Source organism: Sceloporus occidentalis, unplaced genomic scaffold, assembly GCF_023333645.1.
Source record: "Sceloporus occidentalis isolate IW3139 unplaced genomic scaffold, rSceOcc1.0.p SCAF_5, whole genome shotgun sequence".
Lineage (NCBI taxonomy): Eukaryota > Metazoa > Chordata > Lepidosauria > Squamata > Phrynosomatidae > Sceloporus > Sceloporus occidentalis.
The window spans coordinates 158,146,888-158,218,976 of NW_028316985.1; the positions used below are offsets into that span (position 1 = coordinate 158,146,888).

Sequence of the window (72,089 nt, forward strand, 5' to 3'; positions counted from 1 at the left end):
TCTGCTAATTTAAAGCTAGACCCTAACAGGCTTGGTTTTAACATTTTTGATATTTCAATATTTTTGCTCCTTACAAAAGGCTGGAGACTTAGGAAACTTAAATTACACTACAGAGACCATGGGTCATGCAACCTAGGGGGAAAAGTGTAGCAGTCTGCCCTTGGAGCTGACATGTGCAACTTTCTTGTGCAACTTAGGCAGGGGAGCCCCCTGGGTTTAGCTTCCAGTAAATGAGTACTGTGCAGCAACCAATGTTTTTTGGATTGCCCCCAGGGTCTGGTGTTTCTCCCAAGGGAAGGCTGGAGAGGCTGATCACAGTTTGATGCCTGGGCCTTTCCCTCTGCTTTGCTTAACTCCAGGTTCAAATTCTGTTAAATAATGTATAGGTCAATAAAAAGGCTTTACAGATTGGGGGGAAGGAACAGCCTTCCAAGCCAATGAGTCAAAGTTCAGAAAAACAGTGAATGACTGCTAAAAGTCAAACGGCTAAGAATACCACAGGAGCCCGTTCAGTTCCGACATCAGATGATAGACCTAGTCAGCCCAGTTCTGGTGTGTCTGCTACCATTAGGAATGGGCAACCCCGGGGTGAATTGGAATCGGTTGTAACGGGGGCCAGATGAACTCTTCTACCCATGCAAGTCCTTCTCATGGTGGCGGAATTGTCACGTTCAATAGCGGAACTGATTAATAGGGCGGCAGCTTCTGGCCAGACTACAGTGTCTAGCAGTACTAGGGTACTATCCAAGCTGGATAAAGAAATTCGGGCAGGAAGGATTGAAGGCCCCTTTTCAACCCCTCCTTTTGCTAAATTTCAAGTGTCTCCCTTGGGGGTGGTGCCCAAAAAAGCACCTGGAGAATTCTGACTTATACATCATTTGTCTTACCCTCCTGGGACTTCAGTGAATGACGCCATCCCCTCTGAGTTATGTTCAGTGTGCTATGCATCCTTTGACCATGCAGTGCGCTTGGTTAGGTCTTGTGGGAAAGGTGCTTTAATGGCCAAATGTGATATTAACTCGGCCTTTCGTTTCCTGCCAGTACACCCTGATGATTTCCATTTGTTGGGTTTTAAATTTGATGATTGTTGGTTTTTTGACAAGGCCATGCCCATGGGATGTGCCATCAGCTGTGCAGCTTTTGAAGCTTTCAGCACTTTCCTTGAGTGGGAAGTTAAGAGAAGGGCTGTTTCTCTGCTGGTTACCCACTATTTGGATGATTTCTTTTTTGTAGGCAGTAAGAAGGGCAATGGTTGTGCCATGCTCATGACCACATTTTTTGATCTTTCCAAGGAGATTGGTGTTCCCTTAGCAGAAGAAAAGACTGAAGATCCTACTACTTCCCTGGTATATCTGGCAATTTTAATTGATTCCATAGCTTGTGAATCCTGCCTCCCAATTGATAAGCTGACTGCATTACGGGCTTCGCTTCAGGAGGTTATTGGGTCCAAAAAAGCTACGCTCAAGCAGATTCAGTCTGTTTTGTGACATCTTAACTTTGCTTACAGGGTGGTAGCCCCTGGGAGGGTATTTTGTGCCGGACTTGCCAAAGCTACAGTGGGTATACAATGCCGCATCATTTCATACGTGTATCAAAGGGCTTGAGGGAGGATCTTAATATTTGGTTAATTTTCCTCCAAGATTTCAATGGGGTGGCCCTATGGCAGCAGCCCTGGCAGTTGGGGGACGGCCTCCAAGTACAATCTGATGCGGCTGGTAGCATGGGCTTTGGGCTTTTCTTCCAGGGTCACTGGTGTGCACAAAAATGGCCTGAAGCCTGGGCCGGTTCTGATATATTGAGGGATCTCACATTCCTGGAGCTATTTCCTATTGTGGTCGCTGTGCACATTTGGTCAACATTGTTTGCAAACAAGCGTGTTTGCTTTTGGTGTGACAACCAAGTGGTTGTCAGTGTTGTTAATCACCATTTATCCAAATCTCTAGGGTCATGGGCCTGGTCCGAAGTTTTGTATTGTGTTGCCTTCTTCATAATATTTCCTTTACAGCAAAGTTTGTGCCAGGAACACAAAATTCCATCACTGATGCTCTCTCTCGCTTTCAGGAGGACAGATTTTGACTTTTAGCCCCCAAGGCAGAGTTGTTATCCACTCCTTTCCCAGAAGCCCTTTGGGAAACTGGAAATCAGAAATAATGCAAGGTGTTATGTCATCTGTAGCAGAGTCTACTCTCCGGTCTTACAAACGGGCTATGGTTAAACTGTACCAATTCTTTTTATGTTATTCATGTTCATGTTCACCCTATGTGGCCTATATCACACCATATTATCTTACAATTTATTGTGTGGCTGAAGAAGCAAGGACTTGCCCCAAAAACTATGTCAGTTTATTTTGCAGGAATATCTTTCTTTGCTAAGGCAAGAGGGTTCCCAGACCCTTGCTCAAACTTTCTGGTAAAGAAAGCATTGGAAGGCTGGAAGCGCAAGGCTGTGACGTCAGCTGACGCAAGAAGGCCAATTACCTTTAAGATGTTGGGAGATATTGTTCAAAATTTGCCTAATGTTTGTTCTTCAAAATTTGAATGTTGTTTTTTTGATGCTGCATTTATTTCAGCATTTTGGGGGGCTTTCAGGGTGGGTAAGTTGGTGCCAGCATCTAGGAACGACGCATCACAAAAATCTCTGCAGTTGAGAGATCTGTCTTTAAGCATCATACCATCACCTTTTTGGTGAGGAGGTCCAAATGTGACCAGCAGGGCCATGGTTCTTCAATTGTGTTGCATCGTTTAAAAGGGTCCTTCCTTTGCCCAGTGCAGGCTATTAAAAAATATTGTACGGTTCATCCAGCTGGTGAGGGCTCACTTTTTGTGCATGCCAATGGACAGCTTTTGACCAAATATCAATTTGTAGCAGTACTCAGATTAACCATAAAATGGTTGGGCCTTGAGCCTAAGGATTATGGGGGTCATTCTTTCAGGATCGGAGCTGCTACATCTGCTTTTCCAGCGGGTATGTCAGGGGATGCCATCAAAAAAGTTGGTAGATGGCGGTCAAAGGCTTACAAAGGTTATGTTTGGCCACACCTGGATCAGGCGTCAGTTTAAGATTTTAGGGTTGGTGGAAGCGTTCCTTGCTAGGAACGGCTTCAGTGGCGGAGCATAGGCCAGGATCTGGGGTGGATGGTCTACAGGGCTGCAGAGCACTGGAGAGGAAGTCCTTAGGGACCTGGGTACGCTGAGCGGTTACGTATGGCCATTGCGGGGACCATTACGTTTTATGCGGACCAGTGACTAGGGGCTGGTGGAAATACGGACAATCGGCTGTTTGCTATCCGGAGGTCCATAGCCCCTTGGTCTTCCTGAAGGCAGGCCTGGTGCAGGCCTTGGGTATCGAGCAACCGGGGTGTTGGTTGATTTTGCCAGATCCTGACCTCATGCAATGGGCCAACCCTATGCTGTTTTATTGCTGCTTGCAATTAATAAAGTTGTGGCCTTTTCTCCAAGATATGCTTCTGTGATTATAATGGCGGCACCCCTACAAGGCAAATAAGGTATAGGTCAATAAAAAGGCTTTACAGATTGGGGGGAAGGAGCAGCCAGAGGCCATCCCTTTATCCCCCAGATGGGGACCACACCAACTAAATGACATGGCCTCCGCAAGGCATAAAAAGAACCTGTTCTCATTGGGTTCTTTTTGCGCTGTGAGTGGGGTGCCTTCTCCGCCTTCGTGCACACTGATGATATACAAATGGTGCGGCACCGTTTGGACTCTGTGCCACACATACATCATAATGGCAGCCCACATTTGGATGGGGGTGAGCCATGATGGTGCCCGGACAACGTGGTAGGGCTTCAGAAAAGGGAGCATGCAGACACTCCACTCTCCCAAGCCCTAAAATTGCCTCCAGGCCAGCTCTTTGCACCAGTCTGTACCAAGACAACCCATTTAATTTTGTCTGGTCTCATTATTTCATGGTTGGCCAACAATGTTTAAGTGAATGTATCTGAGAGAGAGAGCACAAGATTAAAAAAAAAAAGATTAAACCTGCTACCACTGGTTACAAATCTGAGAGAAAGGAACAATTGTGTGGAAGAAAAGAAATCCAATTATTAGAACATCAACCGATAGATGAGAAAACCAAAGAGTGGACAAGACAAAGAGGGGGAACACACCAGGTAGATCCAATTATTTGTCTCTACCTTCATTGCTCCCTAATAGGACATAGTCACTTATGCAAGTGTATTTGTGTCTTTTGTTACTTCCAACAGTTATAGAATTATAGAATCATAGAGTTGGAAGATACCTCAAGGGTCATCAAGCCCAACCCCTGTTGACTACATCTATATCTACTCACTGTAAGATAAGAAGCCTCTTAAGGTCAAGAAGACAGCAGCCCTAATACAATACTGCATAACTTTAATACAGCACAGACATGACTGAATACAAAAGTTGAGTGTCGTGGTTGTTGTTGTTTTCCTGCAAGGACTGCAAAGCCCTGGGCCTGAATTAATGAAGCTTGGTTTTAAGTTTCTCATACAGTCATTTCAAAAAAAATATTCTCCAGATATTGAAAAAAAATTGTGAAATTTTGTTAGTTCCAATCGAAATGTACTGAAATTCTCACTCATCCCTACTGCAGTGCAGCTGATGGCTTCTATGTCATTGAGGTGGCAAATCAATTCTAGGTTTCAATGCAAATTTTAAAGGAATTAACCAAGGTGCTGAATTCTATCACTGAAACAAGTTCAGCAAAATTTGGGGCAGATTCTCCACCTCATTGACAGAAGAGCCACTAGTCACTATTACCCTGTGGGTGATCTGTGAGAATCATTCAATCCTCAAAGTCATTTGTCTCTCAATTTTTGATTAAGACATTGTAATAGAGCTGGTTATGATGTCATTTATATGACAAAGAAAGAATCTTATTTCTAAAAATAACATTGTGGCATATTCGATTTATATCTTGCCCTGGTATCTTGCATATGTCTCATATTCCACAAAAGTCCAACACTTATTGCTGATGCCCCACCAAAACAATTTAAGAGAAGCAAACACAGCTACTGTGGATGGCAATTGCCATCTTTTTAGCTCCTAGCAAAGTGTAGCCACATTAATAAAGGCATATCTTGGTAGGGTTCTTCTTCTTTTCTTGCCAGATTTACCATTCTCTGAATCAGACTTCTCACTGCAGAACTAGAAAGCAATGAAGTTTCAGCTTATAATGACAATAATAGCTAGCACCCATCTGCTGCACTGCAGATATAGTGAAGCCATGTGGTTGTGTAGTTGTTACATGTCACACTGTCTAACACAAAGGCATAGCTGAAGCAGGCTGTTTTGCCACACAGTCTGTGATAAATTTATTCACTGTTGCAGAAGTTATTATCCTGATTCTCTACAGTTGCATCCCAAAGACACAGATGCACACGGCAGCTAAAGTTTTGAATACAACCACCTAATTAAAAAGTATTGCTTTACCTCATAATTTCATAACACCATTCAGATTGTGATACATATTTGTATCGAATAGCTTCAGTCAGTGGGCTGTCACATCCATATTTGGCCATCCCATGCACATGGAATTCGAGATTTGTTTTTTACTGCATTAATTGGTCATGCAGATTCTTTACCAGAAAATGGATGCTTCCAACACTGTATTTAAATTAGGTTTGGGGAATTTTCTTTTGCATTTTTATCATTATGTATTTTAATAAAGGTAAAGGTAAAGGTAAAGGTATTCCCTTGACATGAATGTCTAGATGTGTCTGACTATAGGGGGTGGTGCTTATCTCTGTTACTAAGCCGAAGAGCCAGTGTTGTCCGAGGACTGCTCTGGTGGTCATGTAGCCAGCATGACCAAACCAAATAATGTTATCTTCCCACCAAAGTTTCTCTACTTGCATTTGCATGCTTTTGAACTGCTAAGGTTGGCAGAAGCTGGGACTGGTGTCAGGAGCTCACCCCATCATGCAACACTCGGGCCTCTAACTGTCAACCTCCCAATCTTCTGATCATCAGAACTGACATCTTAACCATTAAGCCACCACATGAATTTTAACCCATGTGAATAAATAAAACATTTTAAAATAATAAAAGCAGGTGTTTTTAGTACACCTCTTTGTTGGCACTGCATTTTTATTTTATAGATCTATGAGTATTGTTCCTCTTCCAATTGGCTGCCTTTGATCCTGTTTGGAGAAAAATGGAATATAAGTCAAATATATCAATTCAATACAAACCTTATTTTTAATTAAGAATATTTCAACACTGCTTTTCTTTTTAAAATATCAAAGCAATTTTTATCAAGTTTACATACTAATGTCTGAGCATATGATAAATCAGCGTGCACCACATTAATTGGAAAGTCACATGTGTGCAATCTGGAAATATCTATATGTGAATACCAAAACATTTACCAATGATGACTTTCCACTGAAAAATACATGCATGTGATCCTCACTATGGACTTGGACTAACATTTTGTACCTTTTTTTTTGTTTGTTTGTTTCTTCTTAATTATTCTGATGAGGATTTTTTTTTTGAAATGTCTCCACGATTGTATAGGCACTTTAAACAGAGGATCTTACACATTACTAGAAGAGTGTCCAACAGTCTGCTTTCATCCATGCCTTTTTTCCTGTTTGCTTGGGGTGTAAATGACCTGGAGAAAGGACAAACTGTTGGACACTGAAATGTGATATATTAAGTTCATTGGTTCAACTGTATTCTTATGTATCATTCTGCTCTCAACTTTCATAGCTGAAAAAATGACTGCAGGAATACATAAGAGTTCTGCAAAAATATTCAAACTGTTGTGGGAAACGTGATCCTGAGTGACAAGCTTTTACTCTGCTTAGTAGAAAGATTAAAAAACACAACCGCCATATAATAGACTTACAAGTTCATGGATGGAAAATTATCTGTCCTTATTTTCATTCTGTTTTTTCAAGGACATCTTGCTTCACAAGATAGGCTAAAGAAAACAACAACAACAAAATTATTCAATATCACTGGGAATTCAGAAATGCCAAGGGCAAGAAAATTGCTTCATAGGTTGACATAAAGCTATCAATAACACCCCCCCACCACCACCACCCCAGTTTGGAGAATCTGGACTTGGATTTCAGTGGGACCTATATGTCAGCCAGACTGTTGATCAGGATCAGTTATAATGGGTGTAAAATTCCTTTGCTACAAGAGTTTTACAACTTACTGTTTTGCTTTTGAGTGCAATTGAAAGGACTATATAACCCTATACAATTTGGGTCCAGTCTACCTGAAAACCATACCTTCCTATACAAACCTACCCATACTTTGAGATACAGTCAGCCCTCTTTTTATTTGTTTTATTTGTTTTGTTTTGTTTTGTTTACTTTTCTCCCAGTATAGGACCAATGGTTAAAGGTAAGGCTTTATTATAGCCTTGTATTAACAGACATCAAGTTTGTTTCCTTCAGCACTTATCCATTGTTGTTATTATTGTTGTTGTGTGCCTTCAAGTCATTTACAACTTAAGGTGGCCCAAAGAGGAAGTTTTATTGACATGTTTCTTCATTACCATCCTCTGAGGGATGAGAGTGTGTGACTTGCCCAAGGTCACCCAGTAGGTTTACATTGCCAAGCTGGGATTTGAACACTGGCTTTCACTGACCCACACAGGAGAACTCAGTTAGAACAGAAAAATGGGAAGATACAGTATGCTGCCTGTTTTTTCCCATTGTTTGAGCCCAGAGTGTCCTTGATATTTCAACTTCTGAAACATGCAGCTTTCAGAAAATGGAATTAGATGCTAACTAGCATCCCAGCAGGCATGTAGTGGGATATATTCCCACCATGTGGTGGGATACATTAATAATATATTCAAGTAACATGGAATACAGAATAACAGATAGGCATGCCTTGTATTTTAAAGCACTTAAAGACATTTTAATGAAGTCCATACTAATGCCCTAGTGTAGCAAAGAACAAAATAAATCTAAATGGAAGGAAGTAAAAGCTAAAAATAATTTATTACCAATTAGTTGAAAAGCAACTGCAGCTCTGTTTCCTGCTTCCTTGTCCAGCTTTCTGGGCCAATCTTGAACCTAAAAAATAAACACACAATGGTTTTTTAGGAATATGAGAATAGTTTACCTGGTACTGAGAAGATCCAACTGTTCATCGTACATGACAGATTCAAACTGTTTGATAAATTATGCAATTTTGACAGTACAGGAAACCTGGCATCAACTTGTAGGAAGACCCTTTTAAGGAAGTGATTGGGAATTCCAATCTAGTAATAACAATAACAATAACAATAACAAAATAATAATAATAATAATAATAATAATAATAATAATCATTTTTATTTATATGTCCTGCCTCTTCCATGGATCAAAGCGGGATTACAGCATTAAAATAATACAATATCATTGCACAATCAATAAAATACTAATACTGAATTATACATCCCTATTAATTCCTTAAAATCTTCAAACCTCAATTCATGTACCATCATACTTAGAGGTGGGGGGTCTTGATCATTGTCTCTATACCAAATCCAATGGGAAAGCCCAATGGAAGAGATCTGTCTTTAGTGTCTTTTTAAAGGCATCTAAAGTGGTGATAAGACGGATCTCTTCTGGCAGACTATTAATTTAGGGGCTGCAGCAGTGAAGGGCAAGTAAAGAGGAAAGACAATTTCATGAGACACCATCATCAAGTTTTGAAATGTGAAAAATGTAACAACACTTGACTATTTTTGTTGCATTTTCTTGGTGTGCTGTGACTTTTTTCTCTCTTGAAGGTTGGTAGTATTTATGAGTATTTATGCCCCCACTCACCAGTAACTTGCAAACTTCCATCAGAAAGCTTGTTATGGACTGATTTCTCTTATTGTCTAGAAAGGATAGAATTAAATTCCTCAGAGGCTTATATCTCACAAAATGTGCACATTTTTGAAGAGTGACCTTGCTTGTCTGGAAGAAATTGAGAAAAAGAGTTGCATTGGACAAAATACCTGATTTACCAAATTAATGAGATAACAAGAATTCATATTGATTCTGGCAAAGAGATAAGTTTTAGAGAGCCTTTTTGGTGAGCACTGGGCTCCCAAGGATCTCATCTTCTGCGAGAAATGGTTGCAAGAGAACATACTTTTCATCCTCACAAAATATGACAACTAATACCACGACAGTGGCTTCTGTTCTTTTAAAGATATGTTTTGATAGTTATCTACGTTCTTCACCATCTACCCTTCAACAACTGTCTGTATAAATAGCAGTATTTAAAAGAGCAGTAGAGAAACAAAAATATAACACTGTAGCTCTGCCTCTGGTTTCTGAGCTCAATAAGATCACTGCGAGAACTGAAAAGCCATAGGTGGCCCTGAGACATTATGCTAGTTTGTAGATCACTGATCAGTACCACACTTCACTATATCATGATCCACTTCAGCCTATAGTAGAAATATCTTTGGATTTAAAAAAAAATACTAAACTCTTCTCTTACTTTTGCCACCTCAAGATCATCATCCTGCAGATGAATAAGGAGAAGTGCCAAGCTCTTTTCGACTTTGTCAGAGAAGATGGTGTTTCTCCAATAAAAGAATCGGCCCAAGTGTCCAAAGATTTCAAGGGCATTCTGTCTTACATGTGGATTTTCCTGACAAAAGAAACCACATAAAGATTAGCGCAAAGAAAATCTTTTACTTTACTGAAAGAGCCTGGCTTCTACTTTAAAGAGATGTTGCTGCTTTTCTCTCTCATTTTGCAGTCAAAACTATCTGGCTTCTATTCTGAATGGTTACCTCCTTTGAATCTGTAGTCCTTTTCTTTAATATGCTTTGGGAAATTGTTGTGTTTAAGGTATAGCAATTCTCTTGTGGAAGAGAAGCTTCGCCTACTGTGAATATTAGTGGATACTTACCTATTTCTACTCTCAGGAGATTAATATGTATCACTGCTAGCTGTGATAGGGTGTCTTCCATTTTCCATGCTTATTCATAAAAAGAGTCCTAAAATTATATATTTCAGGATTCCTAACAAAATTGTCTGTCTTTTATATGACATTCTTTACTTACATTATCAAAAAAACTTTGGACAAGGAGAGCCATCTGGCAGGCAGTGGAAGTTTTCATGGATGAGAGGTAAGGCAAGAACTTTAATATCCCTGACATTGCCTCTCTCCTGATGTTTGCAGAACATGGGTGTGTTGCAGCATCCAGGTAGACATCCAAAATGGTCTCTTTCTCTTTTTGGACCTGAGAAAGAAAAAAAAAAACAGATTTGTTTGCCCACTGCATAACCAGAGTGAATATTATCATAACAATTTGTGAAGACTAGCCAGTGAATCTTTCATCTAATCAGTGGAGAGATTTTTTTTCTCAAGTTTTAACATGCCCCAAACATTTAATAATGCATTTAACAGCAGTGTTCCTTAACTTAAAACCTGGCACCTTTTTCATATTTTTGGTGGTTTTTATCTCATTTTGTGGTGCTGTGCACTTCATCAATACAGACTAAAACTCACCATCTTGGGAAGAGTATGGATTGCATTAACAAGCCCTCTCATGCCATACATTCTTATGATGTCATTTTTGTCATAAAGCAGCCATTTCATGGTATTGTAGACCTTTTTCAGTATAGCCTTCTCATCTGTTGCACGATGGGGGCTTCCCAGAAACTAAAGAGAGAAAAAAGTGGTAAAGGGTTACTTGAAATGCCATTAATCTTATAGATAAGGAAGCTTTTAAAGGCATCTAGATGGTGAGGTTTCAGGATGATGAATTTCAAGAAATTTGTTTTCTAGATGTGTGCAGAAGTGCAAATAACTGCAAATGGTAGTATTTGTCCATTGTGGAGGTTGCTGTACCCACTCTGTTTGTGAACATGTCACTTCCATTATATTCTCATGCATTGCTTCAGTGTTTGGCAGTATTTCCTGGTTTTTGTGATTAGAGAACTTTCTGATAAATGATGGCAAAAATGTGCAAGTTTGTGTCAACACAGAGAGCTCAGAAGACTGGGTGGAGACATATATGTTGCCTCCCTCATTCACCCATAGAGCAAGAGTTAGATACTTTTCATTCAATAATGTAATATTTCTTGACTAACTTTTCTTTTTATTTTTCATTGCTATTGAAACTATCATCTTCACCTAGCAAATCTTACTCCACCAGTCAATAAATCTTTATCCATATCTATACTCACATATTGTCCATTAAAAAAGTTTTGAAAGTTCTTTTAAATGCTATTGTTTGTCTGCACCACTGCCTGATTCTATCCCTTCTAATGTTACTGGCATGTGTAACACAACATAGTGTTTAGAAGTGCAAAGCCACTACTGGCTTTCCACTTCTAAAATACAGAAATCTAATTCTTTATCCCTTCAATATAGAGCATAATCTTATAAGCTTATCGCACAGCACTTGGAGGAATGGGAACAGAATGGAATGGGGGGAAACATATGTTATCACCTGGGATAATGCCACTGATGCTTCTGGGAGTCCCCAAGCCATTCCCCAGCCTCTCCATGGCAGCCGATTTGAAGGATCATTTTGAACTGTTCTTCAAAATTGGCTGCCAGGAACAGCTGGGGATTAGGTAGGGAATGGCTTGGGGACACCTAGTGGCATCGTTCTTCTCCCGTGTTGTAACACACATTTCCCCCCAGTTTCATTCCATTCTGTTCTGTTCCCATGCCTCCAAGTGCCGTGTGATTAGCTTATTATACATACTGGCTCAGAACCCACTTGAGTTCAATGAGACGTAAATGCCAAAATTATTATTATTATTATTATTATTATTATTATTATTATTATGCTTTATTTATATAGTGCTGTAGATTTCAATTATAATCCTCTACCAGGGATGGGTGGAGAGGTAGGCTCCATGTAACCCCCTTTTCTATTTTGTACCTCCTCAGCTCCCCCAACTCCTCTGGAAAAAATAAGAAAAGAAATTTTTTAAAAGTTGGAATTCAGCACTATGATTGGTGATACTCTTCAAAAGGAAATGGTGTCACTACTAGTGGATAGAGCAGCTGTTTCACTTTCCTAGCTTTGCATGCACAAAGGGCATGCCAACATCACCACCAAAGAGAGCAAGAGAACAAGGCTGGATCGTCTGAGCTTCCTTCCTCAGTCCTCTTATTTGCTGTAGGCTCTATTTCTTCATATGCATTATAGCTTTGTTACTGCAAGAATTATGTACTTGACATAATTAGTTAATTCTGAATATTTAATGTTGGTTTTTAATTATTTAACTAGGGAATTAAAAAACCTTTAAAAGCCACCCCAAAACAAAAAATGCCACCAAAAAACATTTGACCAAATGGAAAAGTGTTGCCTACACTTTCCAGTTAACCAGCCTTGCTCTGTCACTTGCTTGGTGCACATTTGGCAAAATTTGTTGGAAACGGAATTATATACATTTGAACTGTGCACAAACTATGATAACTGCAATAATTAAAGCCAATAATATTCATCATTTTTCCCCACCAAAATGTGCTGCAGCTTTGCTTTCTATGCCATGTAAATTCAAGGTTGATGTTCTGCTTGGTTCAACATAGGGCAAGGGACAGAAACATATTGATTGCTATCCATTACTTGGCAGAATAATGGCTTCCCTGGTGCTTAAGAAAACCCAACCAAAAAACCTGGCATGACAGTGAGGATTTGTCACACTTTGTAAAGTCCTCCAGGGATTTATTCTTCATAGAAATATAGGTGCAATTTCTGCAGAAAACCACACAATTTTGCACTAAAAACATCTTTTTCTGTAGAAAATATTTTTATGTATGGAAGCCATGGCTTGGCATTTAATATTGCAGTTAGGAATTACTAAACTATAGTTACAGATTCATAAGATCTCTGTATTCAATTTTACTATGGATTTATGATAGTGGCACTATTCCTTTGATCATAAATGGCTCTTGAATCCTAACTTAAACTCTGCTTTGAGAAATGCAAGTCTGTTCTACAAGCAATCAGGGCAAAGTAGGATGACATGTCCAGTCTCCTCACACCATGGAGAGAGACTGTAACATTCAGGAGCAGGACACCTGTCACAAAATCCTCATTGAAGCCACATTTATTGGTGGGAAGGAACTAGAAACACCATCCTGCTGTGCCCTGATCCCCAGAAGAACAGACCTCCATTGCTCAGATCGCCTGCTGGCTAATAACATCGGCTTGGGGTGCTTTGCCAGGAGATAGTACAGTGTGCCCTTTTACGCAGTGATCCATTCCGGAACCGCAAAAGAAATAGCGTGTATGCTTGAGCAAGATCTTGAGGTGGCAAAAGTAAGAGAAGAGTTTAGTATTTTTTTTAAATCCAAAGATATTTCTACTATAGGCTGAAGTGGATCATGATATAGTGAAGTGTGGTACTGATCAGTGATCTACAAGTAATGGGGCTCGTGCTCACGGCAATGCAGTAGCACACATGGCACTGCTTTTTCCGCTGCTGCTTTTTCCAGCACTACTTTCAGCATATGCTGAAAGCAGAGTATAATGTGCCCATGTATGATGTGTGTGAACTGTATTTAGTTATGCATTTGTAACTACATTGGTGATGTGGGATCTCAGCAAAAATTTTAACAGAAAACTATTTTTTGCATGTGTATTTCTGTGCAAAATGATACCCTGAAGCACTTTGTTAATTGTGAATGAATGTTGAAGACTATACAAATGTTTTCACATCCTTCCAAACTGGAGAATAAAACCAGCAGAAACTACATATCCTGCATGTAAAAAAAAAAAAAATCATATGAAGATTTACATCTATCCTTTGGGCTCAGACTTCATTTTATACTGTCATCCTGTAGAAAAGAAACCTAATTTTCATAGAAAAGGAGTCTTTATTTTTTTATTCTACCCACACTTCATATATATATTAAACCTTTAAATTTAAATTACCAGAATTTCCACTCATTTGTCTTCACCAAGAAGAAATATGCCCGGACAACATTTCACTACGGCCAAGAGCCTGAACCTCCCCCTGTCACTGAACTCATCTTTTCACAAAAAGTACAACTTACCTCAGCAAAAAATGCAGCACAGTCTAACCTGCAGGCTTCCTTCTGGGAGCAGAGATTAGGCAGGAAGTCTGGAATAACTTTCCTAGGGAAGAAACCTGGCACACAATTTCTGGTAGCTCTGGGAGAGGGATATAATTCGTGTTTGAAATTGCAGGAGATAAGTACTTCCCCTTCTAGCTCCCCAACCAAGCCTTTCTCTTTATGAGCTTCCTTTAAAACAACTGAGTGGTTATCTTGTATCTTACCTCCCCAGAGCAGCAAACCCTTTATGTTGTTCTTCAGCATCCACCATCTGCTCCCAGCCATGGTCCTGATCCATTGCTTCCAGGAGATGATGTTCACACCCTGCCAGTCTCAGGATGTTTTGAAGAGCTTGTACTGCAGTGCTAAAAATCACCATTACATGGTGCAGTATGATAATAGGATGGATATGACAGTTCTGTGCATAACGGGACATTATTGTAATCCTAAAGTACTGATTGCCATATCTGGGTGCCCAAATATTGTTAAACTTCTACTCCCAGTATCTCTAATCAGCAGGAGCAAAATTAGAGATTCTAGGAGCTGTAGTCCAACAATATTTGGAACCAACTTGGAAGCTAATATTCTAAAGGAAATTCTGAAGAGGTTTGCCCAGTAGGAACTACATTTTCCCCATCCTCCCTCCCCCCTTTAGTTCATTTTAAATATTAAAGAGAAATCCCAGGTCTTGTTTAAATCTGATACCCTTTGTTACTTGTTATTACTTAATTGCTGATGGTGGGACTGGGTATCACGGAAAATGCAGAAGAATACTGGTATTGAAATAAATGTTGTATTTGTTTCAAATACCTACCTGCCTTTCAAACAAACAAAAAACAAATACTGTAATAACCCACATGGGACTATTGCCATGAAAAGTCATTATTGGGTACACTAGCAAATAAGGTGCTTGACTAGGCTATTTAGTTTTGAAATGAATTTGAAATTAATCTGAAATATGTTTATTTCCTGATTATTATTACAATGCCATATCTAAATTCCAGAAGGTTTGGATAGGTCCTAATAGTATAACAGTAATTAATTTAGATCATAAATGGGGACTTCAATAATAAATATTGTTGTAAAGCTCTTCTATTCATTACCTGCAGGGACTGCAGCTTCTGTACAATGTACTGATTTTTTCAATAGACTTCTGAGTGCTGGCTCCAGGAATGTAGAGAAAACAGTGAAAGAAAAGGGTGTCCTCTTTTCCTTCCAGTAACTCCTTTCTCTCCAGAACAGCTATAAAATGCCATATCACAGCTATTATCTAAGGAAAGAGAGAAACTGAGAGAGCAGTTCTGGAGATCTTTCATCAGTACAATGGTAAAAATGTAGATGCACCATATGGTGAAGCACTTTAGGCCACCTACAGCATTAGGCAGGTAAGAAGATATCTCAGGTGTTCTGTTTGTCTCTTGGCTCTTCTGGGGAATCTTGCTGAGAAGGACACCCAACACTTTGGGAAACACCATGTAATCAGCAGCCAGGGACATCCAGAGGCCTCTGATCTCACTAGAATGCAACACAGAAAAAGTACAACATTTTAAAATTGGCGTTGTGTCAGTGTCACAGCTTTTATTCCAGTAGCAATTTGGAGAACGTTATTGTAAATAAAAAATAAATAAAATAAAAATGTAACATTAGAAATGAGCACTTACACACTGGAATCCAATGTTACATTTTTATTTTATTTATTTATTATTTACAATAACGTTCTCCAAATTGCTACTGGGATAAAAGCTGTGACACTGACACAACACCAATTTTAAAATGTATGAAGAGGAAAGGAAAAGACCTAGCTACATAGAAATTCTGTGACTCTCTTCCCCATGGAGTTAAGAGAACTGACATCTAAAAAGGGGACTTTTTCAAATTTTGGGTTCTAGTTAGTTGTATTGTTCACTTTGAGAGCTGAAAATTGCTATTTATGGGAGAAGATTTCAAGACATTCTTTGCATTGAAAACTTCCACACATTGGTTGAGCCTTTACAGTATGTAGTCAACATGACTGCTTCCAGCATTTCTGGTATAATAAGAGAGCCCTGATCATGACTGCTTCCAACATTTCTGGTATAAGAGAGGCCTGAGCATGTTTATACTTACGGCAATGGTTTATCTTCCCAAGTAGGATGCTGAAGTTGGCTGGTTTGGTCTAACAAGTATCTTTGGGTATAAACTTCATACTGGGTTTGTGGATCTCTCTTTCCCTGATGATCCAATGTTGGTTGTAGGAGGGGTGACAGATGAGTCCTAGTGGAAGTAATTATGGAATCTATCAGAGTTAGGTAAACAGTGATGCTAAAACAAAGCAGTTAAATTCACAGTGAGCATGCTTGCAAAGTAAAACAACTCCCCCCAATGAATCCCAAGTGCTCAGATCTTCAAGGACATTGATCCTTAATAGCAGAATGCCTACTGAATCTTCTTACTAGGAAGGCAGAAGGTAGCAGGTTTTTTTAAAAAATAAGGTTAGGAGTCATGACACAGAGCATAAAATCTCTGTGTCATATTCCTTACCACTGTCAAAAAATCTGGAGGATCTTAGCATTTAAAAAGGTTTTTAAAACTTAAAAGAGAAAAACAATAATGCAGCAGCATTAATGGAGGATAGCTAACCATCATCATTTAAAGCCATCCTTCCTTTGAAAATATCCACACTTGGTAGCTTGCTGAGAGAATGAAAAGCAATGGAACAACATGACTAATACAATATTGGTGGTATTCAAAAACAAAAAGGAGAGCCAGCATAATGTAGTGGTTTGAATATTGCATTACAATTCTGGAGACCAGGTTTGATTCCTTGCTTGGCCATGAAAACCTGCTGGGTGACCTCAACCAGGTCACATTCATTCACTCTCAGAGGATGGCAATGGAAAAATCTTTGAAAAAACTTACCAAGAAAATCTCATGATAGGTTTGCCTTAGGGATGCCATAAGTCAGAAATGACTGAAAGGCACACGGCAACAAAAAAATAAAAAACATGGCCATGTTAGTCTCAAAGGTGCTACAAGATCCTGTAACATGAATGGCCTTTAAAAGAAACCACACAAACCCAAACCTCCTCTTTACACTACTATTTGATTCCATGTTTGGTACAGTAGTAATATGCATGATTATTTTCCTTCTTGCTGAAACCAAACCAGAGTGAAGAAATCCTGAATGACTACAGTAGTCCAGAAAACAATATGCTAACAATGCAGCAAACACTTGCGGAAAGCCATGATATCAAGTTAGTTCACCTGAAATATAGGGCATATTATTAAACTTGTTATCTGTTACTCCCATTATTCCTCATGACTGACCAGGATAACTATAGTTGATGCGAACAGTAATAAAGCAACATATGGAGTGCCACATCATATGCAATTCTGCACTGGATCAAGAATTAATTATAATAAGTGTCTTCTCCTTACAAGAAAGTGTACTGTAGAATGTACTGTACCTCAGATCAGGACATGTGAATGTCAAAAGTGTGTTGACTGTTTTCCTGGGTTCTACATGAACCAGAGCAGCAATGATGCTCCTGATTGCCATCTTCACAGCCACCTTATCACTGCTGTACAGAATATAATACATTGAGTAGACAAGTATCTCTACCTATGAGGCCATGAACATTTGAGAGAAGAATGGTATTAAAAAACCCATAATCTCTGTAAGATAAAATATAACAACTAAATTGCCTTCACATTTAGTAAAAATGACACCTCTGACTGCATTTCTGTGGAGGGACAGAAGGCTGCACTGGCCTGTAGAATCAGCAGTGTAACATAATTTCCAGCAATGTTCTGAGCCAGTGCTCCAGTCTAGGCAGAGGAGGAATGAGACCTCAAAAAACCTACTATTCTTTTGTAGGATTTCAGATAAATAAATTCTTGGTCCAGTCTCATGATACACAAAAAGATTGTAATCCATTCTTAGTCAGATCAAAAAAATAAAATAAAAAAAAATAAAAAAAAATCCTGCCCATGCATGGCAGTCAGGCCTGCAGCATGACCCTATCCGTTACATAAGTGTAAGGATTACCCCAGGAAAATGCTGGTTGCCCTACTAGAAACCAGATAGGAATTCTTAAATGCCAATTAGATTTGACATTTGACAGGCTTTTCACATTCGTGTGTGTGTGTGTGTGTGTGTGTGTGTGTATAATGTCTTAATCCTTGATAGTTTTTGTTATCCAATATACATGGAGGAATGAGAAGCAGGAAACTGAAGCCTGAAAACTGACTTTGGGACTGAACACACAGGTCAAAATAAAGCTGCTTTTGGTCACTTTGGAGGTATGCTGTTTAAATGACACACACATCTTAAGAGGCCAGAAGTTGCACCAAAGGTGTGCTCCAGTCCTTAGGACTGGAGCATGGCTTTGGTGCAGCTTCTGGCCTCTTAAGATGTGTGTGTGTGTCATTTAAACAGCATAAATCCAAAGTGACCTGAACCAGTTTTAATTTGGCCTGTCTGTTCGGGCCCATAGGAGGAGGAGGTGGTAGTGGTGGTGGTTATGATGATGACCATCACCATATCATTCCATAGACCTCAAAACTGGGATTAATGTTATTTTACAAAATTAAACTCAGTGTAATATAGACAAATATATTTTAAAATATATTTAAATATACAATAATGTTGTAATCATAAAAATGTAAAACTATCTATACCATTAAAATAAATTAAAACAATCAAATTAAAACAAACCATTTAAAACAGGGTGAAAACAATGCAGTATACTCTAAAAAAGTCAATTCCACTAATCCTGTCAGTTTACACAATATTTGGTTGTTAAGAGAATGACCTATGGAGAATGACACTATGACTAGAAGAGATGTCCTGTTAACAAAACTCTAGATCATCTCAGATGTCTGCTGACATAGAAAACTACTAGTGGAACTGCTCTGCTGACTAAAATTTGTTGTAAAGAATCAGAAGGAGGGTGAGTGTGAAGAAGGAGCTAAAGGATAGCAGATCAAAACGTTTTGAGGACTCAAGCACAATGTTGACACAAAATCAGGCCAAGGTGGGGATAGTCCTGTGTAATTTCCAACACACCAAGGATTAGTGAAGTTTGGATTCAGCAGCTGCAGCTGGCCTGGCATCAGTTGAGCTGGCCTATGCTCATTTTGGTCACTTTGGATTCCAAGATGCGTATTAGCTAACAATGTGGAGGTCATTTCTGGTCACACATCCATTCACAAAAATCCTCAAACATTTGTGCATATGACTGAATACTCAAAATGTATTTTTCAACATTTAGCCCAGCACCCAAAACTACCCGGCCTTTTAATTCTGCAGCTCTGTATTTCAACACCATCTTCAAGATATCCACTACAGCCTCAGACCAACATTCATCCTGAAGCATCCCATCCAAACTAGTGCGTATAAAGGGCATCAATTCTTCCGAGGTCAAATGTTTTATAATCAGCTGTAGAGAGAGAAAGGGAAAATATTTGAAAAAGAAAAGAAGAGAATGTGACTTGGAAAATTCATGATACATAGGAATTATTTCTACAATAAAGTTAAAATAACTACGGCACATTACAGACTGCCCAGAAGGAGTGGTCTGCTGCCACCGCCATTTGCAGCGCGGAGGAGCCCCAGCGTCCAAACCGTGAGGCTCCTCCGTGCTGCAAATAAGAAGCGCCAAAATGGCGCTTGGCAGCGCAGATATCCTCTACGTAAAGATGGCGCCCCCCCGTGTGGAACGGGCACCACCATTTTGTACGGACTCGGTCTGGAAGGGACTCCCCTTTCTAACCCTAATACGGACCCAGTCTGTACTTTATGCCAGTCTGTAACGGGCCTACATTGTGAGTAAGTGTGTCTCTGTGTCTTCCAGTCATCCCCCTCTTGTTATCTCAGGCATTTCATACGAAGGAAATTTTAGTGAATTTATTTTTATTTCTCCAACTATTGGGGAAAGTCAAGGAATATACAGTAGAGATGGTGAACTCTTGGCCTTCCATATAGTCTGGGACTGAAACTCCTAAAATTCTTTCATCATTGGATATGAATACTGGCCTAATGGAAAATGCAATCCAATAACACCATAAAGACTACATCTTCCCTGCCTCTGATCTACATGGACCTCAACCATAATAAACTCCATTATTTACAGATAGGGGACTAGATCCAGACTAAATTAGCCACACTTGAGGACCATTTCAAGTAATGAGTCAAGGTAACCATGAGAAAATAATATTCCATTGATTTCGCTGGGGGCTAAAGCAATGACACCAATGGGAAATACTTTTCCAAAGTGATGGGATTGCATGCTCCTTTGAGGCAATAGGCCGTGCTGATGGCAGCAGTGCTACTAATATGATCTGTGCATGCCAGACAGGATTTTGCTGAAGATCCAGACTGAATGTGCCAAACAACTGATGGGCAGCGGCAGTAGTGGGAATTGGGGAGAGAACCTGTTGGAGTATCTCTCAGACAACACTGCACAGAAGGAGACATGGCAAATCTTTTTTTGGGATATCTCTTATGCAAACCCTATGATGAGAAAATTCAAAATTAAACAAGAGATAGTGGCAGAAAATGAAACTCCCAGTTCAGATGCCACTCTATGAAATACTGGAATACAGCGGAGCACAGCTACAGATAGAGCTGTTTCTAGTGACGCAACTGGACTCAAACCAAAAGAATAATAGAGTCATAGAGTTGGAAGAGATCACAAAGGCTCCATCTTCAATAAAACACCCCTTCAAATATTTAAACATGGCTATCTTAAACATCTAAACATACCCGGCTCCCTAAATCTCTCCTCATAAACTATGGTTTCCTCTGCCTTCACCATTTTGGTTGCCCTTCCCTTGGCACACTTCAGCTAGTCAACAACTTTTTGAATTGTGGTGTTCAGAACTGGTCAGGTGTGGCCTGGTCAAAGCAGAATACAGTGGCACTATTACTCCCCTTGATCTAAACACTATACTCATATTGATGCAGTCTAAAATCATATTGGTTTTTTTAGCTGCCACATCACACTGTTGATTCATGTTCAACTTGTTGTCTACTAGGACTCCTAGATTCCTTTTGTATGTACTGTTGTTGAGCCAGGTGTCCACCATCATATATCTATGCATTTATTTATTTTTTTTCTGCTAAAGTGTAATATCTTACTTTTCTCCCTGCTAAAATTCATTTTGTTACTTTTGGTCCAGGTTTCTGTTCTATTAGGGTCAAATATTCTATTTTGATCCTCTCCTCTGGTGAATTAGTACTCCTCCTAATTTGGTGTCATCTGTAAATTTGATAAGCATGCCTTCTATTCTTTCATCCAAGTCATTGATAAAGATGTTGAATAGCACGGGGTCCAAGCCAGAATCCTGTGGCACCCTGCTGATCACTTCTCCCCAGGATGAAGAGGAGCCATTGGTGAGCACCCCTTGGGTTTGGCAATTGCATTGTCTAGCCCACATTTTACTAGCTTGTTTGTAAGAATGTCATGCAAGAACATTCAGTTGTTGATATGCTCAGAGTTTAAAGGAAAGTCTGAAGCTACACAACATATGTTACAGAACATGGAAAGTGAGAAGCATGAATCAGAGTAAGGTACACATAGTAAATAAAGAATAGAAGACAAACATTACAATGCTTGAGTGAGTAAGTGAACTAAAATGGAAAAGAACGGGATATTTTGAGTCAGATAACTCAGGGAATAGGAAGGAAGACAAAAAGAATCAGAGTGGCACTTATAGTTAAGAGAAAGATAGTAAAAACATTTAAAGTATATAATGCAAAGCCAGATTGAATCATGGCAATACAACTCCAGGAAAAACCCTTAAATATAATCATAATCCAAATTTATGTTCCAATTACAGAGGCAGAAGAAGAAGAAATTGAAAAATTATTTGCTGGAGTCCATGAGGAAATTGATCACGCACAAAGACGCAGGGGATTGCAATACAAAAGTAGGAAACAGGAGAATCAAAGATGACTGAATTTGATTGACTGACTGTGAGGCCAACAGTTTGTTCATTACAAAAACATTCTTCAAGTCACCAAAGAGGCAACTGCATACATGGACATCACCTGTTGACCAATATATATGGAGTGCCCTCCCTCCATAACTGTCATCTTTCGGCCGTTGAGGGAGAGAACAGGCTGGCCCAGCGTCATCAGGGGCTGGCCTGAAGACAGAGTGCCCTCCCTCCATAACTGTCATCTTTCGGCCGTTAAGGGAAAGAACAGGCTGGCCCAGCGTCATCAGGGGCTGGCCTGAAGACAGAGTGCCCTCCCTCCATAACTGTCATCTTTTGGCCGTTGAGGGAGAGAACAGGCTGGCCCAGCGTCATCAGGGGCTGGCCTGAAGACAGAGTGCCCTCCCTCCATAACTGTCATCTTTCAGCCGGTGAGGGAGAGAACAGGCTGGCCCAGTGTCATCAGGGGCTAGCCTGAAGATACAGTGTATCTTAATTGTAGATTTTTCTTGTACTGTTTTATAATTTTCTTGTACACCGCTATGATCTATTTGGAATAGCGGTTTATAAATAAAACATATTATTATTATTATTATTATTATTGTTATTATTATATAAATCAAATAAATGACTTATTTGGAAACAGAAGATGAAGAAGCGCCACTGTCTCAAAAACAAAGAATAGAAGCAGATTGTGGCACAGATCATGAAATATTTTTTAAAAACTCTCTGTAGAATTTAAAAATTTGGGGGCTTTACAGATGGTCCCTAAGGGGCGGTGGGACACCACCCCTTTCCCTGCTGGATCAAAGATGCAGCAACCGCATGCCATGCCCCCAACCCGGCAGGTCCATGGTGCAAAAAGAAGCCACAGAAAGGGCTCTATAGCCACCAGTCCCATGGCTTTTCAGGGTTCCTTTAGAGCAGCACATGAACACACTGTGCCAAAGGAGTAGCATGACACCTCCTGCTGTGCGGTAGGGTGCATGGTGTCACGTTGGCATGGGGAGGAGTCAGAGCACATGGAGTTTGGTCGCCATACCCTCACTCTGCCCTGATACTGGTGTTTATCACCTGTCTCTTCAGGGCCAATGTTAAAAAAGTAAAGAAAAAGATTTGCACCATTAACCCTAATTGATAGGGATCCAGAAGAACTCTGGACTGAAACCAGAATCATTGTCAAGGAGAAATGAACAAGACACTATCTGCAGCTAAAAATGAAAGAGAATCTTCAGAGGATGACAGATGAAACTCTTCAAGAAGTTAAGGAAGCAAAAGGAAAAGAGAATAGAAATAGTCTGGGAACCCTGAATGCAACTCTTCAATGACTGGTGTGCAAGTACAAGGAGGAATCTGATTTCTAGAAAGAAAATCACCTAATTTGAAATTGTGTACTTGAGGAGAATTCTGATTCCACGGACTGCTAAAAAGGCAAACAAATACATCCTCAAGCAAGTCCAATCTGAACTCTCCCTAGAGGCCAAGGTGGCTATACAGAGACTGTTGAACTTTGGCCATTACATAAGAAGCCATGACTAACTAGAAAAAAACAGTAATGCTTGGTAAGGTAGAACACACTAGCAAAAAAGGAAGACTACATTACATATGGATAAAACCAATCATGGAATCCACATCCCTGAACTTACAGTACCAGAGGAGAGCTGATGATGACAGAGTGACTGTGTCTCTAATTCATAATGCATAATTAGAGATCTCTAATTCATAGTGTGCCATAAGTCAAAGTCAACTTGATGGCAGTTAGCAATAAAAGCATGAACTTAATATGGAACCAAACCAGTTATACATACAGTGGACCCTTGTTATACGCTAGGATTTGGTTCCAAGATCCCCCGTGTATGACAAAATCCATGTATGCTTAAGTCCCATTAAATATAATGACATAGCAATATCGTGCCCCTTATAAAAAAATAGAAAATCAAAGTTTGATATTTGAAATTTCTCCACAAATCATGGATGCTTGAATGTGTATAAAAAATCCATGAATAAGAAGGGTCGACCTAAGACAAAAGATAAAATAGATAAGATAAAATAGGATAGCTAAAATAATATATAAACATTTTTATATTGCATTCTCTTTTTGTACCTAAGCTAATTTATGTTAGAGAAAAGAATTCTACCTCACCATGCCAGTTTTAAAAATTCTGACACTGGGCAGGCACTGCTCTTCTTCATTCTGGATTCTTATGGATTCTGTGCTTGAGATATCTGTGCAAGAAATAAAATTAATATCTCACTCATTCTGAAAGACAGTTCTTTCTACTTTGTAATTTCTAAGCAAAATACATTTCCAATCTTATACCAGTGTTAGCTTCCATCATAAACGTAATGTGCCATGTAGAGGTGGTGTTACTAGGGTTGGTGTCACCTGGTGCAGTAATTAATGGTGTCCCACCTTCCATTGACTTCCTCCCATTTCACACCATACAGAATTCTTAGTAATGCTTTTTTTGCACTAATGTTACCCATAAATGATAATTTCTATATACAACTGAATGTAATGCTAACAGCTATGACATAAACATCTAGCAAAATTAAAAATGTACCTCCAAATTATGATAACATATGCACAACCTAAATATTGTTACATATACTTAGTAAAGATTTGGTTAAAATGAGATGTTTTTTAAAGAAAATTTTAAAATAATTTTTTAAAAATCATTTTTTTAAAAAAATAATACATTAAAATTTTGAAATTTGAAATTTTAATTTTAAAAAATTATGGGTCTTTTCCTTTCTCCTGCCACTGAGCTTCACCCCACTCTCAACATCTCTTAAAGCATTTTAAAGGAAAGCAGATTACTACCACAGCCCGTTTCTGCTAAGGTGTTTGAGGAAGAGTAGTGTCACCTTTCCCCTTAAGGGGTGCGGTCCACATCCCCCCCACACCCGTAGTGATGCCACTGAAGTGGTGGATCATGGTCCAAGTGGGGGAGATCCTATCTTGTCTTTTTTGGGGTATTTCACCTACCTATGCTCAGACTACAGGTTATCTGGCTCTTTCCTTTATCGCACTATAGGCTTCTAGATGGCTAAGCAAAATAAAGTTCCTCTAATTCCTAACTTTACTTTCACATTTCAGATAAGACTTGAAATTTTTCACTGTGTATCTCCCATCAGGTGTTAGATCAGTGGTACTAAAAGAAGAGTGAGAAGGCAGAGTTGATGTTCACATACCAACTAACCTATCTTCGTTGGAGAGTCTGTATTAAGTAGACAGGCAACTGCCATCTTGCCCCAGTGGCAAAGGGCTACTTGTTTATTTACACAATTAGGAAGCAGCAGTCCAATCAGGTGTCCCACATTTGCAACTGACTGCTGCATCTGTTACATAAAAGAAGATTTTTTTAAAAAAAATAACTGCAGTTCCAAGAACATAGTAAAAGCTCACATCTCTTAAACCCATGCCCATAACCTGAGAAGTATTTCTTTCCTTTCAGGTAATCCTTTCACCAACCTCAATGGTGGCTTGACTTCGATAAATCCACAGTAGCTGTGCCAACATACGAGTTGCCCTCTCACGTTCATATATTTTTGGAGAAACAAGCCAGTTCTTCAAGGCCTATGGAAACATTTTATTAATGTTTTTGCAAGAGAAAAGACCTATATCTATCAATTTAAAAGTAAATAACACTAAGCACTCAAGGACTAAGGAGGCATATTGATCTGAAAATTCACTGAATAAGTAACCAATAGGGGTTTTTATTTCCATTTTGTTATTACAAACCAATAGAATTCTGCTGCTGAAATGGTTTTATAAAAATTGCCTTTGTTCTAGTCGAGATGGTATTGCTTTGGTGTGATTCCCTCCCACTGAGCTTTAGGATCAGTTTGTAAGTCCAGATGCTATCTTTTTGAGAACTGTGATAGACGTTCTCATATCTTTGCCCCATAGGCCCAGTTTGGAATCTGCATAATGTAATATTTTAACATAGGTTTCTCTTTGCTTTTATTTTACAGGCTAGTGAAATATGTTTTTAGTATTCCAGGGCTTTAGGAAGAAGTAAAATCAGTTAAAAGTGTTACATCTGACTGAATTATAGGGTTACACACAGAACAAGCCTGGTTTATAAATAGAGCACATCACTTAGTATTAATTTTAGTAAAATTCTTTTCTGAAGAGACTAGAACTCAAGATGAACACCAGAAATACAGATAGTCTCCACAAGAAGCATGTTTTTAATTTTGTTTCTGTGAAAAAGCTAAGGGAAATGGAAACGTCCATAATCTAATATTTCTGGTCTTGCTGGCATTAGAAGTCACAGCACTTCATAATTATCTGTTCTATTTCTGATTGTACCTTAATTATACTGTGCAGGTTTTCTGGATCCATCTGCTGCTCCATAAGGATTTTGACAATCTCATAAACTGCCTCAAAAGTACTATTGTAATGTTTCTGAAGCAAAGAGAGACCAAGATTGTGTGAGTAGTGACAGTGTCAAAAAAAGGCCATTTTTCTAAGAGAGTAGACATAATAGCATCAAAATGTCTTTAATGCTTCATTTTACTGATGTAGTTCTAAAACCCCATTTTTCTTCCTCTCCCTCCCTTCCTCTCTCCTGCCTCTTTCACATGCACATGAAGAGAGACAGAGAGAATCTTGATTAAGGCTTATGTATAGCAACCACACCAAGAAATATAGTTTTACAATGTTTCATCATTGCCCACCAGTATATCAGTATGAAGGACCTAGTGAAGTGAAAACAAAAGCAAAACACAGCCATAGTTAACTTAATGCTGATTATGCAGTAGAAAACAGGTTGGGGGAGAATAAGTGCATCATGGAACAATAAAATGAATTGGCTTTATTCAAAAAGCAAACATTATATGTATTTCCAAACTATCAAAATCCAGGAGGAAAGTAAGATGATAGGAAATTCAGAAGCATCTGCCAGTTACCTTAATCCAAAGATTTCTGCTGTTTTTCATTAAATATATATTCTGCATAAATATTTTAAATCCACCAGATCCCACCTGATCTTGGGTAAGCAGAGTCAGCCTTGGTTAGTACTGGCATGGGAGACCACCAGCAAATACAGCGAGCCCATGCCATATGCAGGCTCATTATAGGCGGCTTCCAGCTTACGCGGAAGCCACTAGAAGAATGGGAGAAGAGCACAAACGGCAAGCGCAAGCCCCATTATATCTAATGGGGCTTGAGCATACACACTTTTTGCCTTACACCGGGGGATGTGTGTGTCCGGAACAGATCCCCTGTATAAGGCAAGGGCAGACTGTACCAAGTGCTATAGGCTAGATTTCAAAGGAAGGAACTGGCAAAAGTCACATCTCAGGATTCCTTGACTAAGAAAACATTTTGAAATTAATGGGGCTGCCATAAGTCCACAGGAAATATGAAGGCACACACATGTGTGTGTGTGTTATAAGAAAACATAATTGTCAGTTATCAGCATCCTGCTAGTTTCTTATCCTTGCAAAGGTCCCCTTCAGAAACAGTTGGACAGTGACCTGAACTTCTACATTCACTTCAAGGTTGTGGAAGTTAGGTTGCCCATACACAGGGTGACCAGAGGTTCTCCTTTTCCCAGACATGTCCTACATTTCAACATTTCAGCATGTCTGGGGATCTGAGAGGAATTCCAAAATGTCATCTGTTTTGAGCCATAAAATCTGTCCTTGTGTCATCCAGTATCTCAGCAGGCAAGCGAGAGGTAGCTCAACAGATTTATTATTGCCACTGCTTCTGCAAAAGACTTGCCAAATGCTAAACATGACCAAAATATGAGAGCATGTTTGAAGTCTGATGGGAAGGAGCCTGTAGAGAGAGAGAGATTGAAGATATGGAGAAGCGAGGGCAGAAAAGAAGGAGTGATAGAGATTAGGAGTAGGAATTGGATCAAGAGAGCAAGTTGCAGGTTTGGAAGAGTTCAGAAGTGAAGAGAGTTCATCCAAAGAGGCAGGAGGAAACACAGAAAATGTTTTAAGCGTGGGCAATAGAAGATTATGAGCAGAAGAAGAATTGGGGGGGACTATCTCAGAGTGAATGGTGGTAATCTTAGAGATGAAATAGTTAGCAAAGTCATTAGGAGAGAATGATGAAGAGACAGGAGGAGAGGGAGGTTTAAGCAAAGTGTTGAAGGTGAAGAACAATTGCTGCGGGCACCTCTCATTGGCAGAGATCAATGATTTGTAATAATTTTGTTTTGCCATAGAGAGGCAAAATAATTTAAATGTAGATTCAGTCAAGGTTTTGTTGCTAGTAAAATACAATTTTAAGCATTTGTTTTGCTCAGAGTTCTATATATATATTTCATGCCAACAAGGCATTTTAACAAACATATGTTCATCAGAAAAATATAGTTGAGTACATAATAAAATACAGCAAATGTAACATGGCTGTAAATAAACCATGCAAAATGAATGTATATTTATATTAGTGTTTTTAGCTTTTATTTGGTAATGTCCTACATTTTTATTGAATTTCCTACATTTTGTGGTGCCTTGTCTTTCTTTGCAGTTATGACATATGGTCACCATGCTACACCATTCCCTATGGATGCACATGCACATGCAGTTGCCCATTTGTTGTCTTAATTCAGGTGGACAATTTTGCCATTCAGCAGAAGGGTTGTGTAGCACAATTTATACATAACTCTGCACACAAAGATATATGCTACACAATCCTGTTATAGGATCTTGGCCTAAAATGAATTAGTATTATTAAACAGTTTAAAATTAATATCATAAAATCTAGCATGTGAGATGGCAGGCTAAATGGCATTAAGGATGTGTACAAAAGAAAATAAGGTTTCTCTGTTTTTCTAGGCCTATTCAGGAAATCATAAATGTAAGCATATAAGTCAGGGGAGTGCAATAGAACTGCAGGAGATAACTCCATAGGAAAGAGTTAGTTGGTAAAAGCAATTGTTCCTCTTATGTGTCATGTCCTACTTGACTGGAGGTAACAGGTTCCAGTCAGACCCATAGGTGGCTGGCAGCCTTTCCTTGAAACCAGAGAACAGTAGTCAAGACCTGGAAACACAGCCTAGAACAGTGATGGTGAACCTTTTAGAGGCCGAGTGCCCAACTGCAACCCAAAACCCACTTATTTATTGCAAAGTGCCATGCCCCTCTGGCTTTCTAGTAACAAACTCTGGCAAACTCTGTGCTGGGTCGATGGCACATGTCCCCTCAGAGAGTTCTCTGAGTGCCACCTCTGGCACGCGTGCCATAGGTTCGCCATCACTGGCCTAGAACATCCCAGGTAGACCCTGAAGAGCAGGAGCCAGACCCATTGCCACTGAACTCTTCTGAATGACAGAAACTAAAATGACAGTTACAAAAGAGTAGGAAATGTCTTGGAATACTGTAAAAAAGAAATCTAAGATAATTAGTCCACTTGTGTTCATTTAAAGCTAGAAATTAACCCAGTCAAAGCCACTTCTTTGCTGCAGCTCCACTAGCTCAAGGTCCATTCCAAACAGTGGAAATGTTGTTTCATATTAATCTTACTCTGCAGTTTACTAATTACATTTTAACCTTTCAGTAATAAACACACAAACTATTAGAGAGGATCATTGCCAGCTCCTTCTAGTGTTTTTCCATCATCTTCTATACATGGAAGGACAATTGTTAAAAGGAGACCCTCCTATATGGGTAGAGGCTGTCCACATAACTATTCATTCTTATTTTTCAGCAACTCATAAGTACTTACAAAAAAAACCAACAATAAGCAACATGATTTTTTAGGAAAGAGTACTAAAAAACAGAAGCATTACCTGCTAATGGAAAAAGTGTTGACAAATTTCTGTTCACTATAATGGAGGACACATTCTTAGGTTCATTGCTTGAACTTTCCAAAATTTAGATCAAACATTTGATAGAAAGAACTTTAGATTTTTACAATAATGAGTGGGAGAAATCCAAATTAACAGTCAGTCATATGGGCAGCTAACCTTGAGTGATTAAGTCTAAAAATCCTGGGTATGAATCCGTTTACTATTCATCATATCCATGGTGCTGAATTAAGGTCTCTCTCTCTCTCTCTCTCTCTCTCTCTCTGTGTGTGTCCCCTTTAAAAGGTACATTGTAGACAAGTGTAATATGATTCTTTCCATGTTGGAAAAAGCTGTTATCTAGTTAATTTGGCCAATGCAGAAGGCTGACAATTTTGTTCAGTTCTTTTGTGCTAAAAATTCCGTCTCTCAAAGTTTTCACAGATTTGATGGGGAAAAATTTTTGAGCTTTTTTTAAATGTGGAAAAAATAAAAAAAACTGACTTAAAGTATTCATTTTTAAGGATTGTGTTAGAGATTATACATCCTTTGTTGTTCATGATAAGCTCCATACATATGTCTTCCAAGTATTCCACAATCCACTGCTTTGTTATAACAAGGTATTGGATTATAACAGGCAGGTATTCTAGATTGCCCATCATCTCAACATTATTGTTTTCCCACAGCTAGTTATCTCTTAGAAAAAGTATCACCATGGCTAACCTGTGCAAGTAATGTGTCTGTAGGTACTACCTTCTTTTCCAATATATCCCATGGTGGAAACTTCATGATGCTTGAGATGCATAATTCCATTATTTCACATTTTTCTTTCTTTTCTAAAGCATGAGTATTCCTGGTAGGAAAACATGGGATAGGAAGGCTCATCTGCTTAGTACAATCTGAAGAACAATCTGGAGAATTCATAGCATCTCACTAACTGTGGTCTATATATTTATCAATATTTCTCATGCACTCTACCATGTTAAAAGGGAGTAGAAGAAATTATTAAACACATTGCTTAGCTGGAAGCTCATGAATTGGTGTGTAGTGGTTTGAGTATGGAGTAGGACTGGAAGATCTGAGTTTAAATATCCATTCAGCCTAGGAAATCCAGTGGGTGAATATGGACAAGTCACACTCTCTTATTCCAAGAGGAAGGCAATGGTGAACCTTGTCTAAATAAAATTTCCTAAAAAACCCCTATGATATCTCCATAACTCAGAGCTCACTTGAAAGCACATGACAACAAGAAAAGGCTGCAAGTGGACAATACTACCACAGAGTTTTCCACAGCACCATGTAGCAGCATTCTGAAGGATATTGACTCAGGGAATTATATAGCAATGCTCCACAAAGCACACAGGACAATTAAGCCTCTTTTTCCCCTCTTCTGTCTGCAATGTTATACCCTGCTATTGTCAGAGAAATGGGAACTCAGGACCAGTACAGACACTGTCTGGAAGCCACCTGCCTGCCCACATGTGGGCTGGCTTCATGGAGCTCCAGCAGTGTGTCATTTAGATGCCGCACGTCACCCAAGCACCATAAAGCCACGGTGGCAGCAGAAAGGGTGACTTTTTGCCAGATCAAAAAGGAGGGGCTTTTTGATGCCTCTTTTTGAGCCATCAAATAGCCAATTCAGGGCCACAGCATGCAGTTATCAGAGCCCCATTCTGGCTCTCTCTCCCTTTGGGGCCATCTGCTTTACCCCTAAGTGAATTACTGACTGCTATTCCCCTTTGGGCACTTATTTTCAAACACTGTTGTGATACTATTGGAAATTTTCCATAGACATAGAAAGATTATACACATACCATAAAAGGGTGATAGCTTCAATTGCCTTTTGACAATTTTGCACTTCACAACAGCTTGTGGGTGTCTCCAATAAAATTTCCTGAATTTAAAACAACAAGCCAGCTAAGAGAAACAAGAATGCATATGATCTATTTAGCACAGCTTCTTAAAGACATTTATAAAGGAAATTAAAAGTAATTTATATGCCATCCTTCATTATATATTTCTATGGTGAATGAAAGAAAATGTAGAATATAACTACTTCCATCATTCAGGTTTTTTTTAACTAAAATAAACAAAATAGTATCTTTTTCTCTCTTACCAGAATTTTCCCCTACCTTTAACAGTTATTGATTAGAAGAAAGTGATTGGAACTTTTTTATATGGCTTGAATACAGATACATGTATGTATCAACTTTAAACGCCAGGCACAGCATCATCAGGAAAAAGACTGTCAGCAACTGGGTGTGGCATTGATAGAGGACATCATACACAGCCTACCTTTGTTACTCTGGAGGTAGTTTTTATAGGATCCCTTCCTGGTTTTTATCTTAGTCTATCAGGACAATTTTTTTAGTTTTCTGTTCATAACCAGTAGTATCCTATCACACAAGAATATAACCAACCAATTATGATAAGTGAAGCCCTTTACAGACTAGCGAAAAGCACTGGCCTGTGAGTGGGGTGAGGGCTGAGTGTCCCCACACTCAAAGCCCTCACTGCATTGCTCGGGCACCATTCTGGTGTGTACCCATTCAGACGGCACATGCCATGATAACAGCCCTTTGGCTCAACGCCCAAACAGCACTGCACCAAAGGGGCATCATCAAGCTGCATGATGGTAGCTGTCATGCCCCTTCAAAGGCACAAAAAGGACCCATTTTTTCCAGCTCCTTTTTTGTGCTCTATGGAGGCTAGATTGGTGCCATGGTGTGCGGTTGCTGCGGTACTGATAGGGGGCAGAAAGGGGCGCCTCTTCCTGCCCGTCTGTAGAGCCCCTAAGGCTCCTATCCTATAATCGAGCTGCCTGATGAGTCTTACTTACTTCCTAATATAAAGTATGTACATGTGTGTGTGTATGTATGTGTATATGTATATACAATGGGCCCTCCCCTTACACAGAGGATCCGTTCCAGACACCACCCCCCCACCTAAGGGAAAATCTGTGTATTCTCACGCCCCATAGGAAACAATGTGCCATTGTCTATATTGTTGGCCGGCTTCCGCATAAGCAGAAAGCCACGTACAGTGCACCCGCGCCATAAGCGGGTGCACTGTACTAAAGAAGAGAATGCTTCTTTTTGATATATTGGAGAGGAGAGGGAAATTCTGAGTGAACAATAGCAGCAAAAAGAGAGAGAAAGAAACAGCAAGAAAGAATAAGAGAGGACAGAACAGTTGGCGTATTGCACAGTTATCTGGGCTTTACTGGAATTCTAGTCATACCATCTGGTGCCTAGCTGGCCCAGGGGGTGTTCCCACTATCATTTAAAGAGAATCTCTGATCGGGTTATATGACCGTTATTCTCATTTGAAACCTGTTCCGATCCTACTTTGATCAATTTCTGTGACAATAAAGCAAGGCAAACACAAAAACATGTTGTTTTTTGTGGGTTTTTCGGGCTATGTGGCCATGTTCTAGCAGAGTTTCTTTCTGATGTTTAGCCAGCATCTGTGGCTGGCATCTTCAGAGAATGCTTTGCCTGGAAAAACTGGGTGTATATATACTGTGTGAGCCTTTTTTCCAGACACTAGTTTCCTAGCGGCTCATTTGAAAAGAATCAATTCTGAAGTGTGTTCAACAAGTGGAAATGACAGATCTGAATCACATTATTCTGGAGGGGAGGGACTAATGGCAGAGTGGTATTTACCATCCCTCCTGAGTTTTTGGTAGAGCCACCATCCCCTCCTCAGCACTGCTTGTGGTGTGACCCACGGGCACATGATTTTTTAAAAAATAAAATAACATAAAATTGATAGAAGATTCGATTCATTGGTTTTTCAACTACTTGCCTCACTGATTGTAAGTAGTTGCAAAATCAATGACTCAAATCTTCTATCAATCTCTATATATATATATATATATATATATATATATATAACTGGTGCTCAACTTCTGCCTGTTCTTGACACATGCTGTTCACCTCCTCCCTTTATAACATTTTTGAACTCTTGGTAACTATCTTGGGTTTCCTAGAGCTCTGATTTCACCGGCTTCTTATTAACTGGGTTCTAGACCCACAATAACCACATTTAAAATCAGAATACAGCATGATCAGAGATGAAGCTGCTTTCAAGTTTGGCATAATTTCTCCAGGATTCACCCAGGAACCCATTTGGGCTAGAGGCATAAAAGGTAAAACAACTTACCAGGTGTTACTTCTGTTTTCATCTGCAGGGTTCTAGACACTTCAAAAGTTGAGACAGAGAGAGACAGAGTCCAGCAGATTGGTAAGGAACAATTATGTCATTAGAACTGGTGTCACTCCAGTGTGCTAAGTCATGTTGTCACCCCCAGCCTGCCTGGAATATCCCCCAGACATCTCCTCCATTAGCCAGGTGACCTCTACCTTGGTGAGGGTGGGGTGCTGCTGCTGCCTGGAAGCCCCTTCTAGATCTGGTGGGGCTTCTGAACAAATGGTAAGAGGAAGTATCTCTCTTTCCTGCTTGGTCAGCAGCCCTGCCAGACCCAGAGGAGCTTCTGGGGGGCATCAGTATCTCACCCCCCCATCAGCAGCCATAGCAAATGGATGGCAGAGGTGTCCTGGCTAGTAGAAGAAGGCATCCGGGGGGGGGGGGGGGTGGTGTTTTTGGATGAATGGGAGTGATCTCGCCATCAGATGCTCACTCCCTCTGAGGATAATAATAAAGAGGAACAGGAAAATAAACAGGAACAGAAGAGAAATGAAATGAATGGTTGCCTTTTGAAATAATTTTAAATCTGTTTTTAAAACCTTGTCTTTAACATTGGGTTTTGACAAATAGGCGGCTAAACGCCGCCCCTGTTTCTCCCTGATCAGCCACAGCAACCACATGCAGCAACACCTATCTGCTCCCTCTTGGGAGCAAAAAGAAGCTACTGTAAGAAGGTTCCTGGAAGGGATGCCATGATGATGCCCCTTCCAGACAGTGCAATTTGGGTGTTTTGATGCCCGTGCCTCATCATGGTGCTCCCCGTGTAAATAGATGGCACATGGGTAGTGAAAGTAGGGCTGGGCGCATGTAACTACTCAGCCCTAGCTAGCCCTACTATTGGGTCCAGACTGGCACAAAGTGCCGGTTTGTTTAGGGCCATTTTTTTTAACACGTTTAAAATATTTTTTTCCATGTTATACTATATAGTTTTGGGAGTCCTGGTAAGCAGCATAATAATCAATGCTTTAAATGAACTAAGTAGATAAATGGCTAACGAAGTCCAGATTAAACAGAAAAGAAATAGGAGTATAAGTAATATTAGGTGGCAGAGCAGGATTTAGAAATATGAAGAAGGAAGAGAAAGTCAGTAAATCACATGCCTCTGAGTGGATACAACTCATGTATTTGTGGATCATTCCACTCCATAATACAGAGAGTGAAAGTCAAAGGAAACAACTCATTTATGTATGCCCCCGATTTAAAATTGCTTCAAAAGTGAGCAGAAGGGCATAAAAACCTTTCGAATCAGAAAAAAAAAACCCCTGTTATCAACAACCATATATTCATAGTCAGGTTATGGAATTCACTGTTGTGAGATTTCATGACAGACACTGACTTCATGGAAGACAGATTTGTCACTTCCACCATAAACTTGAATAGTTTCATAAATTTTAGTCTAGAAACAAAATTGTCCCATTAAATAAAGAGCATCAGTTTGTCCATACTTAAGAGGCACACAACGAAATCTATATTATAAATTATAGGGAATTTTTATATAAAGAGAAATGAATGGTAAAATGGACTGGCAAGGATCCATGAGCTTCTAAGATATATCCAGTGGAGCCTTGGTATCTGCTGAGGTTTGGCTCCAAGACCATCCATGGATAACAAAAGTGTGTGGATGCTCAAGTCCCATTAAATACAATGGCATAGTAAAATAGTGCCCCTTATATAAAATGTCAAAATCAAGGTTTGCTTTTTAGAATTTATTTTTAAAAATATTTTCAAGGTGTAAATATTTGAATCCATGGATAAAGAATCCATAGAGACAGAGTGCTAACTGTAGAATGCCGAGGTGTCAGTTCAGAAGAGGAAGTTTATGAAGTGGTATGAAAAGAAGAATTAGCCTTCCCAAGATTCATCAGAAGTGGGACCAGAGGAAGCCCAAGACATTATGATTGGGAGGTGTGGCCTTTGACAGCCCTCCATATGTTATTTGTGTGTGTGTGTGGAGGAAGCAAATGAACAGGACTTTTATGTGGTGATTAACTATTCATATCTGGAAAGCTGGAAGAGGCAAAAAATGACTAAGCACCACAGAGACAAAGACTCATGAACTTTGCATAAACAGAATAAGAACTAACACTAACAAAATAAAATAAAAAGGGTTTCATATGCTCTTTTGTAGGTACCTTTAGTTCATTCATTATTAGTGGTATGTTCGCGGGAGAAAATTTTGCATCCATTTCTTTGGTGGCCTGGTACATGAGTATCACACTACCAATGAAGGCTGACTTCATCAATGCATCCTAGAATTCAAAAAGAAGGTCAGAGTCACAGTAAGACATTTCCTGGAAAGTGTGACATATGTATTTTGAGGAGGGGGCAGAGTTCTTTTTGAAACATGATTATTGTTTTTACAAAGCATGCCAAAGTTGAAACCTGCTAAACTTTAAAAAGAAATGAACAAGATCCCATAACGGCTGTATTTTTTCCCCATTTTACAGTAAGGTCTTCCTAAATAATAGTACATGAAATCAGGTACTTTAAAAAGGTCCAAATCTAGTTAGATCCAAATTGAACAGACTCATTGAATCAAGAAGAAAATAGTGCATCCTGGCTTATATAAATTATATTAATGTAATGGTTCTATGCTAGTGGAGACTAATAATTAGGTTGCAGTCAATGTGTATAGTATTTCTCTCTGAAGGCTGCTTGGTCACTTCTGCTTGACTCTCTTGCAAGCAGGACTAATGAAACACATTGTGGACCTTTTATTTATGGGTTTATTGTTATACACAAACTCAAAACTCTTGCTTTTCTCTGTCCAGATTTATAAGCCTTGTCCAAACTAGGTTCTATGAAATTTCATTTTTTGTTGGATAGTCCTTACTCATATTTTGTTATTTATGCAAGTTTTAACAATAGTTTACTCAAAGCATATGACTTACTCAAAGCTTTAAAAGTAGGTTAAAGACCATTCTCGTCAGGGAAACATTCTCAAACATTACTTGATTGATATTTAATGTTTATTTTAATCTGTTTTTTGTTTATTTTTGGTGAATGGCATTGTGTATTAATTTTGTATTATATTCCATTTTCTAGAATGAACACCACTGCCAGGTCCATTTTATTTTATTTTATTTTATTTTATTTTATTTTATTTTATTTTATTTTATTTTATTTTATTTTATTTTATTTTATTTTATTTTATGTATAGTGTTGTGTAAATCTACAGCACTTTATAAATAAAGTTTAATAATAATAATAATAATAATAATGTGACACCTTTGATTGAATGACAACACTGAATCATTCTACTCTTGTTATTCAATTTTTTTTAAAAAAATCCATCTTAAATAGCCCTAGTGTTTGTGAAAGAAAATGTCACTGATTATAATTAATTATGCACAAACTATATAGAGCCTTTGTATTTTTTGCATCACACAGGCTTATGAATTATACATATAACACTTTGTTTAGGATTTTCTGTTTTTACAAAAAAAGTAAACTAAAACAAAAGTAAAACAACTACTAAATAACATAGGCTAATAGTGTGTGTACACAAATCCTATTAATTATAATTGAGCACATTAATCTAACTATCTTTATTTACTAATCTCTTCAATTGTAGCCAGGTACACTGCTCCTCCTGGTCATTTAGATCCCACAAATTATGTGTAGTTTCATATCTGACTAATTATCTTCAGTAATCATATTCATTTCATTAAACCATTATTTACATTTAAGTGCAGATTGTTATATATCTATACAGAAGTAACTTCTATTGAGTTAAATGTATCTTGGTTCTGAGTAAGGACATATAAAATTGAAGACTAATCCAATTTCATAAATCAAAGTAATTATACAAATTTCATTAAACACAATTCATTCTGCTTATCTTCTAGTCAGTTGCAGCTGACTGCATTGCTTTTATTAGATTACCAAGAGTTCCCAAACTGCAGTTAAATAGCAGACCCTACTGCTTACATTTATTTCTTTCAGACGCCCATTTGATTTCATGATCCCACAAAATATAAATAGTAGCTTTAGTCTAAATGCACAATAGCCATTGAAGGTATAAAGCAAGGATTGTAATTAAATGTACAAGCGTACTGATCACTTTAAGCCTGTTGATTGAACATAACCAGATTGCATATAACCAAATGATGATACAGTTTGTGAAGTCAAAGGCTTTCATGGCCAGCATCCATAGTTTTTTGTGGGGGGTTTGGGCTATGTGGCTATGTTCTAGAAGAGTTTGTTCTAAACTCTTCTAGAACATGGCCACATAGCCCGAAAACCCCACAAAAACAAAAACAAAACAAAACCTGAGGGGTTTGTTCTTTTCAACAACAAACCCCTGATAACTTGTCAAGGAAATCTTGTTTCTCTAGATTAGAGGTTATTATCCATTGGGACAAACAAACAATTTCTATGTGCATTTGAAAAGGTATGTCTTTCTGAGGTAACATTTTTGATACTTCACTAATGCTATCTTTAGCACTAGCTGGAGACTTTTTCATTTACCTTGTATAGAATAAAATCCAGGGTAAATAAAATAAAATCACAGTACTGGAAGGAATCTTATAGGTTTATCGCACAGGGTTCCTGGCATGCAAATGGAATTGTACGAAAGGGGCCGGGAAGGGAATGAGTGTGGGACACATTTTATCACATACCAGAATGACAATGACAATGATGGAAGTCCCATTCCATTCCTCATTCATCCCAGAGGAGGCAATTTTTGTGAACTGTTCTGAGCAGTTCTCAAAAAATCGCTTCCTCTCAGACGGATGAGGAACAGAATGGAATAGAGACTTCTGGTGGTATTCGGTGGCGTTCTGGTGTGTGGTAAATGCATCCCCCACCCGTTCCGTTCTCTTCCCGGCCCCTTTTGTACCATTCCATTTGCATGCCAGGAGCCCTGTGTGATAAAACTTATCAGATTCCATCCAATCCACCCAGTATTGGCAGTTCACCCTTGACAGGTATCCATCCAGAGTCTGCTTACAAACAATGGAGAGCCCACCAATTCTAAGGCAGTCTGTTGCCTGGGAGGGGCGTCACCGAAATAAACCACAGAAACTTGTCTTGGAGGAAAGGCCACAACTTTAATAAAATGGCAACAGTAACAACAACAGCAATCATATAAGGTTGGCCCATAGCATAAGGTCATGAGCTGGACAATGGGACAACACCCCGGTTGTTTGATGACAGCAACAGCCGCCATCAGCCGAACATTGGGATGACCTAAGGGCCATGGTATGCCAGACCAGCCATCTTGATGCATATCTCGATAGCCCCTAGTCACCGGGCAACGCCAAACGTTATGGCCCCTGCAATGGCCACAACATATTCCCTCAGTGTACCCGGTCCGCAAGAACTCCTGCTCCAGTGCTCCGCAGCCCTGGAGACTGCTCACCCCAGATCATGGCCTATACTCCACCCAAAGTTGTGACAAGCAACACCAACCCGAGGGAGGGAGGGTGGGGAGCAGAGCAAAATGGCCCCGAACATCAGGCCGCATGGCCTTATAAAGGCCTAACAAGGGGGAGGGGCCAGGAAGAGGTTGTTCCTCCCCCTCCAGGCTGCCCCAATCAGCAGCCTAGAGGACAGGAAGGAACAACCATAGAGAGGCCCTCTCAGGGTAGAGAGGCCTCTCTCCACCAAAGCTCCTTCCTGCCCCTCCCAACCAGCTCAGCCAGTCTCAGACACCCAGCAAGGCATGCTGGGGCGCTCCGAGGCACACACACAGCAGCGGCAAGGCGCACCCTCCCCACGGCAACGTAGCTGGGTGGGTGAGCCCACCTGCCGTCCTTTCTGATACTATGCCAGAAATTTGTTCTGTATGTCTGACCATGATCATTCTTTTGATATCAAACAAGTAGTTTAAAAAAAATGAAAGGAGAACAAAAAAAAAAATCAGTGAAATTCAACAGTTGGATTCCTGAACATATCATAGTTTTGAGGTAGGTAAGGGTTATGGCTGAGGTTGAGATTACATACTATATTTTCATGCCTTTGACCTGCTTGCAGTTCAAAGGCATGGAGCCCCAACTTTTTCATGTTTCTGCCAATCTGGGAAAACCTCACAATTATTCCAGAATTCAACTGAACATTTTGCTAATGAATGTAAAGTCTTCACTTACCTTTAAGCAATATGGATAATTTTGCAGTATGTTTGGAAATATGTGTGAGTACATGATAGGTAGGATCACCTCTCTTGGAGCAAGAAAAGCTGCAAAGTAATAGCTAAGGAGTAGGATGCTTCTCATCTGTTTCTTAGAAACTGGCACCTAAGTTTATAAAGAAAACAATGAATGTTTATTATTCAGATGAACTGCACTGTTTTTAAGATCCTGTTAGGTCCAAAGTATAATGTTCTTTCTGCAGGTTTGCTTGGTTTTCCAACTTGATAGAGTGTACCACAAATCATCTTACCTCTGTATTCTCCATTAAATAGTGTTCAGTTAATAACTGATCAATGTAACTTTGGTATTCATCAAGAATTGAGAGAACCTCTTTCATATGATGTATGGCAGAAATACCAAGGCCATAGGCAAATCCCTAAAGAAGCAGAAAAATAATGTTCTTTCTCACATCGCATTCTGGATATAAAATGCATTATGAAAATCAGTGCCATGCAATAAAAAGATACAATAAAAAGATTAACAATTTTGTTTTTTGTTAACTGTCACCAAGACAACTTTGACTTATGGCAGCCTCATGAATGAGAGACCTCCAGAGCACCCCATTATCAACAGTCTGCTTATGTATTGCAGACCCAGGTCCACAGCTTTCTTGATAGGGTCTATCCAGATGAAATATAGACTTTATCTTTTCCTACTCCCTTATACCATACCAATTATCATTTCTTTTTCTGGTGAGTCATGTCTTCTCATGATATGTCCAAAGTTCAACCGTTTCCATTTTGTCATCTTGGTTTCTAGGGAGAGTTCAGGCTTGATTTAATCTAGGATCCATTTGTCTTTTTGCAGTCCACAATATCTGCAGAACTCTTCTCCAGTACCACATTTCAAATGGATTGATTTTTGTCCTATCAGCTTTCTTCACTGCCCAGCTTTCACAACTATATGTAGAATGGGAAATAATATGGCATGGACTATCCAAACTTTAGTATTCAGTGATCATGAGCTATATCTGTGTCTTCATCATCTACTTTAAAGTGATGTAAATCATCTGCGGTCATGGACCAAGAATTCTTTCAAGACATTATATTACTTTTCCTTTTCTTCATGCTAGCCTAGATTTTCATTTATATTGTAAAAGGATGAGGGTGGGGTTTTTGTTTGTTTGTTTGTTTGTTTGTTTGTTTGTTTGTTATATGGAAAAGTAGGGATTAGCAGTGTTGTACTTACCTCTCTTTCTTCACTCTCATAAAACCTGATCTGCTGTACCATTCTCCAAAGGCTCGGCTGAATTAATGTGCCCCTGGATGCTTTCATTGCTGTTCCCCAGCATTTGTAAAGGAACTTCTGCAGAGAAAAACACAAATGTGAGTGATTCACTGTGCATCTTCATCAACAAGAAGCAAAAGTGCCTTTATCTCAGACAACCTTCATTTCCAAGAATTCATGTAAAATGATACCAAATGTAAAGAATGAGAATAAGCTTCTCAAGTGTCCTTCACTTTGCTGGAAGGGATTTAATATAGTACTTGGAAGGGAGGGTAGTTATAGGGAGTATATGATTTGGTTCCCCAGGTGATTCCTAAGTGCCTGAGTGAAGTTTTCCAGACGATTCAGTGATTTTTGGAAAATATCTTTTCACTTTCCTCTTTCTTTCCTTCCACTTTCCTCTCTCTGATTCACTTTCTGGCTTCATCTTAACTTTTTCTAATCTCTCAAATCTTATCCTCACCTCTTCCAGTTTGGTTTCCCATAGTTGGAAACAATCTGTCAAGGGGATGATAGGAAACTTATCCCCAACTTGACCAGTTTCCAGTTTAGTGTGTCCATCAGAATTGGCTTCCTTCAAAGCTTTCATATCGAGGACCTTGCTGATATCTTAGGAAATCTTCATCATCATTGACATCAGGCAGTTTCAGTCATTTTTTTTTTTAAAAAATAAAGTTCAGACAGAACAATCAATAATTTGTGGAAGCATGTGTTAATCAGAAAGCTCTTTGCTAGACACCTAGGTTAAATAGACCAATCCCCTGCAGTTTGAAGAAATGGCAATTAGGAACAGACCTTCTCACATGGAGAGCAGTATGAAAGCTGGAGAATCAGACTCTGGACGAAATAATTAACCCAGAGTTCATCACTGATCTGGACGATAGTGTCCTCAAGGAACTATAGCAGAAAAGAAGGGGTGGGGGAGTGATGCAGAGAAATGAAAAAAGCAGAACTTGAGGATGTATTATGCATTCTGTTTTGATATGGGGAGGGGACAGGGCTGGCAGTATTTCTTAGATTTTGTGTTTTTCAGCATTACAATTATATCACAACCACAGTTAGATAATTCATACTGTATAAGAATTATATCAGCCAGCTGCTTTCATGTTCATTGCAGCAACATTAAGAATTGGCAGATGGAGGAAAATAGAATTTAATATCCGTTTGTAAGTGACTACACATACAAGATTCTTCATACTACACGTGAAAATGGTGGAGTCAAATTTAGCTCCTACTCCAATCTCTTTATTTTGTATCTTGTAAATGTCATTTGCTACTATAAATGCCACTCACCATGCTAGAGGGAAATTCTGCCCCCTACTGAGGTGAACTTTTCACACTGGTGCTGACAGAGTTCTCTGAGATAATTTGACATTAATTTTTGTAGGCGGAGTGCATCAGTATTTCTGCTTCATGCTACCATCATCAGAACAGTTGTAGAATGCCAGCATTGTAGGGATACAGATATTAACATGGAGATGTAAGCTACCACCATGAGCATGGAGGGTGGCTTTGAGGATGGAGGCTTATCAGGTTATATAAGCATAGCACTCACTAGTCGGTGGTACATTGGAAGACTTTATCAGCAGCTGTCCAGCCAGCCATTATATAAATGGCACAACCAGTGAAATAAAAGGCTGAATAGGGTAATGGGTGTATGGATGTATCCCAGTCAAATAAATTTGCAATGGGTTTTAGTGGATGTGGGTATGAGTGTGGTGTGTAGCCTACTCTATACTAATCACCCTGGGAGCATGAAATTAATGTAGAGCATGGCGCCATAAGTAGTAAAGGTGACCTGGGCACAACAGAAGCAAAGTGCAAGGAAGTAGATGTTACAAGCTTCATTTTCTATAGATATTTGTAGGCAACAAAATGGTGAAGAGCTACTTCATACATGATATTGAAAGTTTAATTTATTGGAAGTGGTGGTAAAGAAAGATATCTATATTTACATCCCAAGAGGGACCCTGGAGATTCCACTTCATGATCACATCACCTTGTTTGAAGGAAACGTCTTTCCACAGTAATGTCAGTAATTTTTTTAAAAAAACCAAATAAGGTAGAAAGGAATGGAGGAAGAAAGGACATACACTGATACCACATATTTTAAGAAGGTACAGCTTTTTTTGTTTTTAATGAGTGGCCTTACAATTTCCCCTGGATGTCTGCAAGTTCCACAATTTCCTCTTTAGTTTTGCTTACCAGAAGCAACATATTCTCCCATTCATTCTGTTCGAAAGTGTCCTGTCTTCCTAAAATAAGAATCCATGTCAGTTTGATACAATTCTCTACTTTTCCTAACCTACCTTTTCTTAAAGGTTCCAAGTAGGCAAAATCAAAAAGATCCCAGATTATTGTTAATAGTTTGGACTGTTTGTATGTTTAGTCTATGTTCATTCAAAACACTGAGACTATGTACACTGTTCCCCCCCCCCCCAATGTGATGCACTTTCTAATGCAGGGATAGACAATTGCCAAAGATCAGGGGAAGCAGTTTTGCTTCTAGATACACTATCAGTCTTCCAGGCAAGGTGTGCATGCCTTATATCACTTGCTTTCATAAACAAAAGTTGATTTCCCCCCTCCCCCTGCTGCTGAAGATGATATGATTTGGAGAGATCTTTTAGGGGTATAAAAACAGTGAGGAGGCACAAGTACCTGCATGCTGTCCACTTGTTTATTGTTGTGTACCTTCCAGTTGGTTTTGTCTTATGGTGACCCTATCATGGGGTTTTCTGGGGCTGGGAGTGTGTAACTCTTCCAAGGTCACCCAGTGGGTTTCCATGGCTGAGAAAGAAATTGAATCCTGGTCATCAGGGTAAGTCCAGCACTCAAACCACTACACAATGTTGTCTATCTGTGGTATAAATTAAATGTCAGCAACTTCAGATAACTTCAAGGATTTGCCTAGTAGGATGAAAACATTTCACTTTTTAAACAAAAGTTTATTTTTTTAGAAAAATAAACACAGGTTCAGTGTTTAAATTTGGGACCAAATTATGCATGCAATCTCTTGAGATAATGAGATCACAACTGAGCCTGCATGAACCAGTCTGATGTAAGATTGAGGAATATATAGTTCTTTAGATGTTGCTGGTCTCCAGCTCACATAAGTATCAACTACCATAGCCAATAGTCAGTAGCAGGTGTACTCCAACAACATCTAAGGGTTATATGTTCACCACTCCTCCACTCACATGCAAGGGTGTCTTCATGCATAAAGTTTGTGTTTCTTTGTTTGTTTGTTCAGACTACTCTGAATTTTAACATAACCTGCATTGACCGGAACTTAATACACACTTCCTTGCTTTTTTATATTATACATTAATAACATTTGTATATGACATGAAAGGGACCATACAGGCTTCTAACATCCCACACTGTCAATAAATTCTGTCTCCTCTTGAACAAGAAGTCCTCTTACTTTTTAGATACTGGAGCAACAGAGTGATGCGTCCAAGCCACAGATCAAGGATATCATCATGGATCATAGAATCCACTAGACCCAGGAGCTCCAGGGCAGCAACACGGATACTTAATGTGTTCCAAACAGCAGCAATAACCTAAAGAAAAAGGGAGAAAGTTAGGAAAAATTTGCATGCAATATCACAGAGATGCTTTCAAGAAAGGGTTTTTTTTTTCCAACTGAACACACCTATGGATTCTTCTAGATTGTGCATTCACATGAGACAGCTCTTTTAATTTGGGTGAGTTTTGATGGTTGTTATCACCTCCATGTCCACTCATTCTGTTCTTTCTGGGAGCTCTTTTTAGTTCTACATTAGGACTTTTCCAATGGTGTGTGTGTGTGTGTGTGTATTTCTGTGTGTAACAAACAAACAAACAAAGGGCAATTTTGTTCTCCACTGTTTTTAAGTGATAGACATATAATGCAAATTGCTATTTCACTGAGGTACTATAGCACTGTAACTCTAGAAAACAAACAAAGAAGAAGCAAGAAGTGTTATCTCAATTAAAAAGATGCCCACTTGAGAGTGGGAATAAAATGCTGCAACTGGCACCAGAAATTACCAGCATATAGTCTGAGTATATGAAAATAATAACAACAATAATAAATATGAATATAACTTAAATATTTAACAAACAAACAGGAAGCACAGCAACAAATATCACAGCCTCCTGACACATTTCCACCACGTGAAAGAGCCCCATAGCATCTAATCAATAACTGGTCTTATTAATAAAAAAGCTATGCTTAATACAATATGAACAGATCCCCCTCCCCCCAAAGCATCTAACCAAAGTCACCATCCTTCCTCGTTTATTTCTCCAATGGAATATTTACTCACCAAAAATTTAGTTAGAAGACCTTGTCGGTAATTTAGTGCTTCTAACCCTGGACAAGTATCACAGGCTCTTGGCAGCCCTACGAACAGAACAAGCAAATGATGAGGTTTTTTAAAAGAAAAAAAAATGAAGAAAGAAACACTATCATTCTTGGGTTTCCTCAACAGTGCATCTCATATAAAATATGATACTAAAAAATGACTGGCACAATATACTTTCCTGTAAATTTATTCAATTGGGCGTATTCATTTACGATGTTGATATGCACAAATGATTAGTAATTTGCAGTCCCATTGAGAAGGCACTGCATTATATAACCTATAATTGAGAATGTATTGTTAATCAGTAGATTTGTGTATTTTGGAATACTTCTATAATTTCTTACCATTTAAGCTAATGATAACTTTGAGAATTTTTATTGTATGGAAGACCAGCGCTTTATCATTCCAAACCTCATCCATCTTCTCTGCTAGAAAGTTAAGAGTCTTTTTAGGGAATACGCTGCCTAGAAGGTAAGAATTAGATCACATTGTCCACATTACAAATGATCAGAAGTAGTGTGGAATGAGAAATGTCTTTGTTCTTTGCAAAATGAGTATGGAATTTTTCTCACCTAGAACAGTCAGACATCTGAGTGCTTCCTTCTGTCCAGCTGGATCTGCAGAAGAACATGATACCTGGTAAGAGGAACCAACAACACTGAGAAGAAGGTCAGAAGAAGACATGTTCCAAAGAAAAGACTTGCAATTTTAATTAAAGTGATTGTCTATATTACTAGAATCCAAGTCGAATTAAGGTAGTTTTCTGTATTTGTAAATAGCAGTAACAGAACATTTTGCAGTTTGCCACTAAATGTGGAAGATGTTTGGCTGTCAATTTTTCCTGGGATGATTGAGGGATACAAACAGGGATTGGGACCACATATACCGCATTGGACTACTCTGGCCCACCCTGACCTATGCAAATGATTTTTTTTTAAAAAATCAAGACAGATATTTCATGTAATATTTTATATTTAGCCTTTTCATAATTTGGCTTTGATTTTTAAACTGATTGCTCTCTTACCCTGGAGTGCAGTTCATCTAGGACAGAACTGAGTTGACTTTCCAACTGGTCCTGGTTCTGACTCACATAAGAGAGCAGTGGTCCCTGTACAATGGGAAAGATAGGAACTGCACTTAGAGAGTGGAGTGGGACAGTGATGTTTACCAGTGCTTTCCCATAGAGAAGAAGAAAAATTATGGTCAGAAACCCTGAGGAATACTTTATTGATTTCCATTCATTATCTTTACCCTCAACCTTAGCAATGATCAGATGGAATTCTCCTCTGTCACAGACTGTCCTGAGTCTGACTTAGAGGCATAGTCGGAGGATTCAATGTCTGAAGACATAGACGAGGCTGAGACAGAGGCAGATCTGGGGCTGCCTGGATCAGCAGTCCCAGAGCAGGCTCAGGAAACTGCAGCAGGAGAAACAGACTGTATGGACCCTGGGCTGCAGGTGAAATAGCCTGTGGAGTGAAGACAGGTCAGGGAGTCTTTGAGGCATTCTTCCAGGCTAGAAGCCAAGAGGAGAGCTAATAGGTTTCAGCTGAGAGAAGCAAAGACCTGTTAAAAGACCTCCAGTTGCAGAGGTTCTTTGCAGCTGACAACCACTCTTGCAGCCTTGTTGTTCCATCCTCTTGATTCCTGACTCTGGTTATCTGACCCTTGGACTTGCCTTGTGACTGCATTTGCCTCTGCCCTTTGCTGTGACTGACTGACTGGTATTGTGTGACCTTTGGACTGCACTCTGGACTATTCCTTGTATATTCCCCTGTTGTACTGCTCTCAGTAGAGGTAAGCAGGACATTCTCTTCTTTAGTGATTTGTAATGAATGAGGTAATTAACATTTGTGATTATATGAGAATTCAGATTATACCAAAAAGAATTCATTAGGAATATGAAGGTTAAAACTAGACTGCACGGTTTATCCCAGTATTTTTTCAGCATTGTCTTTTCTGTTGCAGAAAAGAAAAGTTCCTGGCAATTGATGGGAGGCCTCAGATGGGTCAGCTTATTTTAATTAAGACAAATTGCCAAGGATTATTGGTTTTTGTTTTGCAATTAAACAAAACCCCTGTGACTATGCATGCTAGTCCTACCTCCTAATCATGTTTCCTAGAAAAGAATGCTCATGGAGATGAAACTACATCAAAACACATGGCTCTTTTCAAGAACATGCTTGTGAGAAGGAAGAGTGGGGGAGGGAAATAAAAAAAAAAGAAGTTTCGTATTTCTCCAACCATGAGGGGTTGCCATTTTTCTTACCCAATAATGTATTGGGAACAATATTCTGGCCTGTAAAGCACAACATCACAAAAATACCATAATATCACAAGAATCCCTGGCCAGGTCCATGAGTATCTCAGTGGTCTGTGTCTTGTATGCCTCATCTGTGGCATTCTTAATTGCTCCTCCTTCTTCTGCAGAGAGAACTTTCTCGTCTAACTTGTCATCTGTTAAAAATAAGAAAATAATAATGAAAAAAATGACTATTAAAATTCTCCATTAAAGATACAGATCAGAACAGTATTTTTCATGAAGCCTCATTAAAAAGCAAAACTAGAATATCTCTTGAAACTCTAGATATCCTTGCGTAGGTGAAGGAGAGAGTGTTTTCCAGAAGACTATTAGAAGATACTTTCAGATTAAATACAGAAAGCCACACATTTGTAGTTGGCATAATATTTTGTTTTATAAATGGATAATTGATTATCATAATTGTAATAAGGCTAATGAAGTTGGCTGCTGATATTCCTCAAGTAGATAGAAACATTAGGCAGGCTAGAAACACCTGCTTCTATGAAAATGATGGCATTATGACTGTAGTCAAGAAGTGGGAGCTTCCAGGCTTTCTTCCAAGTCTTTCTATTAAAAGTCCATGGACAGTTCTTTGAAACAAAATGGACAGTGCCCAAGAGAGAATAATTAAACATGTAGGAAATGTTACCAGTCTTCCTTTATTGGAACAGTTTTGTGCAACCCTGAAAACTTTTATCAGCCAATTAGACAGCTAACTTTCACACTCACCTGCTGTAGATGTTGGCAGTGTTCCCACACCTATGAAGTTACCCATTATGACAACTAAAACAAGAATAAAAATGAAAGGTGGATCAGAAAAAAAGGCTTTATAATTATTCTTCAGAGTCTCTTCATTTAATCAGATAGGCCAATTTCTTGTTATCCCAAATTTGGAGCTCACATTCAGGTCTGATTAAGGTTTTCACAGAGTACTTCGAACAAAATTGTAGCATGACCAGTGTATACAGGGCAATCTGGGAAGAAGTCTACCTTTATTAGACAAACACAAGTTCTAGTGTAATTTGAATTACCAATTATGTTTTTCATGCAAAGCAAATCTAAGCTCCAAGTATTTACCTCCTTCTTGACAAGAATCACAGGAAGATATTTGTGTTGTCTAACTCTTGATTTAGGAAAATGCCACTTACTAAATATTTACAGATCAATCTTGGGGCCAAAGTAGATGGCACAGAAGGAAACCCTGGTTGGTCTAAGACTACAGCAACCACATGGCCTGCTCCAGAAGCGGGCTGCCAGCATAGTCCTGAACGGGCTGCCTGCAGGAGCAGATTGAATCCACTTCTGAAAAGTCTGGCTCCTGCCGCCTTGGTCCAGCTTCCAACTGCTTTGGGGGTGTACATCATCTGAATACCAAGCCCCCAAAGTGCCCAGAAGTCACTTCTTTTGATCTATCTGTTTTGGGCTTTAGATATATTGGTGTGTGTGTGTCTGCATGCGCGCGTGTGTAAGATATAATCTGAAAAATCAAATTATCTCTAAGGTATAGGAATGTAATTTTGGAGGGCAAAATGCTCAGATGGCAGAATAAAAGTTGTGAGCTAACTGATGAAAGAGAATAATACACATTAGTTAAGGAATGCCACTGCACTCAGTCTTACAGAAAACCACTTTGAATTACTGTTTCAATGTTCTCTTACTCAGAGTATTCTAAAAAAAATTAAACCAGATGAATGTTGAAAATATTAAATCTGCACTGGGGGCAGCAAGCATACATTCAGGCATTGTTTTTTAAAAAATCCAGATACTATTGGGGGGGGGGGATAATTCTAAAAATATAGAAATCAACACATTCATTAAAAGTATTGTCTTTTAGGTATTGGTAGCATTGTTTTTCAGAGCATAAAAGATTACTTAAACCCTTAAAGTGAACAAAGGCCCCATACAGGCATGCCAAAATAAAGCTGCTTCAAATCACTTTGAAGGTATGCTGTTTAAATGATGCATGTGTCCTAAGAGTCCAGAAGTCACACCAAAGCCACGTTCCAGTCCATAGGATTGGAGCATGGCTTTGGCGTGGCTTCCAGACTTAGGATGCATACCTCCAAAATGACTCAAAACAGCTTTATTTTGGCCTATCTGTATGGTGCCAAAGTTTGGCTGCCAGTTCTGAAAAACAGCATAATCAGGACTCAGCAAATGCAAATGAGAAACCAACCAGGATCAGGGTTTTTTTCAGCAGACAATGATCACTAATTAAACAGACATCCTCTTTACATATCCTCCCACCCTGAGGTCTTGCCGTCAACAACAGAACAATGCACAGATTAACACAGGTCACACAGTATATATAACATATACCCAGCTCTCTTCCAGGCTAGCATCCTCTGAAAATGGCAGGCACAGATGCTGGCAAAACGTCAGGAATACACTCTTCTAGAACATGGTCACATAGCCCAAAAAACACAAAAAACTATAGATGCTAGCCATGAAAGCCTTTGACTTCACATAAAGATTATTATTATGTTATCTTTTGAGAGCTGTGTGTATTTTGAGATAGCAAGAAATTTGGAAACAGTAAGAAAGATATAGAGTAGAAAGTGTTGGTTAGGGAGAGTTTCCTATCTATTGTATACCATTTAAGTGACCCATATAATTTCAATAAATCCTGGCATGAGAAAAAAAAAAACATAAACATTAGTTAAATTGTATTGTATATTGAAACAGATGATTTGATCCGTATGTTCTGGTGGAGATAATGTTTTAAGTCTCCAATCCTGGGAGTAAATTCAAATGACTCAGTGGGGTTTTTCCTTACTAGAATGTAGTAAGTGCATATTGGGGGAGTAATAGAAACACTTTTGATACCCCACCATAAAATAAAGAGACCTGACATGGGAAAAGGGGAGAGAATTCCTACCCGACCCCGAAGCAACCAACAAAGTTCATACTGCATATAGGGTAGGAGGGTGGGCTGTGTCGTCAAAAAGAGGCAGTATGGTGGGGGGGGGGGTACCATCCTTATATACTGACTCTGCCCCATCACATGCCTCAGCTTGGTCTGTTAGACCATGCTTCCATTTGAAAATACTGGTCTCATCATGGTGGGTATCAAAGCCTTGCCTTCCCTCAATGGCTCTGCCATGTGAATTGTTTCAAAATTGATCTTTTTCCACATAGAAAAAACAACATTATGAATCAATTGATTTCTAAAGTTTGCTATTTGTGTTCTGTATGTAATTGAAGATATAATCCATAAATTAGGCTAAACTCCTACACACAGCTAATCAGGAGCAAATCCTATTTCATGTAATTGAGTGAGTAGAAATGAAAAGGCCTTAACTATTAGTGTGTCTCACAAATATTACAAACTGACCAGATACCCCATAACAGAAATACAGGCAGGAAAGAAACAATTTCATGAAGTATTTCAGGCAAATGGATGGGGTTAACTTGCACATTCTGATACATGTAAATGCCTAAGTGTCACAAGCCAATCACTGGGTCACAAGTCAATTTTACTGTGGAATGAATATTCTTTTCTTTTAAAAGTTTAATAATTATAAAGTCATATGTTCCATTAATTGTGTACCCTGCCTACTATACAAACTACAGTGGGCCCTTGTTATACACTGGGTTTTGGTTCCAAGATCCCCCATGGATAACAAAATCCATGGATGCTCAAGTCCCATTAAATATAATGACATAGCAAAATGGTGTCCCTTATAAAAAATGGAAAATCAAGGTTTAATATTTGAAATTTATAACCGTGGATGCTCGAATCCATATATAACAAATCTGTATACAAGAAGGGCCAACTATATTTCTATGTGGCAAGAATTAACTGTCTGAATATATGCAAGAGATTTAGTGTGTGTATGTGTGGCGGGGGTCAGTATAGTCACCATGCAATTTTCCATATTTGCTTTTCAGTTTCTAAATCAGGAACAGCCTATGGTTGGAGAAGGGAAGACCTGATCCTGTATTGTTGGAATGAAGAACTCCTCTTCTCATACCACAGGTCACCACCTGTATCCTAAGACTGAATGGCCATCTGTCGGGCATGCTTTGATTGAGATTTCCTGCATGGCAGGGTGTTGGACTGGATGGCCCTTGTGGTCTCTTCCAACTCTATGATTCTAAGATTTCTGAAGTCTGCAGCCTTTAAAAAAGGATACAAAAATGTTTTGGATAGTGTTATGGGTAGTATTATTTCTTGATCTATGAGGTTCTCTATTATTATTATTATTATTATTATTATTATTATTAACCAAAGTATACATACACACACACACTCACACAGAGGAGGGAGAGACAGCATGATGTGGTGGTTTGAATGTTGGGCTAGAAACCTGGGAGAGCAGTGTTTGAATCCCCACTCAGCTATAGAAAGCAACTAGGTGACCCTGAGCAAGTTGTGCTCCCTCAGTTTCGGAGGAATTCAATGGAAACCCTTTTTTGAAACAAAATTGTCCAAAAAAATCCCATGATTGGTTCAGTGTAGGGTTAACCTAAATAAATAAATAAAAATCTTGAGGGCATACAACAGCAATTTCTGCCCAGATAATGTTTTCTGCAACCAGTCTGTTTGACCACACATCCTCCTAACTAGACCAAACCCAGGCTTGAACATTATTAAACAGTAAGCAGGGTTGAGGATAGGATGGTCTGGTCTGTGTCAGCTGAAGCCCTCATGCAATTAGAGATGGCAAGAGAAGCATCTCCATCTTTTGTTCTGTCACATCCTTCTTCCTGCCCTCACTGTCATTGCTTTACCTTACCTTCTCAGCATCTTCTCTTGCTTAACTACTCCAATCCCTCTTTACTTGTAAATAAGCATAAACTATCTCTATGCAAGGTACCTGTTCTGTGTTAAGTTGTGACAGCAACTTTCAAGGATTGTACTCAAGGTGACATGATGTCCAGTGAGAGAAGGCAATGCGTGTGTTCTGTAAGGAGGCAAAGGTGAACCAAAGTAGTGGCAAGCAGTCCACAAATAGAAATATAGGAAATATGGAGAGAGATGTGGTTGCAGTCATGTGAATCTCTGGAGATGGAAAAGCAGTGCAAGTCAAAGCTCTTAGCATGCCACTGCCTCAGGCAGCTGCCTTACTCAGCCTAATGCTGAGGCCAGCCCTGGAGGAAGAAGAGACATCTTCTTAGGAAACAGTTTTTTAAAATTCCTCATGGGTGTTATTTAATTCATAAGACAAAGGGGTGACAGAAAACAAGGCTTGCCAATCAGAATATAGACACAAGCCTAGAAATATTTCAGGCTATACTACCCCTTTCCTGGGATCATTTGGACAGCTGTATCTTAGGACAGGTTTAAAACAAATCACCCAGCTTCCCCATTCCTCTCTCAGGCTGCCTTACTCCTAATGGACAAGTTCTCAACTGTCACTGAGAACAGTGTTCTGTACCTGCTCCACTCCTGGATTCTATCAGGAAGGAGGGACCTAACACTTGAGAAACAGCTCCTGGGGCCCAATACACCGGACATACATGTGGATTTGTTAAGCAGTGATTCCCAAACTGTGGCCTTCCAAATGTTTTGGACTCCTGTCCCCAGAAATCCCAAATCATTGGCCAAGATTTAAAACCTGTGTTAACTTGAATAGAATTAGCAGGATTAGTGCAAAGTGGAAGAATATGAAACCTAAGGGAAAATGTCAGGTTGAAGTGGAACATTGACAGGGAGGTTCAGAATAAAAGTTAAAACAAAACACAATAACAGAACACATTAATTTATTTAGTTGATATTTTGCTTAGTTATTTGTTTACTTATCTGGATTTTTTAAAATCACTGTTTGTTTGTAAATTCACCATACATGTGGTGCCGATGCATGCTAGGAGTCTGGAGTGGTAAAGGACTAGCCCCAAAAAGGGAGGGGTCATGTGCAATTTTGAGAGCCAGTGTGCTGTAGTAATTTGAACACTGGTTATGAATCTGGAGACCAGAATTTGAATCCTCACTCAGCCATGAAAACCCATTGAGTGACCTTGAGCAAGTAATACTCTTTCAGCCTCAGAAGATGGCAATGACACCCCCTCCCTGATGAAACTTGCCATTCAAATCCTATGATTGGTTTGCCTTACAGCCACCATAAGTCAGAAATGACTTGAAGTCACACAACACATATGTGCTACTCCAGGGCCACTGTTGGTGAATCAGGAATTTATGGAGAATTAAACAAGTTTTCATTAGTAAATATTAGTACAATACCTACAGGTACAATTAAAAAGTGCTTATTGTGACCTATCATGTTCTACATGACTTTGACCAAAGCTATTTCAAAGATTATGTTCTTCCTTATTATCCTTCCTGGACATTGTCATCTGGGAAATCCTTCTCTTGGTTTCACCCAACATCTCCTTTGTGGAGACACAAGAGAAGGCTTTTCCAATAAGACCATACTCAGGCTGAATAAATATTTTCTAAAGGAGGCTGGCCTGGCCCTTTCCATGTTGTCTTTCTACCATTATGCAAATACCTCTTTACTGACACAGGTGTTTGGCATGCAAATTGGGACTTCTAATGTTTATTATTTGGGTGCTGTTTTACCTCTTATTTGTGTGTTTTGTTTGTTAAATATCTGTAATGTTAGCCACTTAGAAACCCATTTGGGGTGGAGATTGGGTGCAAAAATCTAGTAAATATATAAATTAAGCATGTGGAAATAAATAAATAAATAAATAAATAAATAGTACACAATATATGTAAATAGTACACACAGCCAGAATGATGTATCAGTTTGAATGTTGAACTACAACTCTGAAGACCATGGTTCGATTCCTTGGTCAACCATGTAATCACACTGGCTAACCTTGGTTAAGTGACAAACTCTCAGCCACAGAAAACTCTGTGAAAGGTTCACCTTAGGGTCACCATAAATTAGAAACAACTGAAGGCATACAACAACAACAAACATAGAAGTGCATGCATAGTACACAGAAAAGCTTTGCCCGGTAATAATAAGAAATTGGTCCATACTTAGGGAATAGTGTTTTCCTTCCTATAGACTAGATACCCTGATAATCCTAGGGAGTATGTTAATTAGCAATTATTTATGTGATGGATGGTTCAGGTACTATGAAAGAATTTGGAAAACCATTGTTGCAAATGTTGAATACCACAGGAGTAAAATAAAATACTTAAGCTAAAACAGATAAAGAAAAGTAGACCTTGTAAGAAAAGAAATCAGAAGGGTCAAGATAAGATAAGAAAGTGCCTGATCCTTGTAAAGGTAGAGTAGGTGTGAAAATGATCATGGACTGCATGAGTGTAATTTATCACACAGAGGAAATAGGCCACCAGAAGTCAGAATTCTTTGAGACCAGAAGTATAACCTTGTAAAATGATAGTACTGTAAAAAGCAGATGTTGCAGATAAAAAGAAAGAATAAGATGAGTGCACTATATTAACACAATAATAAAGCTGCAACTTTGTCCTCTTAATTTATCTCTGAGACTTATTAAAATTACAGCCATTTTACAATCTCTATTGCCCATTGACTTTCAATTAATTTGGAAACTATATTAATGTAGTAAAGCCATAGAGCAGAGTGCCTTACAAGGTTTACTCAAGCTTCAAATGGGTAACATTTGCTGCCCGTGAACCAGGTAATTACAGCATAATTAATTTTTCCATGGTTTTTAGTGTGGAATCTCTTTCAAATATAATATAATTGAATTTTAGATATTAATGTGCACCTACTTCTTATAACTGTGAGCTTTAAAAAGGGAGTTACAATGAACTATTCTGCAACTATATTTCTCTTGAAGTCAAACTTTACACAAAGAGAACAATTCCATACTGTTCATAAATGTATTTATATACTAAAATCCAGTTGTTTCTAAGTCTGATTAAGGCAGTCAGCTTCATGCCATATTAGCTCCACTCCAATTTGCATTCTTGTAATCATTCCCATTTCCTCCATTCCTTGGTTCTGACATGAACTGACACATGTTAGAAAGAAAGCCCTAGGCTAATAAAATTCACATGAAGGACAACTTATTAGGAAAGCCAACAACTCTGAATAAACCAGGTTTTCACTGTTTTATGAATTTTAACATGTGTCCTTACCAGAACTTGGAAAGGAGTTACAAATAATATAGCTGCTGATAATTTAAGTAGCAAGAAGCACAATTCTTTAAAGATACAGGAATAAGGCCCAGATTTAAGAACAAAAATCAGGCCCCACAATGAAGTCACTGAGCTCTTGCAGTAAGAGGAGAATCCCAGGAGCCTATTCACCTTCATCAACATGGCCTGAGAATACTCTGTCCATCCCTTTGGATTCTGAAAACTTTACCTCCAACTTCTCAGAGAGAGAAGGTCATCCAGTTCAGCAAACTGAATGACTACATGGTCTCTTTAATATCTGTTAAGATTCCTCAGAGTGGAATGGAATAGAATACCTGACTTGTCTGCAGCCTATTTAAAACCCTAGGAAGATCCAAACCTTTGCTGCAGGCAATAGTTCTTACTATTCAACTAGCACAGTATCAGAAACTGTAGGTAACAGAGGTCTCCAAATTGCTCTCAGACGTGTCTTGAACTGTAGACCTAAAAATGATACTGCAGAGATTGAAAAGGCACCAATCTGTGCAGTGACAAGAAAAGCTACACTGCTTGGAATGTCTTCACCGTGTGTGTGTATGTGTGTGGCATGATTTTAGTCTTAAAAAACAAATTGGCATTCATAAGAAGAAAGTGGATATATGAGGATTTTCTCTCTCCTGCATCATAGCACTTCAGAGCCTAGGGTCATAAACAACAATGCCATGTAATGTATCATCTGTTTGTGGGATTCCCTTCTACTTGGAGGTTAAAGCTGAGATTCAAAAGGACCACCAGTGGAGCATAAATTATGTTTTCCCCCAGTACTGTCAGCAGACTTATGCCAGTGCTTGGGAAGTGACAGCTGCTTATCATACCCCAAAAGCACAACAACACCTGGGGATATACTTGGAAGCCCCAGAGCTCTCCTTGTGAGAAGAAGATTACCACTACCACCTGGCAAGAGGAAGCTGCTTCCTTGTTCTCAAGTGCAAAAGAACAACTGTAGAGCTCTCAGGTCCAACTCTCTGGCAAATCAGTGGCTGGGCAGAGGAGCTGTCTACATGAGCTTCACCCTACCCTTACACACTGAGTTCAAATGCATTGCACAACAGCTACACAATAATCATATTGCAATATAAATTGCATATTTTAGTTTAACCACAGATAGGCCACAATAAATTTGGCCTAAGACTGAAATTCTATGCACAGTTATGTGGAAAAGCATGCCAATCATTTCATAGGGATTTTTTATATGCTTAAATTGCACTGTGGTGCATCCAGCAAATGACAGCCAGCTTAGAAGGTAACATGGAACTTTCATGTTCAGATATAATACATCACTGAACAATAAATATATTATTATTATCATCATCATCACTGAACAATAAATATCAAGAATGGTGGACAGGTTGCATACAACAAATTACAATAAGCAACCAATGATTGGTGCTGAAAAGGACACAATTTCATTGGTTATAAAGGAGAAGGCTTGGCCTGGCAGGGGGCATAGATCCAAGCTCAGGACAATCCATCTGCCAAGGAATGAGTTCATTTATCTAGCTTTCTTGCTGGCAGAAGCCTGGAACATTAAAAATGGGATCCCACATGTGCCATAGCTACTGTGTAATTGTCCTGTCACCTGTGCGGATGTAAATAGATGGCACATTAGCTGCATCCCTGACAGCTCAATCCCAATGTGCCCCCAGCTGGCGGGGGGGATGATGGACATGCAGACCCAATCTCCAGACTGAGTCCTGCTCTAAGCCTCAAACCACCAAAACTGACACTGAGAGTACAACAACTGACACTGAGGGAAAACAACATTATATAATAATAATCATGGTCAGTTACAATATCAAGCTGAGGGAGGGAGTGAGGGTGTGAAGATACCCAGAACCTGGCCTGTTGTACACTGGAGGGGGGAATAGGTTAATGCACCCTCAGTAAATCTGACTCATTCACTGAGGAGAAACCCACCTCTCATTATCCCTGATTGTTCGTAGTTTCTTCTTCTTTCCAAAAGCCTGGAAAAACCTCACAGATCAACAGATATATTACGCCCATCTTCCAGAAACAAGATGGAATCCAGTTGTGACACTCCGTCACCTGCAGACCACAAACAGCATTCTCCAGTATGCTTGAGGCCCCAATTTCCTAGACAGCACCAGCAGAGTATTGTTTTCATGCCTTGCATATGGGATTCTGTGAGGTATCTGAATGATCACTGTGAAAAAAAGGATGCTTGAGTTGGTGGTTTTTTAAAAGATTAATATAATATACATACCATGAGTGAATGAAGAAACATATCCAATTGTATAATTTCAATCTGTTGGTATTCCTAAAATTGCTGCTTCCTTACATTTCCCGGGGACATTGTGACTATTTTTGGGAAGATGGTAGTATGATCCTTTCTGATATTTTTATTTCAGGTATTCCATGAAGTGAGTCAGTCATTTCCTCAATATGTGCATTGAAATGGAGAGGAAATTCAGATCAATAGGTAACATAAAGAGAAAGTGACAAACTTGTACGACGTTTGACAGCAAAAATTCTGTTAAGCTAAATGGCAAATGCTGAAGCAGCCTACTTGTGTGCAATACAAAACCAAAGGTTGGTTGGTTATGCAAGAAAATGCACCTGAAATTCACTCTTTATATACCTAGAAACTGTATGAAGGGGTTGGAAAAAAATAATAGACTTCATCACTTTTGTAAAAACCCTCTCAAAGACTGTTGGTAAACTGATGCTTTGTAACCTTTTGCTCTTTAGGTCTGCTAAGATATCCCAGAGCCAGTATTACAGCTATATATTTAAATGTACTAAACTTACAATAGCTACAAAATTGGCATTACAAGATGTGATTAACTGTATAGATGATATAATAATGGTGGGGGGGATGAAAGTACTGAATTCAAAGATATAGTCTGTAGAATCAGAATATAGAGAGAGCTTGTAGCACCTTTGAAACTAACTGAAAGAAATTGGCAGCATGAGCTTTCATAGACTTCAATCTACTTCCTCAGCATTGAGTTATTTATTTGTTTAGAAAGCACAATGTTTGGTGATTGTATTCAATACTGAAGTTAGAAAGGCTGCCCCAAAATTGTTAACCTTGTGCCTTAATGCAAGGATGTGTGTGTTTGTGTGTATGGATGGTCTCTGATTAAACCCATTCTCCTTTGGTGTTATAGTACAGAAACATATGATGGATGATTTAAAAAAAAAAGTAAATGATGTTCAGGCACATATTTCTGGCAAGGTTGCTTCCATTTAACTCAAACTTCTGGCAACACAATCAAATGGAGGGTTATTCAAAGTAAGTGTATCCTTGCCTTTTTCTTATACAGAGAGAGTGTGTCTTAACTAAGGTCAACATGTGGGTTTCTGTGGCTGGATAGGGATTGAGACTCTGGTCTTCCAGTATTCTAGTCTGACACTCAAACCACTACACAATGGTTGCTGTATACATGTACTTGAGTTATCATCATGTTGGTTAGTGCCAGCTAGATTACATCTATTCAATAAATTGTTCAATGGTGAATCGAGATATAGGTAAATCACTTCAGTTGAATGGGTATATTCCATCAGGACTGATAATAGAATTTGAATCCATGTGTGTGTAAATTTTGAAGGACTGTACTTGTCCCTCTCCTCAAACCTATTGGGGGCATTGGTGGAAAAAGCATGTTACACCCTTGAGTGACGAGAACAATACCTTAATAATATTTGCATTGGTTTAGAATTGTTATTTATAGATTTGACCTTAATAAAGAGTTTAATTCAAGAAATATTCTAACTGCATAAGTGCCACTTGGTAGGAAAATACGTTTAAATTATCATGAGCGATTTTTGTTAATAAACAAGCATGTTTTTCATCCTGGTGAAGATAAAGTTCAACAAGATATGAACAGCATCCAGAATTGGTCTCCATGGTTCTAATGGGGGGGACACACACCTCAAGCAGTCAGTATCTACAGTGCATCTGAAATGAGATGAAAACAGATATATAATAGAAATAGAAACAAAATTTCTGTAGACATAGCTTAGATCTTTTGACATTCAACTTCTTAATATATTTTCATTCACATAAGTAATTCCTGCAGTACAATGTATAACCCTATACAACTTTGTACAATATTATATTTAAAATGAGCACTAGCACAATGTTGATGTGATTATAGAGGAGGATGACTTATACTAAGTGGTGAAAAAAAGCAGACAAGATCTAAAAAAATTGGTTCATATTTTTCTTTCTTTCTTTTTCTTGCATATTCAGTTACCAGTACATTTCATTTGACCCAGAACATTTTGAAATAATTTATCTCGTTCAGATGTGTAAATACAATAAAACCATAATTGCTGGATTATAAAAAATGCATATATGGTGAAACTATTCTCAGCATTCATTTTCATTGTGGTTTCTTCATTGTTCTTGTTACCCACGAAAAGGTGGGAAGCTTGGAAAAACCCTACCAGCAACAACAATGTCTCATTTAAAAATGTTGGGGAATATTAACTTCAATGAAGGCATCCAAGAGGTGGGTAACTTTTGCTAAGACCTTTATGCCTATTTATATCAGGAACAATTACAATAAGCCAAACAACCAAGATTCAGAAAAGGCTACAGCAGTAAAGGTTCTTTCCTCTAAATGTGTCTTTTCCTTTCCCATAAGAAATGCAAAATAAGCAGGTAGGAGGAACTGTTCTGTTTAGCATAACTCTGGGTGCTTGTCTTTTTTTCTATCTTAGCTTGGCATGACTTAATCAAAGTGACCTGATACTGGTTCTTACCTAGCTACCTTGAACCATTATAACTCCCAAAGTATGTATAAGATTATCATCATGACTTCCAATTGTGCTCTGTGCTAGATATTACTTAAGCTTTTATATATCCAGCAGAAGGGTAGGTAAGGCCAAGTAATATTCTCAAGGGAAGAAACATAGCAAAAGAGGGAAGAGAAGAAGCGAGACATGTCAGTTGCAAAGACACACAACATGTATTCAATTTTGGCTGTTATTTGCCAGTGCATCACTTCATTTTTGTTGATTGATAATTCCAGTTGAGAATGTTTTATTTTTGTTTTGGTTCTCTTAAAGATTTTTTCTGAACCTAGACATATGTTACTATAAATAACTTGTCTTTCAACTGAAGCTTGCAGAGGAGACAAAGCAGTCCAGACTTGCAGAACCTTGTGAAGCTCAAGTGACTATCTTGCTCCAACAATATGTTATTCTGGTGATAAAACAAAGTAATTTATTACTCAAGAGTTAGATGAAAATTCCAAGGCTTCAGTGCTTATCCTTACCTGTGAGGATTTATTTGATAGAAGGTTGGTAGTCAGGAACCAGGGATTGTGGGATCAGCCTCTGTTCAGGATCATCAAGATTTCATTGTCAACTTCCTGGCTGCATATTCCCTTGGTCAGAAAGTCCAATGGGAAGTTTCGGCTGTTGTAGTCATGACAAGACTTTTTAAAATGTGCACAACAAGAATAAACTTACTGTTGATTAAGGAAAAATAAACCCCCTACTGTGTAAAGTTAAGGCAGTACCTCCACCTTTTCATCCTACCTTCATTTAGAACTGAAGAGAGCAAATAAATCTCAAAAGATAAGTCAGACAGAAGATTATATGAGAACTGAAGGACAGCTAGAGAATACAAAAAAGATACCAGATCTCAGGAAGACCCTGAATGCCAGGCAGGTAAAATTCACAGAATAAACCCATTATTGTTATTGTTATTATTATTATTAAGTTTATGTTTATGTTTATTTGTATAGTGCCATAGGCTTTACATAGTGCTTTACAAAGGAGAGAAAAAAACAAATAGAACCAAAAGCCTGCCTACGGCACACAATCTAAAACTACAAGCAAGATTATAAAATTAATAAAATTTTACTATAACAAAGTTAAAACAATTCTATAAAAGTATAAATTAATACAAATAATATGTCATGAAATATACAATCATAAGATCAAGACATATGTTGGAAGGCTTTCCTGAATAGTATAGTCTTTAATTGGGACTTAAAGTAGTCTTAAGGAGGAGGTGGTGCACAAATTCATGGGAAGGAGATTCTAAAAACTGAGGACAGCATAAGAGAAGAGGTGTATCTGAGTAGGGCAGAGAAAATCCTTCGCTGAATTAATAGTCCCGAAGCAGTATAGCGCAAACAGGAAGATAGGAGGGAACAAGTGCTGATAAGTAGGTGGGGGCCAAACCATGAAGGACTTTGAAAATTATTAATAAGATCAGATTCTAAGTGGGATTGGGAGTCAGTGAATGGACAACAACAATGGAGTGACATGATCGTTGTATTTTATTGTTGTAACCCGCCCGGATTCTTCGTGATTGGGCGGGCTAGAAATAAATCTATTATTATTATTATTATTATTATTATTATTATTATTATCATCATAATGGCAGGCGGAAAAATTACCCTAGCAGCAGAGTGTTGCACAGAAATCAAGGGGGCAAGATGGGAAAGAGAAAGCCCAGTTAGCAAAGAATTATAGTAATCCAGGTGAGTGTGTGGACCAAAATCTTAGCAGTAAAAACTGAAAGAAAAGACTTGACTCTCTCTCAATTATAAAGAAAGAAATGACATAACTTTGCCACGGACTGAATTTGAGAAACGAATGAAAGGTAAGAATCAAAAATGAAACCAAGACTACACACTTTCTTCACGAGTTGAATATTAGCGCCACTAACTGTGATTGACAATGCAGAGTTGGCTTTGGTGGGAAAACAAGTAGCTTGGTCTTGTCCATATTGAGCTTAAGACGCTGAGGGAGCATCCAAGCAGAAATAGCAGATAGACATGATAACACTCACTGTTCAGGAGTGGAGAAATACAGTTGGATGTCATCAGCATTTTCTCCCTGTCCTGGTAGATTCAAGAGCCAGTCTTGGTGCCAATGATAATTCCAGGCTCTAGAGGTCAAATAGGGCTCAGCTTATACTAACTATCAGCTAAGTATATAACTACAACACACACACACACACACACACACATACACACAAATGTTTAGGATAGTGATTCCCAAATTCTGGACATCTGGTTGTTCTGTACTTCAATTTCCAGAAGCCCAGGTGACATGCTCAATGGTCAGGATTTGTGGGAGCTGAAGTCCAAAACATTAGGAGGATCGAAGTTTTGAGATCAGTCGAAACCACTGGTTTTAAGGCAAATTGTATTACAAAGCAGCTACAAAATTATATGAACAAACAATAAAAGAACAAAAATACTCATGGGACAACAAGCAACATATGCATAGAAGTAATTATAAAAGCACTTTCATATAGACATGTTTTAAAGACATATGTTTTTCTACACAGAAAATGTTGCAATTGGGAATTTATGCTTCATAAAATTCACACATGGTTGATTTGCATAGAAAACAGGATTTTCTGAACAGAGTCCAGTTTCAAATAGCTAAGAGGCTTTTACTTAAAATTTGTGCAAAAAGGTGTACACACACACAGAAGAGCAGAGCCAAACAACCAAGATCCACACAAGGCTACAGAAGGAAAAGCTTGGAAAATTGGATAGAAGGAAATTCTTTTTACTAAGGGTTAGATGTAAAAGAATAATCCAGTCTGAATTTATTTTTTAACTCTAGTTCCATTAATAGATAGACTAATTGATATCAGTAGATTATGTTACAATTGTTGAAGGCATGGTTCACATGATGGCTAATTATTTCAAGATAAACCCTCAAGGGTAAAGTATATTGTTAAAATAGAAATAAAACTCAAGCCCTATGTTAACACACTCATTTATAATCAGACCTCTGGAGAGTAAGTGCAGTGTTGATGCTGTTGCAATTGGAAGAGAATTTTACAATTAACATCTATAAGTAGAATATAATTACCTTGCATTCTCTTGTACCCTTTTTCTAGGCTTGAAAGAAGAGCTGTATATGTAAAGAGAAAAAAAGAGTTTGCATAACTAGTCCTTTTCTCTGAAACTGTGGCCTGTTACAGACTGCCAAAATAAAGCTGCTTCAGGTCTCTTTGGAGGTATCCTATTTAAATGATGCATGCATCCCAAGAATCCGGAAGCTGCACCAAAGCTGCACTCTGGTGCTTAGGAATGGAGTGTGGCTTTGGTGCGACCTCCAGACTCTTAGGACCCATGCATCATTTAAATAGCATACCTCTAAACAGGCCCGAAGCAGCTTTATTTTGGCAGTCTGTAACAGGCCTGTCATCTGTTGCTTACTCTCTGCATGGCATCCAGACAACGTCATTAGCATTGTATTCACATATTTTTGGTACACTCATCCTGTTCATGTTTCTTTCCTACACAGACCTTGTGTGTGGCTTGCTTGTGGATTTAGCAATAAAACTGCTACTATTTGTATTAAGAAAAAAAAAATGTAATACAATTAAGATGTTACAGAATAGACATGTATGATGGTCCATGGTTCAGCCCATTCATAATATCGTGTCTTTAATTAGCGGTGTAATTTTTTTCAGTAGGTTTCTCCTCAAAGGTAACAATGAATAATTTCAGCAGTTTTCTTCCAGCTGTAAGTCTTCAAAACCATGCAGTTTAGGATATTTACAATTCAGGACTTATTATTTGCCAAATTTGCATGTGATTGTTTTGTTTACAGTGACCAGACATTCTTCTTTTCCAGGACTTTCAACTTTCTGCACAACTCAATTATTTTTTATGAACCTGCAAAGCTGGCATGGTATAGTGGTTTGAGTGTTGGACTATGGCTCTGAAAACCAGAGTTTGATTCCCAGCTAAGCCATGAAGCCCACTGAGTGACCTTGAGCAAGTCACAGCCTCTCAGCCTCAGGGGAACGCAATGGCAAACTTCCTCTGAACAAATCTTGCCAAGGAAACCCCATTATTGGTTAATAATAATAATAATAATAATAATAACAAATGTATTTATATCCTGCCCTTCTACAAAATGCAATAGGGGTGGCTTACAAAGATTAAAAAATATATAATCCAAAACCCTCAAACCCCCCCCCCTTTAAATACTATTAAACAGTGTAAGAATTTTAGGGTCCCCATAACTTGGAAATGACTTGAAGGCACAGAACAACAAACGGCCCCCGGATTCTAAACAATAGAGCATATCTACTATCATAAAGTGTATCCGTTTCTTCAAATAGGTTTTGAAATGTACCTATTTGACCATATTGCCTTCAGTGCTTCAAAGTACTGCTTTTAAAATAGGTAATATAGTAAAAAATATAATTGCTGGGATCCAGCTGTGTTCTTGTACAGGAAGAAGCCCAGAAGTGGAAATTGGACAAGATAGTCTCATCCTCTTCTCTGCACACTCCTTGCACATGCAGGGGATGGTATCCTTTAATCCCTGCTTCCCATACCTCCACAACATTTGATAATCTATTCTGGAGGGTTTTCTAGCCCTTTGTTTTAAAAGTTTGTTTTGTTTTCTAGAGGTGTTCTTAGGGTCCCTGGAGATTGTGAGAAGAAATAAAGTGATTATTAATTCTCATGAAAGCACCAAGATCCAGTGGAAGTAATCACTGGATTTTGGACAGTATGTCAACAGCAGAAGTAGGAAAAGTCTGGCCTGTGGGTGTATGGACAGCCCCAGAAGATCACTGAAACCTTGCTTTGATTCTGCTAAATCATGTATTTTGGATATTTGCCAATCAAGATGTTTCTAAAAGATAGCATGTAGCTGGAACAGCATAGGGTGTGACCTAAACACTTGTAGAGAAAAGGCAGGTTGTTTAATGACCTTGAAGTAGTGTTAGGTTCAGGGCTAGCAGCTGTGGAGATAACTACCAGACTGATGGTCTTGGAGTGCTGTGATCTTGGAGTAGGGGGCTCCCAGCAGATGAATAGAGGTGTTTGCTTGGTATGATTTATGCATATTCTGTTGTATAATTTACTAGGTGTATAATAAATGGTAAAGCTTTGCAACCACCCCAGGTGTTATGTATTGTTTCTGAATCCCAGAAAAGAATCTCCTTGCCTTTGGCAAGACAACAGATCCCTCAGAGGAGTTTTATTTTGGTTTCCAAATGCCCTCTGGGGAACTTTTCCATCATTTCCTGTTGCTTTAAAAAAAAGTTTCGTGGGCTTGAAATGGCTGGTGCTGTGTGTGTGTGGGGGGGAATCTGCCAAAAATGTTCCATAGGCTGCAAAGAAGGTGTTTAATGGTATTGGGGGGGGGGGGTCAAAATGGGATATTTATGGGGATGCAGCAGTATTTGTGGCTCCCAAAGATCTCCTAAGGGGCAGTTCAGCCCCCTAACCTCCATCAGTTTCCCACCCCTAGTCTACAGAGGCTGGCAGTGAAGCCCCTCAATTTTGTCTGCAACATTCTTTATTGCTACCTGAAAAGGCCAGTTTTACACCCAGGATCTTTGGTATGCAAATCATGTGCTCTTCCAAACAGCTACAAAGCTTCTCATCAGCTCTGAGATGTTAAATGCAAGCAAATGTCACTCCCACCTCTCCCTAGAGGAATGTAACTGGTTAACATAATATAAAGATACATTTCATCCTACTTCAAAATATGAGAATCAATTAGGATGTCATATTCTGAAGGAAGGGTTGTATTAATTTGGCCTTGATCACTTAATATGCATATCGTATCCTAAGGAAATCAATTCTGCAAAGGGAAAACAAGTAAACAGAGCCACTATTAACAAAAGCATGGGTTATTCTTAATGCCTTGAGAAATGATCCCCTAATATTAACAGATTAATGGTGGTGGTGGTGATGAGGATGGTGATGATGATGATGATGTGTTCCATTTTCTGTTATTAGAAAAAATATGACTTTGCTGTTTTACCTAACCACAATCTGTTTTCCTTCAAATTTCAGCTATATTTGAAGGAAACAAATTTAACCAATTTAAAGTAAGCTACATTAGAATGTTCTGACACACATCTGGAAGATGTATGTTTTATCAATATAATGAGAACATGATCCCTTCATAATTCTTCCACAAAGAGGAGATGACAAGGCATTTTTTTAGCACTGATAAGATGGATCTCTAGGTACATGCATATGCATAAACGGTCCAGTGTGGCAATACACCATTAGCATGTGTTCCTCTTAAATAAAGATGCCTTCATTACATTTATGTGATAAATGTCTGCCTGCCTGGCTGAAACTATCAAAGGATTTGATTAAGGGATTGATTTGAATACAAACAGTATAATTGACCCAGGAGAAAAGAAGAACTGATATGGGCAACAAAGCTTTGTGAATAGGCTTGTTAGATTAGCCAGTGTTTTGGGGGATGTCAGCAGTCATGATCTATTATTCTGTAGTCATATCTTGGTTGGAGCAAGGAATTTGTTTTTATCATGCAGTTGATGTAATGTTTTATGACCATACCATGCAATTTTCAAATTATCCCCAGGAAATGTAACCAAAAATTGTTTGTTTATGTGCATACAAAAAGACTACATTTGGTAACTACTCTGAAGATAACAGCACATCATTCTACCTCCCGCCCCCCTCTTATTCTTGATTATGGGGAAAAAGAGATGACACAATGGAATGAGCATATGAATATTCCAGTGCATCTCTACACAAATTGTGGATTGTTAAAACAAGGTAAACATTTACCCAAATATTTTATGGGGTGAAAGGGAGATCATACCATTAAAAAGTTTAGTGTCCATCTATAATTCAAAAGTTGAGAATATTGTGGAAACCTGTAGTTACCATAATTATTTCATTGTCTAACATTTTTATCTTGATTTTACTGATAATGACATAGACTTCCTTGAAGATCTAACTGAATCAGAGAATAATAAATCAAAAATCCTACTAAATAATGCTAGTTTCCGGGAAAGTGGGCAGCACTTAGTTCCTAGATAGTGAGTGGTAACCAAGACTCAGAGTTTGAGAAAAGTCTAATTCAAAGTGTAGAAAGCAAGGTCTTTAGAATAAGCCAAATAGTTCAGAAATCCAAAGAGCCAGGATCATCGGTCAGGCCAAAGGACAGGGTTCCAGAAAACAGAAAAAGTCCAAAGATCCAATCCAAAGAATCTGGCAAACAAGGAGTCCACAAGAAGAGTGTTTTCCACCAGGAATGTCAGTTAATCTCTGACAAACCCTTGGCATTCATCCCAGGCTTTTCTCTCCAGTACTTCCTAGTGCAGCTGTTCCATAATTGCTTGGTGTTTCATATAAAGCCTTTGAAATCAACTCAACCCAACCCTTTCTGCTCTACACTGGCTGTAAGAAGGCATGGATAAGTTAGCCTCCTCCTCTTCAATGCCCAAGCTGGCAGGAGACTCTGGTGCCTGGATGTCAAGCTCTTGACTGTCTTCTTTGACAGCAGCTTCTGCAGAACTGGGACCAGGCTGAGGATCAGGTTTCTCCACCTCTTTTTCCTCTTCTGAGTCCTCAGCTGGGCATGACAGCTAGGTAATAGAGTAACTGCAAAGGCAGGGCAAACTTCATGGTGCTTAAACACTCAGAAGACTATACCTTTATACAGTTTTATTCAGATGTTCAGAAAATAACAGATGAGGAGAGGACTTTACCAGCCCCTGTGGAGAGACACTGGAAGAAAGGAATGTTCAGAACAGCCAATCAGACACAGAGGACCTTATCAGACGCAGGGTGAAACATCATCCAAATGTGGAAGAAATGTTGCAGAAGCATCAGGGATGTGATTATCTGTGGAACTTCTAAAGTGTAATTGAGGCTTCCCGCGATGTCCCTGTCATGGAATCGTTCATGGGGAAGCCATTTTTTGAATAAAGGGGATATCCCATTATACAGAAAATGGCTTCTCCTGGGTTCGATTCGATGATGGGAACATAGCAGGAAGCCTCAATTACACTTTAGAAGTTTCACAAATGATCACATCCCTGGTGCTTCTGCAACATTTCTGCCATGTTTGGATGATGTCTCGCCCTGCGTCTGATAAAATCCAGAGACTGGCAAGAAGGTGGGGGCCTGCCTGATGAGGAGCCATTAAGAGTGGAGAGTGTGTCAATCTAGATTACCACACAACACTCTTATAGCACTATTATTCCACTTTAACTGCTCTGGCTGTCTCCTGTTGCATTCTGGGATTTGCAGTTTAAGGAGGAGCATTTAGAATTATCAGCCAGAGAGCCCTCACTAAACTACAAGACTCAGAATGCAACAGGAAGCAGACAGAGCAGTAAACTTGAAATAACAACGCTATAAGAGTGTAGTGCAGTAATATGGAAGAACTGCTGAGAGTGGTTAGAACTGCCAAAGGTGCAGTTAGAAGTAGACAGGTGCCTTAATGGGATTCAGACTCGCATATATAGTAGAAAGATTTAAAAGGACAGAAGTCCTCCGAAAGTAATTAAATTATTATGTTTCTTTGAGAAGTAGAGAGCCAGTTAAGGGAGGGCTCATACCCACATTATTTTGTGGAATTGTGACTTGTGGATAAAACTAAACTTTCATAGGATTTATACTCCTAATGAATGAGCTTTACTGGAGGGTGAGTGTAAAGAAATAAAACACAGTTTAAAGTGTAACTGAACTCATTGAGTGAAATGATATACACATAGTAACAACAAGCTTTTAGAGTCAGGTACCAAAGGAGATACTATCAAAAAGTCCTGGCTGTAAATGAAATTTATTTTCTTCTTGTTCACAAATGCATAGCTTGAATTGACTTATAAGTAACATCATCAAAAACACACTACCAAGAATATTAAAAATAAGTGATTGGGTGGCATATAAATAAATCCTATTATTATTATTATTATTATTATTATTATTATTATTATTATTATTTAAACTGAAGAAGGTGGGAGGACCAAGGGTTAGAGAAGTAGTTCTGAGGGAAGACAGGAGAAAGCAGAAGAAGAATCCTGTGTAATCCAGTGGTCACAGCCCCACACTTCAATCATGTGAAATGCAAAGGTTCAGAAGAAGAGTGCCTCTTTTATGGAAGGATGGTGGTTCGAAAGTCAGTGGAGCAGTGAATCCACTCTGGCTGTGTCCACACTGCAGAAATAATCCAGGTTGACACCATTTTAACTGCCATGACTCAATGCTATTGAATTCTGGGGTTTATAGCTTTGTGAGACATTTAGCCTTCTCTATCAGACTGCTTTGGTGCCATAATAAACTACAATTCCCAGAATTCCACCACATTAAGCCATGGAAGTTAAGGTGGTGTCAAACTGGATTATTTCTGCTGTGTGGGTGCAGTCTTATTTTCAGTCTGAAAAGGAACTGTCCAAGGTGCAATTTATCTCCTTTAAGGCCCTGTTCCCAATTACATTTAAACCGGTGATTCACCTTTGCTCTGTGTCAGTGAATCGATTCCAAAAGATCTGTCGTTCCCACTATGAAAGAGGATCTTTTCATTTTGTCCTTGTAAGTGCTTCTTTTTTGGCATGATTGTTGTCCCCACTAGTTCATACCACTTCAAAATGCATGATAATAATCTATTTATCATTGGTGACATAAGCAGCAGCCTGGCTTGGGAACTATATTTTTTAAAAAAAAAATTGCTAGAAGATTCAGTTCTTGGTTTTGCAACTACTTGCATCACTGAGCTGCCATCAGCCCAATTGCCTGGCTTGCCACCTAAGTAACTGCAAGTAGTTGAAAAATCGATGAATCAAATCTTCTCAATTTTTTTTTAAAAATAAAATCATACGCCCATAGGTCACATCACAAAGGTAACACTTGGGAGGGGGGGGTAGAATGGTGGAACTACCAAAAACTGAGGAGGGATGATAAACGCCCCTCTGCCATTAGTCCCTCCCCTTCAGAATGATGCAATTCAGATCAGTCATTCCCACTTGTTGAACATGCTTCGGAATCAATCCCCCCCCCCCCCAAAAGAACCACCAAAGAACTAGTGTCAGGAAAGAGCGGGTTTATTGCATTTGCCTCACTTCATTCCAATTGAAACCGATCACAGTAGGATTGGAATCGGTTTCAAATGGGAATGACGGTCATATAAGCCAAGAACAATTTGCAGGCAGAGACCAAAGCCATTAAGAAGTTTACAGAACCTACCACCAGATCCCTCCTTTCTCTCCCAGGTTTCCTGTGCCCCAACACATAGGACAACCTGATGAGGATACATGGGAAGTTTGTGAAAGGGTGGAGTGAGAAAGAGAGCTACTTTTACCCCATTGCACTTGTACATCCCTAGATCAGCTCAAGGATTTAATGCATAAGTACTCTGAGATATTACACCTGTTAAGGAATCCAAAAAGGATTAAGACAACACATGTGAAAAAGATCTTACTAGTTCTGCATTCCCCATCATTGCTTTGATCACATTAAGGTGACGTAGATGGTGCCCATGCAGTTCAACAGTTGGGTTTTTGGCTTGTGTGGAGACTTGTAGTAGAATCAATAAAACACTGAATCCACCCTGAGGTTTAGTTTAAATATTAGCCTAATGCTGCATTCCTACTATGGATAATAATAATAGAGTTTATTTATATTTCCTGCCTCTCCAAAGATTGAGGCAGGATTACAGCAATAAAATAATACAAGGTAATACAATTGGTACAAAATATTAATACGAACAATAAAACACCAATATTGAATTTACCAATTTCTATTAGTACTCTAAAATCAATTTGTCAGTAGTCAGTGATCACAGTCGAGAGTGGGATATTATCATCAACTTCTATATAGAATCCAATGGATAAGCCCACCAAAAGAGATCCATTTTGAGTGCCTTCTTGAAGGTCTCTAAGGTAGTAATACGATGGATTTCTTCTGGTAGGCTATTCCATAATTTGGGGATCGCTTCTGTAAATGCCCTAAGGGAAGTTGTCATTAACCTGGTCCTATGGTGTTCCAGTAAATACTTCCATGATGTTCTGAGAGTGCTAAGTACTAATTAAAAACAAGCACTACAAACCCATGCTCTTTTATTTGTTTAATGATAGCAGGACTTAAATATAAATATCAGTTAATAAAGATGAACTTTCTCTCATTCAAGTAAAGACAGAGTGAGATAATGAGCCATGTCCATGGTACTGATAATAATAGCACAAAGGACTGGAGTATTTCAAAGACACAATTGCAGTTTAGGAATGGAAATTACATTACACAAAGAAAGCTTTTATTAAGACATGATTCAACTGGTAATTGAACTATCAAAGGAGAATTTAGGCTGGGGCACAATGACCAATACATAAATGCCATGCCAAAGTTCTTGGGTGTCATAAGCAGTTCTTGG

The 72,089-nt window shown here is 38.8% G+C and overlaps 1 protein-coding gene and 1 long non-coding RNA gene across 2 annotated transcripts; both read right to left on the reverse strand.

Annotated features, from left to right (window-relative positions):
• Positions 1-6,071: 6,071 nt before the first annotated feature.
• On the reverse strand, positions 6,072-46,677 carry LOC149313031 (maestro heat-like repeat-containing protein family member 1). The gene is made up of 31 exons (XM_089527065.1): positions 46,616-46,677; positions 46,164-46,227; positions 45,936-46,055; positions 45,553-45,629; positions 44,667-44,805; positions 43,445-43,494; positions 42,035-42,136; positions 41,201-41,317; positions 40,263-40,388; positions 39,971-40,117; positions 36,011-36,127; positions 31,484-31,563; positions 30,393-30,522; positions 26,234-26,329; positions 25,391-25,495; positions 25,119-25,257; positions 24,059-24,141; positions 19,266-19,415; positions 17,442-17,596; positions 16,102-16,248; positions 15,369-15,510; positions 15,099-15,265; positions 14,220-14,360; positions 13,975-14,092; positions 10,465-10,617; positions 10,016-10,195; positions 9,445-9,597; positions 8,778-8,912; positions 7,970-8,039; positions 6,854-6,928; positions 6,072-6,143 (listed from the first exon to the last, which is right to left on the reverse strand). The coding sequence occupies exons 3-30, from the start codon at positions 46,009-46,011 to the stop codon at positions 6,888-6,890; spliced, it is 3,336 nt and encodes a 1,111-aa protein (XP_089383191.1). The 5' UTR covers positions 46,012-46,055; positions 46,164-46,227; positions 46,616-46,677; the 3' UTR covers positions 6,072-6,143; positions 6,854-6,887.
• Positions 46,678-47,942: 1,265 nt separating this feature from the next.
• LOC149313032 (uncharacterized) lies at positions 47,943-53,179 on the reverse strand. Its single transcript, XR_016281452.1, has 3 exons — positions 52,714-53,179; positions 48,623-48,676; positions 47,943-48,048 (listed from the first exon to the last, which is right to left on the reverse strand). It is a non-coding gene; the product is annotated as an uncharacterized LOC149313032 (long non-coding RNA).
• Positions 53,180-72,089: the final 18,910 nt, after the last annotated feature.

Coding starts and splice junctions, on each gene's coding strand:
- LOC149313031 (XM_089527065.1), bottom strand. CDS start 46,011: ATGGATGAGGTTTGGAATGATAAAGCGCTGGTCTTCCATACAATAAAA. Junction 24,142..25,118: donor AGACTCTCCAACGAAGATAG/GTTAGTTGGTAT, acceptor TTTCTTGCACAG/ATATCTCAAGCACAGAATCC. Junction 10,618..13,974: donor GTGCTGCATTTTTTGCTGAG/GTAAGTTGTACT, acceptor TTCTCTCTTTAG/TTTCTGGGAAGCCCCCATCG.